Consider the following 71,573-nt stretch of genomic DNA (forward strand, 5'->3'; position numbering starts at 1 on the left):
TTTCATTCATGCGTCCTCCACCGTCGAGTTTGGAACCATGCGTAGTGGTTGCTTAGTGCAATTCTCAATTCTCAACCCTTTTTCGGAGCCCCATGAATTGCATTTTCGTTCATGTGTCCTCCACCTTCGAGTTTGGAGCCATGCGTAGTGATTGCTTATTGCAATTCTCCATTCTCAATCTTTTTCGAAGCCCCATGAATTGCGCTTTCGTTCATGCGTCCTCCACCCACGAGTTTGGAGCCATGCGTAGTGATTGCTTAGTGCAATTCTCCATTCTCAATCTTTTCGGAGCCCAATGAATTGTGTTTTCGTTCATGCGTCCTCCATCTTCGAGTTTGGAGCCATGCGTAGCGATTGCTTAGTGCAATTCTCCATGCTCAACCCTTTTTCGAAGCCCCATGAATTGCGTTTTCGCTCATGTGTCCTCCACCCTCGAGTTTGGAGCCATGCGTAGTGATTGCTTAGTGCAATTCTCCATTCTCAATCTTTTTCGGAGCCCCATGAATGGCGTTTTCGTTGATACGTTCTCCACCTTCGAGTTTGGAGTCATGTGTAGTGATTGCTTAGTGCAATACTCCATTCACAATCTTTTTCGGAGGCCCATGAATTGCGTTTTCGTTCATGTGTCCTCCACCCTCGAGTTTGGAGCTATGCAAAGTGATTGCTTAGTGCAATTCTCCATCCTCAACCTTTTTTCGGAGCCCCATGAATTGCATTTTCATTCATGTGTCCTCCACCGTCGAGTTTGGAACCATGCGTAGTGGTTGCTTAGTGCAATTCTCAATTCTCAACCCTTTTTCGGAGCCCCATGAATTGCATTTTCGTTCATGTGTCCTCCACCTTCGAGTTTGGAGCCATGCGTAGTGATTGCTTATTGCAATTCTTCATTCTCAATCTTTTTCGAAGCCCCATGAATTGCGCTTTCGTTCATGCGTCCTCCACCCACGAGTTTGGAGCCATGCGTAGTGATTACTTAGTGCAATTCTCCATTCTCAATCTTTTTCGGAGACCCATGAATTGCATTTTCGTTCATGCGTCCTCCATCTTCGAGTTTGGAGCCATGCGTAGTGATTGCTTAGTGCTATTCCCCATTCTCAACCTTTTTTCGGAGCCCCATGAATTGCGTTTTCGTTCATGCGTACTCCACCGTCGAGTTTGGAACCATGCGTAGTGGTTGCTTAGTGCAATTCTCAATTCTCAACCCTTTTTCGGAGCCCCATGAATTGCATTTTCGTTCATGTGTCCTCAACCGTCGAGTTTGGAGCCATGCATAGTGATTGCTTAGTGCAATTCTCAATTCTCAACCCTTTTTCGGAGCCCCATGAATTGCATTTTCGTTCATGTGTCCTCCACCTTCGAGTTTGGAGCCATGCGTAGTGATTGCTTATTGCAATTCTCCATTCTCAATCTTTTTCGAAGCCCCATGAATTGCGCTTTCGTTCATGCGTCCTCCACCCACAAGTTTGGAGCCATGCGTAGTGATTACTTAGTGCAATTCTCCATTCTCAATCTTTTTCGGAGACCCATGAATTGCATTTTCGTTCATGCGTCCTCCATCTTCGAGTTTGGAGCCATGCGTAGTGATTGCTTAGTGCTATTCCCCATTCTGAACCTTTTTTCGGAGCCCCATGAATTGCGTTTTCGTTCATGCGTACTCCACCGTCGAGTTTGGAACCATGCGTAGTGGTTGCTTAGTGCAATTCTCAATTCTCAACCCTTTTTCGGAGCCCCATGAATTGCATTTTCGTTCATGTGTCCTTAACCGTCGAGTTTGGAGCCATGCGTAGTGATTGCTTATTGCAATTCTCCATTCTCAATCTTTTTCGAAGCCCCATGAATTGCGCTTTCGTTCATGCGTCCTCCACCCACGAGTTTGGAGCCATGCGTAGTGATTGCTTAGTGCAATTCTCCATTCTCAATCTTTTCGGAGCCCAATGAATTGTGTTTTCGTTCATGCGTCCTCCATCTTCGAGTTTGGAGCCATGCGTAGTGATTGCTTAGTGCAATTCTCCATGCTCAACCCTTTTTCGAAGCCCCATGAATTGCGTTTTCGCTCATGTGTCCTCCACCCTCGAGTTTGGAGCCATGCGTAGTGATTGCTTAGTGCAATTCTCCATTCTCAATCTTTTTCGGAGCCCCATGAATGGCGTTTTCGTTGATACGTCCTCCACCTTCGAGTTTGGAGTCATGTGTAGTGATTGCTTAGTGCAATACTCCATTCAAAATCTTTTTCGGAGGCCCATGAATTGCGTTTTCGTTCATGTGTCCTCCACCCTCGAGTTTGGAGCTATGCAAAGTGATTGCTTAGTGCAATTCTCCATCCTCAACCTTTTTTCGGAGCCCCATGAATTGCATTTTCATTCATGCGTCCTCCACCGTCGAGTTTGGAACCATGCGTAGTGGTTGCTTAGTGCAATTCTCAATTCTCAACCCTTTTTCGGAGCCCCATGAATTGCATTTTCGTTCATGTGTCCTTCATCTTCGAGTTTGGAGCCATGCGTAGTGATTGCTTATTGCAATTCTCCATTCTCAATCTTTTTCGAAGCCCCATGAATTGCGCTTTCGTTCATGCGTCCTCCACCCACGAGTTTGGAGCCATGCGTAGTGATTACTTAGTGCAATTCTCCATTCTCAATCTTTTTCGGAGACCCATGAATTGCATTTTCGTTCATGCGTCCTCCATCTTCGAGTTTGGAGCCATGCGTAGTGATTGCTTAGTGCTATTCCCCATTCTGAACCTTTTTTCGGAGCCCCATGAATTGCGTTTTCGTTCATGCGTACTCCACCGTCGAGTTTGGAACCATGCGTAGTGGTTGCTTAGTGCAATTCTCAATTCTCAACCCTTTTTCGGAGCCCCATGAATTGCATTTTCGTTCATGTGTCCTCAACCGTCGAGTTTGGAGCCATGCATAGTGATTGCTTAGTGCAATTCTCCATTCTCAATCTTTTTCGAAGCCCCATGAATTGTGTTTTCGTTCATGCGTCCTCCACCCACGAGTTTGGAGCCATGCGTAGTGATTGCTTAGTGCAATTCTCCATTCTCAATCTTTTCAGAGCCCAATGAATTGCGTTTTCGTTCATGCGTCCTCCACCTTCGAGTTTGGAGCCATGCGTAGTGATTGCTTAGTGCAATTCTCCATTCTCAATCTTTTTCGGAGCCCCATGAATTGCGTTTTCGTTGATACGTCCTCCACCTTCGAGTTTGGAGTCATGTGTAGCGATTGCTTAGTGCAATACTCCATTCGCAATCTTTTTCGGAGGCCCATGAATTGCGTTTTCGTTCATGTGTCCTCCACCCTCGAGTTTGGAGCTATGCAAAGTGATTGCTTAGTGCAATTCTCCATCCTCAACCTTTTTTCGGAGCCCCATGAATTGCATTTTCATTCATGCGTCCTCCACCGTCGAGTTTGGAACCATGCGTAGTGGTTGCTTAGTGCAATTCTCAATTCTCAACCCTTTTTCGGAGCCCCATGAATTGCATTTTCGTTCATGTGTCCTCCACCTTCGAGTTTGGATCCATGCGTAGTGATTGCTTATTGCAATTCTCCATTCTCAATCTTTTTCGAAGCCCCATGAATTGCGCTTTCGTTCATGCGTCCTCCACCCACGAGTTTGGAGCCATGCGTAGTGATTGCTTAGTGCAATTCTCCATTCTCAATCTTTTCGGAGCCCCATGAATTGCGTTTTCGTTCATGCATGCTCCACCCACGAGTTTGGAGCCATGCGTAGTGATTGCTTAGAGCAATTCTCAATTCTCAACCCTTTTTCGGAGCCCCATGAATTGCATTTTCGTTCATGTGTCCTCCACCTTCGAGTTTGGAGCCATGCGTAGTGATTGCTTATTGCAATTCTCCATTCTCAATCTTTTTCGAAGCCCCATGAATTGCGCTTTCGTTCATGCGTCCTCCACCCACGAGTTTGGAGCCATGCGTAGTGATTACTTAGTGCAATTCTCCATTCTCAATCTTTTTCGGAGACCCATGAATTGCGTTTTCGTTCATGCGTCCTCCACCTTCGAGTTTGGAGCCATGCGTAGTGATTACTTAGTGCAATTCTCCATTCTCAACCTTTTTTCGGAGCCCCATGAATTGCGTTTTCATTCAAGCGTCCTCCATCTTCGAGTTTGGAGCCATGCATAGTGATTGCTTAGTGCAATTCTCCATTCTCAACCCTTTTTCGGAGCCCCATGAATTGCATTTTTGTTCATGCGTCCTCCAACCACGAGTTTGAAGCCATGCGTAGTGATTGCTTAGTGCAATTCTCCATTCCCAACCCATTTTCGGACTAACATGAATTGCGTTTTCGTTCATGCGTCCTCCACCCACGAGTTTGGAGCCATGCGTAGTTATTGCTTAGCGCAATTCTCCATTCTCAACCCTTTTTTGGAGCCCATGAATTGTGTTTTCGTTCATGGGTCCTCCACCCACGAGTTTGGAGCCATGCGTAGTGATTGCTTAGTGCAATTCTCCATTCTCAACCCTTTTTCGGACTCCCATGAATTGCGTTTTCGTTCATGCGTCCTCCACCCACGAGTTTGGAGCCATGCATAGTGATTGCTTAGTGCAATTCTCCATTCTTAACCCTTTTTTGGAACCCATGAATTGCGTTTTCGTTCATGGGTCCTCCACCCACGAGTTTGGAGCTATGCGTAGTGATTGCTTAGTGCAATTCTCCATTCTCAACCATTTTCCGGAGCCCCATGAATTGCGTTTTCGTTCATGTGTCCTCCACCTTCGAGGTTGGAGGCATGCGTAGTGATTGTTTAGTGCATTTCTCCATTCTCAATCTTCTTCGGAGCCCCATGAATTGCGTTTTCATTCATGCGTCCTCCACCTTCGAGTTTGGAGCCATGCGTAGTGATTGCTTCGTGCAATCCTCCATTCTCAATCTTTTCGGAGCCCTATAAATTGCATTTTCGTTCATGCGTCCTCCATCTTCGAGTTTCGAGCCATTCATAGTGATTGCTTAGTGCAATTCTCCATTCTCAATCTTTTTCGGAGCCCCATGAATTGCGTTTTCGTTCATGTGTCCTCCACCCTCGAGTTTGGAGCCATGCGTAGTGATTGCTTAATGCAATTCTCCATTCTCAACCTTTTTTTGGAGCCCCATGAATTGCGTTTTCGTTCAGGCGTCCTGCATCTTCGAGTTTGGAGCCATGCGTAGTGATTGCTTAGTGCAATTCTCCATTCTCAACCCTTTTTCGGAGCCCCATGAATTGCGTTTTCGCTCATGTGTCCTCCACCCTCGAGTTTGGAGCCATGCGTAGTGATTGGTTAGTGCAATTCTCCATTCTCAATCTTTTTCGGAGCCCCATGAATTGCATTTTCGTTCATGTGTCCTCCACCTTCGAGTTTGGAGCCATGCGTAGTGATTGCATAGTTCTATTCTCCATTCTCAACCTTTTTTCGGAGCCCCATGAATTGCGTTTTCGTTCATGCATCCTCCACCTTCGAGTTTGGAGCCATGTGTAGTGATTGCTTATTGCAATTCTCCATTCTCAATCTTTTTCGGAGCCCCATGAATTGCGCTTTCGTTCATGCGCCCTCCACCCACGAGTTTGGAGCCATGCGTAGTGATTGCTTAGTGCAATTCTCCATTCGCAATCTTTTCGAAGCCCGATGAATTGCGTTTTTGTTCGTGCGTCCTCCATCTTCGAGTTTGGAACCATGCGTAGTGATTGCTTAGTGCTATTCCCCATTCTCAACCTTTTTTCGGAGCCCCATGAATTGCGTTTTCGTTCATGCGTACTCCACCGTCGAGTTTGGAACCATGCGTAGTGGTTGCTTAGTGCAATTCTCAATTCTCAACCCTTTTTCGGAGCCCCATGAATTGCATTTTCGTTCATGTGTCCTCAACCGTCGAGTTTGGAGCCATGCGTAGTGATTGCTTAGTGCAATTCTCCATTCTATATCTTTTTCGAAGCCCCATGAATTGTGTTTTCGTTCATGCGTCCTCCACCCACGAGTTTGGAGCCATGCGTAGTGATTGCTTAGTGCAATTCTCCATTCTCAATCTTTTCGGAGCCCAATGAATTGCGTTTTCGTTCATGCGTCCTCCACCTTCGAGTTTGGAGCCATGCGTAGTGATTGCTTAGTGCAATTCTCCATTCTCAATCTTTTTCGGAGCCCCATGAATTGCGTTTTCGTTGATACGTCCTCCACCTTCGAGTTTGGAGTCATGTGTAGTGATTGCTTAGTGCAATACTCCATTCGCAATCTTTTTCGGAGGCCCATGAATTGCGTTTTCGTTCATGTGTCCTCCACCCTCGAGTTTGGAGCTATGCGTAGTGATTACTTAGTGCAATTCTCCATTCTCAACCTTTTTTCGGAGCCCCATGAATTGCGTTTTCATTCATGCGTCCTCCACCTTCGTGTTTGGAGCCATGTGTAGTGATTGCTTAGTGCAATTCTCCATTCTCACCTTTTTTCGGAGCCCCATGAATTGCGTTTTCGTTCGTGCGTCCTCCTCCTTCGAGTTTGGAGCCATGCGTAGTGATTGCTTAGTGCTATTCCCCATTCTCAACCTTTTTTCGGAACCCCATGAATTGCATTTTCATTCATGCGTACTCCACCGTCGAGTTTGGAACCACGCGTAGTGGTTGCTTAGTGCAATTATCAATTCTCAACCCTTTTTCGGAGCCCCATGAATTGCATTTTCGTTCATGTGTCCTCATCCGTCGAGTTTGGAGCCATGCGTAGTGATTGCTTAGTGCAATTCTCCATTCTCAACCCTTTTTCGGACTCCCATGAATTGCGTTTTCGTTCATGCGTCCTCCACCCACGAGTTTGGAGCCATGCATAGTGATTGCTTAGTGCAATTCTCCATTCTTAACCCTTTTTTGGAACCCATGAATTGCGTTTTCGTTCATGGGTCCTCCACCCACGAGTTTGGAGCTATGCGTAGTGATTGCTTAGTGCAATTCTCCATTCTCAACCATTTTCCGGAGCCCCATGAATTGCGTTTTCGTTCATGTGTCCTCCACCTTCGAGGTTGGAGGCATGCGTAGTGATTGTTTAGTGCATTTCTCCATTCTCAATCTTCTTCGGAGCCCCATGAATTGCGTTTTCATTCATGCGTCCTCCACCTTCGAGTTTGGAGCCATGCGTAGTGATTGCTTCGTGCAATCCTCCATTCTCAATCTTTTCGGAGCCCTATAAATTGCATTTTCGTTCATGCGTCCTCCATCTTCGAGTTTCGAGCCATTCATAGTGATTGCTTAGTGCAATTCTCCATTCTCAATCTTTTTCGGAGCCCCATGAATTGCGTTTTCGTTCATGTGTCCTCCACCCTCGAGTTTGGAGCCATGCGTAGTGATTGCTTAATGCAATTCTCCATTCTCAACCTTTTTTTGGAGCCCCATGAATTGCGTTTTCGTTCAGGCGTCCTGCATCTTCGAGTTTGGAGCCATGCGTAGTGATTGCTTAGTGCAATTCTCCATTCTCAACCCTTTTTCGGAGCCCCATGAATTGCGTTTTCGCTCATGTGTCCTCCACCCTCGAGTTTGGAGCCATGCGTAGTGATTGGTTAGTGCAATTCTCCATTCTCAATCTTTTTCGGAGCCCCATGAATTGCATTTTCGTTCATGTGTCCTCCACCTTCGAGTTTGGAGCCATGCGTAGTGATTGCATAGTTCTATTCTCCATTCTCAACCTTTTTTCGGAGCCCCATGAATTGCGTTTTCGTTCATGCATCCTCCACCTTCGAGTTTGGAGCCATGTGTAGTGATTGCTTATTGCAATTCTCCATTCTCAATCTTTTTCGGAGCCCCATGAATTGCGCTTTCGTTCATGCGCCCTCCACCCACGAGTTTGGAGCCATGCGTAGTGATTGCTTAGTGCAATTCTCCATTCGCAATCTTTTCGAAGCCCGATGAATTGCGTTTTTGTTCGTGCGTCCTCCATCTTCGAGTTTGGAACCATGCGTAGTGATTGCTTAGTGCTATTCCCCATTCTCAACCTTTTTTCGGAGCCCCATGAATTGCGTTTTCGTTCATGCGTACTCCACCGTCGAGTTTGGAACCATGCGTAGTGGTTGCTTAGTGCAATTCTCAATTCTCAACCCTTTTTCGGAGCCCCATGAATTGCATTTTCGTTCATGTGTCCTCAACCGTCGAGTTTGGAGCCATGCGTAGTGATTGCTTAGTGCAATTCTCCATTCTATATCTTTTTCGAAGCCCCATGAATTGTGTTTTCGTTCATGCGTCCTCCACCCACGAGTTTGGAGCCATGCGTAGTGATTGCTTAGTGCAATTCTCCATTCTCAATCTTTTCGGAGCCCAATGAATTGCGTTTTCGTTCATGCGTCCTCCACCTTCGAGTTTGGAGCCATGCGTAGTGATTGCTTAGTGCAATTCTCCATTCTCAATCTTTTTCGGAGCCCCATGAATTGCGTTTTCGTTGATACGTCCTCCACCTTCGAGTTTGGAGTCATGTGTAGTGATTGCTTAGTGCAATACTCCATTCGCAATCTTTTTCGGAGGCCCATGAATTGCGTTTTCGTTCATGTGTCCTCCACCCTCGAGTTTGGAGCTATGCGTAGTGATTACTTAGTGCAATTCTCCATTCTCAACCTTTTTTCGGAGCCCCATGAATTGCGTTTTCATTCATGCGTCCTCCACCTTCGTGTTTGGAGCCATGTGTAGTGATTGCTTAGTGCAATTCTCCATTCTCACCTTTTTTCGGAGCCCCATGAATTGCGTTTTCGTTCGTGCGTCCTCCTCCTTCGAGTTTGGAGCCATGCGTAGTGATTGCTTAGTGCTATTCCCCATTCTCAACCTTTTTTCGGAACCCCATGAATTGCATTTTCATTCATGCGTACTCCACCGTCGAGTTTGGAACCACGCGTAGTGGTTGCTTAGTGCAATTATCAATTCTCAACCCTTTTTCGGAGCCCCATGAATTGCATTTTCGTTCATGTGTCCTCATCCGTCGAGTTTGGAGCCATGCGTAGTGATTGCTTAGTGCAATTCTCCATTCTCAATCTTTTTCGAAGCCCCATGAATTGTGTTTTCGTTCATGCGTCCTCCACCTTCGAGTTTGGAGCCATGCGTAGTGATTGCTTAGTGCAATTCTCCATTCTCAATCTTTTTCGGAGCCCCATGAATTGCGTTTTCGTTGATACGTCCTCCACCTTTGAGTTTGGAGTCATGTGTAGTAATTGCTTAGTGCAATACTCCATTCGCAATCTTTTTCGGAGGCCCATGAATTGCGTTTTCGTTCGTGTGTCCTCCACCCTCTAGTTTGGAGCTATGCAAAGTGATTGCTTAGTGCAATTCTCCATCCTCAACCTTTTTTCGGAGCCCCATGAATTGCATTTTCATTCATGCGTCCTCCACCGTCGAGTTTGGAACCATGCGTGGTGGTTGCTTAGTGCAATTCTCAATTCTCAACCCTTTTTCGGAGCCCCATGAATCGCATTTTCGTTCATGTGTCCTCCACCTTCGAGTTTGGAGCCATGCGTAGTGATTGCTTATTGCAATTCTCCATTCTCAATCTTTTCGGAGCCCAATGAATTGCGTTTTCGTTCATGCGTCCTCCATCTTCGAGTTTGGAGCCATGCGTAGTGATTGCTTAGTGCAAGTCTCCATTCTCAACCCTTTTTCGAAGCCCCATGAATTGCGTTTTCGCTCATGTGTCCTCCACCCTCGAGTTTGGAGCCATGCGTAGTAATTGGTTAGTGCAATTCTGCATTCTCAATCTTTTTCGGAGACCCATGAATTGCGTTTTCGTTCATGCGTGCTCCACCTTCGAGTTTGGAGCCATGCGTAGTAATTACTTAGTGCAATTCTCCATTCTCAACCTTTTTTCGGAGCCCCATGAATTGCGTTTTCATTCAAGCGTCCTCCATCTTCGACTTTGGAGCCATGCATAGTGATTGCTTAGTGCAATTCTCCATTCTAACCCCTTTTTCGGAGCCCCATGAATTGCATTTTTGTTCATGCGTCCTCCAACCACGAGTTTGAAGCCATGCGTAGTGATTGCATAGTGCAATTCTCCATTCTCAACCCATTTTCGGACTACCATGAATTGCGTTTTCGTTCATGCGTCCTCCACCCACGAGTTTGGAGCCATGCGTAGTGATTGCTTAGCGCAATTCTCCATTCTCAACCCTTTTTTAGAGCCCATGAATTGTGTTTTCGTTCATGGGTCCTCCACCCACGAGTTTGGAGCCATGCGTAGTGATTGCTTAGTGCAATTCTCCATTCTCAACCCTTTTTCGGACTCCCATGAATTGCGTTTTCGTTCATGCGTCCTCCACCCACGAGTTTGGAGCCATGCATAGTGATTGCTTAGTGCAATTCTCCATTCTTAACCCTTTTTTGGAGCCCATGAATTGCGTTTTCGTTCATGGGTCCTCCACCCACGAGTTTGGAGCTATGCGTAGTGATTGCTTAGTGCAATTCTCCATTCTCAACCATTTTCCGGAGCCCCATGAATTGCGTTTTCTTTCATGTGTCCTCCACCTTCGAGGTTGGAGCCATGCGTAGTGATTGTTTAGTGCATTTCTCCATTCTCAATCTTCTTCGCAGCCCCATGAATTGCATTTTCATTCATGCGTCCTCCACCTTCGTGTTTGGAGCCATGTGTAGTGATTGCTTAGTGCAATTCTCCATTCTGAACCTTTTTTCGGAGCCCCATGAATTGCGTTTTCGTTGGTGCATCCTCCTCCTTCGAGTTTGGAGCCATGCGTAGTGATTGCTTAGTGCTATTACCCATTCTCAACCTTTTTTCGGAGCCCCATCAATTGCGTTTTAATTCATGCTTACTCCACCGTCGAGTTTGGAGCCATGCGTAGTGATTGGTTAGTGCAATTCTCCATTCTCAATCTTTTTCGGAGCCCCATGAATTGCGTTTTCATTCATGTGTCCTCCACCCTGGAGTTTGGAGCCATGCGTAGTGATTGCATAGTGCAATTCTCCATTCTCAACCTTTTTTTGGAGCCCCATGAATTGCGTTTTCGTTCATGCATCCTCCACCTTCGAGTTTGGAGCCATGCGTAGTGATTACTTAGTGCAATTCTCCATTCTCAACCTTTTTTCGGAGCCCCATGAATTGCGTTTTCATTCATGCGTCCTCCACCTTCGTGTTTGGAGCCATGTGTAGTGATTGCTTAGTTCAATTCTCAATTCTCAACCCTTTTTCGGAGCCCCATCAATTGCATTTTCGTTCAGGTGTCCTCAACCGTCGAGTTTGGAGCCATGCGTAGTGATTGGTTAGTGCAATTCTCCATTCTCAATCTTTTTCGGAGCCCCATGAATTGCGTTTTCGTTCATGTGTTGATTGCTTAGTGCAATTCTCCATTCTCAATCTTTTAGGAGCCCAATGAATTGCGTTTTCGTTCATGCGTCCTCCACCTTCGAGTTTGGAGCCATGTGTAGTGATTGCTTAGTGCAATTCTCCATTCTCAATCTTTTTCGGTGCCCCATGAATTGCGTTTTCGTTCGTGTGTCCTCCACCCTCGAGTTTGGAGCCATGCGAAGTGATTGCTTAGTGCAATTCTCCATTCTCAACCCTTTTTCGGAGGCCCATGAATTGCATTTTCGTTCATGTGTCCTCCACCTTCGAGTTTGGAGCCATGCGTAGTGATTGCTTAGTGCAATTCTCCATTCTCAATCTTTTTCGGAGCCCCATGAATTGCGTTTTCGTTGATACGTCCTCCACCTTCGAGTTTGGAGTCATGTGTAGTGATTGCTTAGTGCAATACTCCATTCACAATCTTTTTCGGAGGCCCATGAATTGCGTTTTCGTTCATGCGTCCTCCACCTTCGCGTTTGGAGCCATGCGTAGTGATTGTTTAGTGCATTTCTCTATTCTCAATCTTTTAGGAGCCCAATGAATTGCGTTTTCGTTCATGCGTCCTCCACCTTCGAGTTTGGAGCCATGTGTAGTGATTGCTTAGTGCAATTCTCCATTCTCAATCTTTTTCGTTGCCCCATGAATTGCGTTTTCGTTCGTGTGTCCTCCACCCTCGAGTTTGGAGCCATGCGAAGTGATTGCTTAGTGCAATTCTCCATTCTCAACTTTTTTTCAGAGCCCCATGAATTGCGTTTTCGTTCATGCGTCCTCCACCTTCTTGTTTGGAGCCATGCGTAGTGATTGCTTAGTGCAATTCTCCATTCTCAACCTTTTTTCGGAGCCCCATGAATTGCGTTTTCGTTCATGCGTCCTCCACCTTCGTGTTTGGAGCCATGCGTAGTGATTGCTTAGTGCAATTCTCCATTCTCAACCGTTTTTCAGAGCCCCATGAATTACGTTTTCGTTCATGCGTCCTCCACCTTCGTGTTTGGAGCCATGCGTAGTGATTGCTTAGTGCAATTCTCCATTCTCAACCCTTTTTCGGAGGCCCATGAATTTCATTTTCGTTCATGTGTCCTCCACCTTCGAGTTTGGAGCCATGCGTAGTGATTGTTTAGTGCTTTTCTCCATTCTCAATCCTTTTTTGGAGCCCAGGAATTGCGTTTTCGTTCATGGGTCCTCCACCCACGAGTTTGGAGCTATGCGTAGTGATTGCTAAGTGCAATTCTCCCTTCTCAACCATTTTTCGGAGCCCCATGAATTGCGTTTTCGTTCATGTGTCCTCCACCTTCGAGTTTGGAGCCATGCGTAATGATTGCTTATTGCAATTCTCCATTCTCAATCTTTTTCGGAGCCCCATGAATTGCACTTTCGTTCATGCGTCCTCCACCCACGAGTTTGGAGCCATGCGTAGTGATTGCTTAGTGCAATTCTCCATTCTCAACCTTTTTTCAGAGCCCCATGAATTGCGTTTTCGTTGATACGTCCTGCACCTTCGAGTTTGGAGCCATGTGTAGTGATTGCTTAGTGCAATTCTCCATTCTCAATCTTTTTCGGAGCCCCATGAATTGCGTTTTCGTTTATGCGTCCTCCTCTCTTGAGTTTGGAGCCATGCGTAGTGATTGCTTAGTGCAATTCTCCATTCTCAACCTTTTTTCGGAGCCCCATGAATTGCGTTTTCGTTCATGTGTCCTCCACCTTCGAGTTTGAAGCCATGCATAGTGATTGCTTAGTGCAATTCTCCATTCTCAACCCTTTTTCGGAGCCCCATGAATTGCGTTTTCGTTCATGAGTCCTCCACCTTCCAGTTTGGAGCCATGCGTAGTGATTGCTTAGTGCAATTCTCCATTCTCAATCTTTTTCGGAGCCCCATGAATTGCGTTGTCGTTAATGTGTCCTCCACCTTCGAGTTTGGAGCCATGCAGAGTGATTGCTTAGTCCAATTCTCCATTCTCAACCCTTTTTCGGAGCCCCATGAATTGCGTTTTCGTTCATGTTTCCTCCACCTTCCAGTTTGGAGCCATGCGTAGTGATTGCTTAGTGCAATTCTCCATTCTCAATCTTTTTCGGAGCCCCATGAATTGCGTTTTTATTCATGTGTCCTCCACCCCCGAGTTTGGAGCCATGCGTAGTGATTGCTTAGTGCTATTCCCCATTCTCAACCTTTTTTCGGAGCCCCATGAATTGCGTTTTCGTTCATGCGTATTCCACCGTCGAGTTTGGAACCACGCGTAGTGGTTGCTTAGTGCAATTCTCAATTCGCAACCCTTTTTCAGAGCCCCATGAATTGCATTTTCGTTCATGTGTCCTCAACCGTCGAGTTTGGAGCCATGCGTAGTGATTGCTTAGTGCAATTCTCCATTCTCAATATTTTTCGAAGCCCCATGAATTGTGTTTTCTTTCATGCGTCCTCCACCCACGAGTTTGGAGCCATGCGTCGTGATTGCTTAGTGAAATTCTCCATTCTCAATCTTTTCGGAGCCCAATGAATTGCGTTTTCGTTCATGCGTCCTCCACCTTCGAGTTTGGATCCATGCGTAGTGATTGCTTAGTGCAATTCTCCATTCTCAATCTTTTTCGGTTCCCCATGAATTACGTTTTCGTTCGTGTGTCCTCCACCCTCGAGTTTAGAGCCATGCGAAGTGATTGCTTAGTGCAATTCTCCATTCTCAACCTTTTTTCGGAGCCCCATGAATTGCGTTTTCGTTCATGCGTCCTCCACCTTCATGTTTGGAGCCATGTGTAGTGATTGCTTAGTGCAATTCCCCATTCTCAACCTTTTTTCGGAGCCCCATGAATTGCGTTTTCATTCGTGCGTCCTCCTCCTTCGAGTTTGGAGCCATGCGTAGTGATTGCTTAGTGCAATTCTCCATTCTCAACCATTTTTAAGAGCCCCATGAATTGCGTTTTCGTTCATGCGTCCTCCACCTTCGTGTTTGGAGCCATGCGTAGTGATTGCTTAGTGCAGTTCTCCATTCTCAACCCTTTTTTGGAGCCCATGAATTGCGTTTTCGTTCATGGGTCCTCCACCCACGAGTTTGGAGCAATGCATAGTGATTGCCTAGTGCAATTCTCCCTTCTCAACCATTTTTCGGAGCCCCATGAATTGCGATTTCGTTCATGTGTCCTCCACCTTCGAGTTTGGAGCCATGCGTAGTGATTGTTTAGTGCATTTCTCCATTCTCAATCTTTTTTGGAGCCCCATGAATTGCGTTTTCGTTCATGTGTCCTCCACCTTCGAGTTTGGAGCCATGCGTTGTGATTGCTTAGTGCAATTCTCCATTCTAAACCTTTTTTCGGAGCCCCATGAATTGCATTTTCGTTCATGTGTCCTCCACCTTCGAGGTTGGAGCCATGCGTAGTGATTGCTTAGTGCAATTCTCCATTCTCAATCTTTTTCGGAGCCCCATGAATTGCGTTTTCGTTCATGCGTCCTCCACCCACGAGTTTGGAGCCATGCGTAGTGATTGCTTAGTGCAATTCTCCATTCTCAATCTTTTCGGAGCTCCATGAATTGCGTTTTCGTTCATGTGTCCTCCACCTTCGAGTTTGGAGTCAAGTGTAGTGATTGCTTAGTGCAATACTCCATTCGCAATCTTTTTCGGAGGCCCATGAATTGCGTTTTCATTCATGTGTTCTCCACCCTCGAGTTTGGAGCTATGCGTAGTGATTGCTTAGTGCAATTCTCCATCCTCAACCTTTTTTCGGAGCCCCATGAATTGCATTTTCGTTCATGCGTCCTCCACCATCGAGTTTGGATCCATGCGTAGTGGTTGCTTAGTGCAATTCTCAATTCTCAACCCTTTTTCGGAGCCCCATGAATTGCATTTTCGTTCATGTGTCCTCCACCTTCGAGTTTGGAGCCATGCATAGTGATTGCTTATTGCAATTCTCCATTCTCAATCTTTTTCGGAGCCCCATGAATTGCGCTTTCGTTCATGCGTCCTCCACCCACGAGTTTGGAGCCATGCGTAGTGATTGCTTACTGCAATTCTCCATTCTCAATCTTTTCGGAGCCCAATGAATTGCGTTTTCGTTCATGCGTCCTCCATCTTCGAGTTTGGAGCCATGCGTAGTGAATTCTTAGTGCAATTCTCCATTCTCAACCCTTTTTCGAAGCCCCATGAATTGCGTTTTCGCTCCTGTGTCCTCCACCCTCGAGTTTGGAGCCATGCGTAGTAATTTGTTAGTGCAATTCTCCATTCTCAATCTTTTTCGGAGCCCCATGAATTGCGTTTTCGTTCATGTGTCCTCCACCCTCGAGTTTGGAGCCATGCGTAGTGATTGCATAGTGCAATTCTCCATTCTCAACCTTTTTTCGGAGCCCCATGAATTTCGTTTTCATTCAAGCGTCCTCCATCTTCGAGTTTGGAGCCATGCATAGTGATTACTTAGTGCAATTCTCCATTCTCAACCCTTTTTCGGAGCCCCATGAATTGCATTTTTGTTCATGCGTCCTCCAACCACGAGTTTGAAGCCATGCGTAGTGATTGCTTAGTGCAATTCTCCATTCTAAACCCATTTTCGGACTCCCATGAGTTGCGTTTTCGTTCATGCGTCCTCCACCCACGAGTTTGGAGCCATGCGTAGTGATTGCTTAGCGCAATTCTCCATTCTCAACCCTTTTTTGGAGCCCATGAATTGTGTTTTCGTTCATGGGTCCTCCACCCACGAGTTTGGAGCCATGCGTAGTGATTGCTTAGTGCAATTCTCCATTCTCAACCCTTTTTCGGACTCCCATGAATTGCGTTTTCGTTCATGCGTCCTCCACCCACGAGTTTGGAGCCATGCGTAGTGATTGCTTAGTGCAATTCTCCATTCTAATTCTTTTCGGAGCCCAATGAATTGCGTTTTCGTTCATGCGTCCTCCATCTTCGAGTTTGCAGCCATGCGTAGTGATTGCTTAGTGCAATTCTCCATTCTCAACCCTTTTTCGAAGCCCCATGAATTGCGTTTTCGCTCATGTGTCCTCCACCCTCGAGTTTGGAGCCATGCGTAGTAATTGGTTAGTGCAATTCTCCATTCTCAATCTTTTTCGGAGCCCCATGAATTGCGTTTTCGTTCATGTGTCCTCCACCCTCGAGTTTGGAGCCATGCGTAGTGATTGCATTGTGCAATTCTCCATTCTCAACCATTTTCCGGAGCCCCATGAATTGCGTTTTCGTTCATGTGTCCTCCACCTTCGAGGTTGGAGCCATGCGTAATGATTGCTTAGTGCAATTCTCCATTCTCAACCATTTTCCGGAGCCCCATGAATTGCGTTTTCGTTCATGTGTCCTCCACCTTCGAGGTTGGAGCCATGCGTAGTGATTGTTTAGTGCATTTCTCCATTCTCAATCTTTTTCGGAGCCCCATGAATTGCGTTTTCATTCATGCGTCCTCCACCTTCGAGTTTGGAGCCATGCGTAGTGATTGCTTAGTGCAATCCTCCATTCTCAATCTTTTCGGAGCCCCATAAATTGCATTTTCGTTCATGCGTCCTCCATCTTCGAGTTTGGAGCCATGCATAGTGATTCCTTAGTGCAATTCTCCATTCTTAACCCTTTTTTGGAGCCCATGAATTGCGTTTTCGTTCATGGGTCGTCCACCCACGAGTTTGAAGCTATGCGTAGTGATTGCTTAGTGCAATTCTCCATTCTCAACCATTTTCCGGAGCCCCATGAATTGCGTTTTCGTTCATGTATCCTCCACCCTCGACTTTGGAGCCATGCGTAGTGATTGCTTAATGCAATTCTCCATTCTCAACCTTTTTTTGGAGCCCCATGAATTGCGTTTTCATTCAGGCGTCCTCCATCTTCGAGTTTGGAGCCATGCGTAGTGATTGCTTAGCGCAATTCTCCATTCTCAACCCTTTTTCGGAGACCCATGAATTGCGTTTTCGCTCATGTGTCCTCCACCCTCGAGTTTGGAGCCATGCGTAGTGATTGCTTAGTGCAATTCTCCATTCTCAACCCTTTTCCGTAGCCCCATGAATTGCGTTTTCACTCATGTGTCCTCCACCCTCGAGTTTGGAGCCATGCGTAGTGATTGCTTAGTGGAATTCTCCATTCTCAACCTTTTTTCGGAAACCCATGAATTGCGTTTTCGTTCATGTGTCCTCCACCCTCGAGTTTGGAGCCATGCGCAGTGAATTCTTAGTGCAGTTCTCCATTCTTAACCTTTTTTCGGAGCCCCATGAATTGCGTTTTCGTTCATGCGTCCTGCACCTTCGAGTTTGGAGCCATGCGTAGTGATTGCTTAGTGCAATTCTCCATTCTCAACCCTTTTTCAGAGCCCCATGAATTGTGTTTTCGTTCATGTGTCCTCCACCCTCGAGTTTGGAGCCATGCGTAGTGATTAGTTAGTGCAATTCTCCATTCTCAACCTTTTTTCGAAGCCCCATGAATTGCGTTTTCGTTCATGCGTCCTCCATCTTAGAATTTGGAGCCATGCGTAGTGATTGCTTAGTGCAATTCTCCATTCTCAATCTTTTCGGAGCCCCATGAATTGCATTTTCGTTCATGCGTCCTCCACCTTCGAGTTTGGAGCCATGCGTAGTGATTGCTTAGTGCAATTCTACATTCTCAACCCTTTTTCGGAGACCCATGAATAGCGTTTTCGTTCATGCGTCCTCCACCCACGAGTTTGGAGCCATGCGTAGTGATTGCTTAGCTCAATTCTCCATTCTCAACCCTTTTTTGGAGCCCATGAATTGTGTTTTTGTTCATTGGTCCTCCACCCACGAGTTTGGAGCCATGCGTAGTGATTGCTTAGTGCAATTCTCCATTCTCAACCCGTTTTCGGACTCCCATGAATTGCGTTTTGGTTCATGCGTCCTCCACCCACGAGTTTGGAGCCATGCGTAGTGATTGCTTAGTGCAATTCTCCATTCTTAACCCTTTTTTAGAGCCCATGAATTGCGTTTTCATTCATGGGTCCTCCACCCACGAGTTTGGAGCTATGCGTAGTGATTGCTTAGTGCAATTCTCCATTCTCAACCATTTTTCGGAGCCCCATGAATTGTGTTTTCGTTCATGTGTCCTCCACCTTCGAGGTTGGAGCCATGCGTAGTGATTGTTTAGTGCATTTTTCCATTCTCAATCTTTTTCGGAGCCCCATAAATTGCATTTTCGTTCATGCGTCCTCCATCTTCGAGTTTGGAGCCAAGCATAGTGATTGCTTAGTGCAATTCTCCATTCTCAATCTTTGTCGGAGACCCATGAATTGCGTTTTCGTTCATGTGTCCTCCACCCTCGAGTTTGGAGCCATGCGTAGTGATTGGTTAGTGCAATTCTCCATTCTCAATCTTTTTCGGAGCCCCATGAATTGCGTTTTCGTTGATACGTCCTCCACCTTCGAGTTTGGAGTCATGTGTAGTGATTGCTTAGTGCAATACTCCATTCACAATCTTTTTCGGAGGCCCATGAATTGCATTTTCGTTCATGTGTCCTCCACCTTCGAGTTTGGAGCCATGCGTAGTGATTGCTTAGTGCAATTCTCCATTCTCAATCTTTTTCGGAGCCCCATGAATTGCGTTTTCGTTGATACGTCCTCCACCTTCGAGTTTGGAGTCATGTGTAGTGATTGCTTAGTGCAATACTCCATTCACAATCTTTTTCGGAGGCCCATGAATTGCGTTTTCGTTCATGCGTCCTCCACCTTCGCGTTTGGAGCCATGCGTAGTGATTGTTTAGTGCATTTCTCTATTCTCAATCTTTTAGGAGCCCAATGAATTGCGTTTTCGTTCATGCGTCCTCCACCTTCGAGTTTGGAGCCATGTGTAGTGATTGCTTAGTGCAATTCTCCATTCTCAATCTTTTTCGTTGCCCCATGAATTGCGTTTTCGTTCGTGTGTCCTCCACCCTCGAGTTTGGAGCCATGCGAAGTGATTGCTTAGTGCAATTCTCCATTCTCAACTTTTTTTCAGAGCCCCATGAATTGCGTTTTCGTTCATGCGTCCTCCACCTTCTTGTTTGGAGCCATGCGTAGTGATTGCTTAGTGCAATTCTCCATTCTCAACCTTTTTTCGGAGCCCCATGAATTGCGTTTTCGTTCATGCGTCCTCCACCTTCGTGTTTGGAGCCATGCGTAGTGATTGCTTAGTGCAATTCTCCATTCTCAACCGTTTTTCAGAGCCCCATGAATTACGTTTTCGTTCATGCGTCCTCCACCTTCGTGTTTGGAGCCATGCGTAGTGATTGCTTAGTGCAATTCTCCATTCTCAACCCTTTTTCGGAGGCCCATGAATTTCATTTTCGTTCATGTGTCCTCCACCTTCGAGTTTGGAGCCATGCGTAGTGATTGTTTAGTGCTTTTCTCCATTCTCAATCCTTTTTTGGAGCCCAGGAATTGCGTTTTCGTTCATGGGTCCTCCACCCACGAGTTTGGAGCTATGCGTAGTGATTGCTAAGTGCAATTCTCCCTTCTCAACCATTTTTCGGAGCCCCATGAATTGCGTTTTCGTTCATGTGTCCTCCACCTTCGAGTTTGGAGCCATGCGTAATGATTGCTTATTGCAATTCTCCATTCTCAATCTTTTTCGGAGCCCCATGAATTGCACTTTCGTTCATGCGTCCTCCACCCACGAGTTTGGAGCCATGCGTAGTGATTGCTTAGTGCAATTCTCCATTCTCAACCTTTTTTCAGAGCCCCATGAATTGCGTTTTCGTTGATACGTCCTGCACCTTCGAGTTTGGAGCCATGTGTAGTGATTGCTTAGTGCAATTCTCCATTCTCAATCTTTTTCGGAGCCCCATGAATTGCGTTTTCGTTTATGCGTCCTCCTCTCTTGAGTTTGGAGCCATGCGTAGTGATTGCTTAGTGCAATTCTCCATTCTCAACCTTTTTTCGGAGCCCCATGAATTGCGTTTTCGTTCATGTGTCCTCCACCTTCGAGTTTGAAGCCATGCATAGTGATTGCTTAGCGCAATTCTCCATTCTCAACCCTTTTTCGGAGCCCCATGAATTGCGTTTTCGTTCATGAGTCCTCCACCTTCCAGTTTGGAGCCATGCGTAGTGATTGCTTAGTGCAATTCTCCATTCTCAATCTTTTTCGGAGCCCCATGAATTGCGTTGTCGTTAATGTGTCCTCCACCTTCGAGTTTGGAGCCATGCAGAGTGATTGCTTAGTCCAATTCTCCATTCTCAACCCTTTTTCGGAGCCCCATGAATTGCGTTTTCGTTCATGTTTCCTCCACCTTCCAGTTTGGAGCCATGCGTAGTGATTGCTTAGTGCAATTCTCCATTCTCAATCTTTTTCGGAGCCCCATGAATTGCGTTTTTATTCATGTGTCCTCCACCCCCGAGTTTGGAGCCATGCGTAGTGATTGCTTAGTGCTATTCCCCATTCTCAACCTTTTTTCGGAGCCCCATGAATTGCGTTTTCGTTCATGCGTATTCCACCGTCGAGTTTGGAACCACGCGTAGTGGTTGCTTAGTGCAATTCTCAATTCGCAACCCTTTTTCAGAGCCCCATGAATTGCATTTTCGTTCATGTGTCCTCAACCGTCGAGTTTGGAGCCATGCGTAGTGATTGCTTAGTGCAATTCTCCATTCTCAATATTTTTCGAAGCCCCATGAATTGTGTTTTCTTTCATGCGTCCTCCACCCACGAGTTTGGAGCCATGCGTCGTGATTGCTTAGTGAAATTCTCCATTCTCAATCTTTTCGGAGCCCAATGAATTGCGTTTTCGTTCATGCGTCCTCCACCTTCGAGTTTGGAGCCATGCGTAGTGATTGCTTAGTGCAATTCTCCATTCTCAATCTTTTTCGGTTCCCCATGAATTACGTTTTCGTTCGTGTGTCCTCCACCCTCGAGTTTAGAGCCATGCGAAGTGATTGCTTAGTGCAATTCTCCATTCTCAACCTTTTTTCGGAGCCCCATGAATTGCGTTTTCGTTCATGCGTCCTCCACCTTCATGTTTGGAGCCATGTGTAGTGATTGCTTAGTGCAATTCCCCATTCTCAACCTTTTTTCGGAGCCCCATGAATTGCGTTTTCATTCGTGCGTCCTCCTCCTTCGAGTTTGGAGCCATGCGTAGTGATTGCTTAGTGCAATTCTCCATTCTCAACCATTTTTAAGAGCCCCATGAATTGCGTTTTCGTTCATGCGTCCTCCACCTTCGTGTTTGGAGCCATGCGTAGTGATTGCTTAGTGCAGTGCTCCATTCTCAACCCTTTTTTGGAGCCCATGAATTGCGTTTTCGTTCATGGGTCCTCCACCCACGAGTTTGGAGCAATGCATAGTGATTGCCTAGTGCAATTCTCCCTTCTCAACCATTTTTCGGAGCCCCATGAATTGCGATTTCGTTCATGTGTCCTCCACCTTCGAGTTTGGAGCCATGCGTAGTGATTGTTTAGTGCATTTCTCCATTCTCAATCTTTTTTGGAGCCCCATGAATTGCGTTTTCGTTCATGTGTCCTCCACCTTCGAGTTTGGAGCCATGCGTTGTGATTGCTTAGTGCAATTCTCCATTCTAAACCTTTTTTCGGAGCCCCATGAATTGCATTTTCGTTCATGTGTCCTCCACCTTCGAGGTTGGAGCCATGCGTAGTGATTGCTTAGTGCAATTCTCCATTCTCAATCTTTTTCGGAGCCCCATGAATTGCGTTTTCGTTCATGCGTCCTCCACCCACGAGTTTGGAGCCATGCGTAGTGATTGCTTAGTGCAATTCTCCATTCTCAATCTTTTCGGAGCCCCATGAATTGCGTTTTCGTTCATGTGTCCTCCACCTTCGAGTTTGGAGTCAAGTGTAGTGATTGCTTAGTGCAATACTCCATTCGCAATCTTTTTCGGAGGCCCATGAATTGCGTTTTCATTCATGTGTTCTCCACCCTCGAGTTTGGAGCTATGCGTAGTGATTGCTTAGTGCAATTCTCCATCCTCAACCTTTTTTCGGAGCCCCATGAATTGCATTTTCGTTCATGCGTCCTCCACCATCGAGTTTGGATCCATGCGTAGTGGTTGCTTAGTGCAATTCTCAATTCTCAACCCTTTTTCGGAGCCCCATGAATTGCATTTTCGTTCATGTGTCCTCCACCTTCGAGTTTGGAGCCATGCATAGTGATTGCTTATTGCAATTCTCCATTCTCAATCTTTTTCGGAGCCCCATGAATTGCGCTTTCGTTCATGCGTCCTCCACCCACGAGTTTGGAGCCATGCGTAGTGATTGCTTACTGCAATTCTCCATTCTCAATCTTTTCGGAGCCCAATGAATTGCGTTTTCGTTCATGCGTCCTCCATCTTCGAGTTTGGAGCCATGCGTAGTGAATTCTTAGTGCAATTCTCCATTCTCAACCCTTTTTCGAAGCCCCATGAATTGCGTTTTCGCTCCTGTGTCCTCCACCCTCGAGTTTGGAGCCATGCGTAGTAATTTGTTAGTGCAATTCTCCATTCTCAATCTTTTTCGGAGCCCCATGAATTGCGTTTTCGTTCATGTGTCCTCCACCCTCGAGTTTGGAGCCATGCGTAGTGATTGCATAGTGCAATTCTCCATTCTCAACCTTTTTTCGGAGCCCCATGAATTTCGTTTTCATTCAAGCGTCCTCCATCTTCGAGTTTGGAGCCATGCATAGTGATTACTTAGTGCAATTCTCCATTCTCAACCCTTTTTCGGAGCCCCATGAATTGCATTTTTGTTCATGCGTCCTCCAACCACGAGTTTGAAGCCATGCGTAGTGATTGCTTAGTGCAATTCTCCATTCTAAACCCATTTTCGGACTCCCATGAGTTGCGTTTTCGTTCATGCGTCCTCCACCCACGAGTTTGGAGCCATGCGTAGTGATTGCTTAGCGCAATTCTCCATTCTCAACCCTTTTTTGGAGCCCATGAATTGTGTTTTCGTTCATGGGTCCTCCACCCACGAGTTTGGAGCCATGCGTAGTGATTGCTTAGTGCAATTCTCCATTCTTAACCCTTTTTCGGACTCCCATGAATTGCGTTTTCGTTCATGCGTCCTCCACCCACGAGTTTGGAGCCATGCGTAGTGATTGCTTAGTGCAATTCTCCATTCTAATTCTTTTCGGAGCCCAATGAATTGCGTTTTCGTTCATGCGTCCTCCATCTTCGAGTTTGCAGCCATGCGTAGTGATTGCTTAGTGCAATTCTCCATTCTCAACCCTTTTTCGAAGCCCCATGAATTGCGTTTTCGCTCATGTGTCCTCCACCCTCGAGTTTGGAGCCATGCGTAGTAATTGGTTAGTGCAATTCTCCATTCTCAATCTTTTTCGGAGCCCCATGAATTGCGTTTTCGTTCATGTGTCCTCCACCCTCGAGTTTGGAGCCATGCGTAGTGATTGCATTGTGCAATTCTCCATTCTCAACCATTTTCCGGAGCCCCATGAATTGCGTTTTCGTTCATGTGTCCTCCACCTTCGAGGTTGGAGCCATGCGTAATGATTGCTTAGTGCAATTCTCCATTCTCAACCATTTTCCGGAGCCCCATGAATTGCGTTTTCGTTCATGTGTCCTCCACCTTCGAGGATGGAGCCATGCGTAGTGATTGTTTAGTGCATTTCTCCATTCTCAATCTTTTTCGGAGCCCCATGAATTGCGTTTTCATTCATGCGTCCTCCACCTTCGAGTTTGGAGCCATGCGTAGTGATTGCTTAGTGCAATCCTCCATTCTCAATCTTTTCGGAGCCCCATAAATTGCATTTTCGTTCATGCGTCCTCCATCTTCGAGTTTGGAGCCATGCATAGTGATTCCTTAGTGCAATTCTCCATTCTTAACCCTTTTTTGGAGCCCATGAATTGCGTTTTCGTTCATGGGTCGTCCACCCACGAGTTTGAAGCTATGCGTAGTGATTGCTTAGTGCAATTCTCCATTCTCAACCATTTTCCGGAGCCCCATGAATTGCGTTTTCGTTCATGTATCCTCCACCCTCGACTTTGGAGCCATGCGTAGTGATTGCTTAATGCAATTCTCCATTCTCAACCTTTTTTTGGAGCCCCATGAATTGCGTTTTCATTCAGGCGTCCTCCATCTTCGAGTTTGGAGCCATGCGTAGTGATTGCTTAGCGCAATTCTCCATTCTCAACCCTTTTTCGGAGACCCATGAATTGCGTTTTCGCTCATGTGTCCTCCACCCTCGAGTTTGGAGCCATGCGTAGTGATTGCTTAGTGCAATTCTCCATTCTCAACCCTTTTCCGTAGCCCCATGAATTGCGTTTTCACTCATGTGTCCTCCACCCTCGAGTTTGGAGCCATGCGTAGTGATTGCTTAGTGGAATTCTCCATTCTCAACCTTTTTTCGGAAACCCATGAATTGCGTTTTCGTTCATGTGTCCTCCACCCTCGAGTTTGGAGCCATGCGCAGTGAATTCTTAGTGCAGTTCTCCATTCTTAACCTTTTTTCGGAGCCCCATGAATTGCGTTTTCGTTCATGCGTCCTGCACCTTCGAGTTTGGAGCCATGCGTAGTGATTGCTTAGTGCAATTCTCCATTCTCAACCCTTTTTCAGAGCCCCATGAATTGTGTTTTCGTTCATGTGTCCTCCACCCTCGAGTTTGGAGCCATGCGTAGTGATTAGTTAGTGCAATTCTCCATTCTCAACCTTTTTTCGAAGCCCCATGAATTGCGTTTTCGTTCATGCGTCCTCCATCTTAGAATTTGGAGCCATGCGTAGTGATTGCTTAGTGCAATTCTCCATTCTCAATCTTTTCGGAGCCCCATGAATTGCATTTTCGTTCATGCGTCCTCCACCTTCGAGTTTGGAGCCATGCGTAGTGATTGCTTAGTGCAATTCTACATTCTCAACCCTTTTTCGGAGACCCATGAATAGCGTTTTCGTTCATGCGTCCTCCACCCACGAGTTTGGAGCCATGCGTAGTGATTGCTTAGCTCAATTCTCCATTCTCAACCCTTTTTTGGAGCCCATGAATTGTGTTTTCGTTCATTGGTCCTCCACCCACGAGTTTGGAGCCATGCGTAGTGATTGCTTAGTGCAATTCTCCATTCTCAACCAGTTTTCGGACTCCCATGAATTGCGTTTTGGTTCATGCGTCCTCCACCCACGAGTTTGGAGCCATGCGTAGTGATTGCTTAGTGCAATTCTCCATTCTTAACCCTTTTTTAGAGCCCATGAATTGCGTTTTCATTCATGGGTCCTCCACCCACGAGTTTGGAGCTATGCGTAGTGATTGCTTAGTGCAATTCTCCATTCTCAACCATTTTTCGGAGCCCCATGAATTGTGTTTTCGTTCATGTGTCCTCCACCTTCGAGGTTGGAGCCATGCGTAGTGATTGTTTAGTGCATTTTTCCATTCTCAATCTTTTTCGGAGCCCCATAAATTGCATTTTCGTTCATGCGTCCTCCATCTTCGAGTTTGGAGCCAAGCATAGTGATTGCTTAGTGCAATTCTCCATTCTCAATCTTTGTCGGAGACCCATGAATTGCGTTTTCGTTCATGTGTCCTCCACCCTCGAGTTTGGAGCCATGCGTAGTGATTGGTTAGTGCAATTCTCCATTCTCAATCTTTTTCGGAGACCCATTAATTGCGTTTTCGTTCATGTGTCCTCCATCTTCGAGTTTGGAGCCATGCATAGTGATTGCTTAGTGCAATTCTCCATTCTCAAACTTTTTTGGAGCAACACGAATTGCGTTTTCGTTCATGCGTCCTCCATCTTCGAGTATGGAGCCATGCGTAGTGATTGCTTAGTGCAATTCTCCATTCTAAACCCTTTTCCGTAGCCCCATGAATTGCGTTTTCACTCATGTGTCCTCCACCCTCGAGTTTGGAGCCATGCGTAGTGATTGCTTAGTGGAATTCTCCATTCTCAACCTTTTTTCGGAAACCCATGAATTGCGTTTTCGTTCATGTGTCCTCCACCCTCGAGTTTGGAGCCATGCGCAGTGAATTCTTAGTGCAGATCTCCATTCTTAACCTTTTTTCGGAGCCCCATGAATTGCGTTTTCGTTCATGCGTCCTGCACCTTCGAGTTTGGAGCCATGCGTAGTGATTGCTTAGTGCAATTCTCCATTCTCAACCCTTTTTCAGAGCCCCATGAATTGTGTTTTCGTTCATGTGTCCTCCACCCTCGAGTTTGGAGCCATGCGTAGTGATTAGTTAGTGCAATTCTCCATTCTCAAACTTTTTTCGAAGCCCCATGAATTGCGTTTTCGTTCATGCGTCCTCCACCTTCGAGTTTGGAGCCATGCGTAGTGATTGCTAAGTGCAATTCTACATTCTCAACCCTTTTTCGGAGACCCATGAATAGCGTTTTCGTTCATGCGTCCTCCACCCACGAGTTTGGAGCCATGCGTAGTGATTGCTTAGCTCAATTCTCCATTCTCAACCCTTTTTTGGAGCCCATGAATTGTGTTTTCGTTCATTGGTCCTCCACCCACGAGTTTGGAGCCATGCGTAGTGATTGCTTAGTGCAATTCTCCATTCTCAACCCGTTTTCGGAGCCCCATGAATTGCATTTTCGTTCATGCGTCCTCCACCTTCGAGTTTGGAGCCATGCGTAGTGATTGCTTAGTGCAATTCTCCATTCTCAACCCGTTTTCGGACTCCCATGAATTGCGTTTTGGTTCATGCGTCCTCCACCCACGAGTTTGGAGCCATGCGTAGTGATTGCTTAGTGCAATTCTCCATTCTTAACCCTTTTTTGGAGGCCATGAATTGCGTTTTCATTCATGGGTCCTCCACCCACGAGTTTGGAGCTATGCGTAGTGATTGCTTAGTGCAATTCTCCATTCTCAACCATTTTTCGGAGCCCCATGAATTGTGTTTTCGTTCATGTGTCCTCCACCTTCGAGGTTGGAGCCATGCGTAGTGATTGTTTAGTGCATTTTTCCATTCTCAATCTTTTTCGGAGCCCCATAAATTGCATTTTCGTTCATGCGTCCTCCATCTTCGAGTTTGGAGCCAAGCATAGTGATTGCTTAGTGCAATTCTCCATTCTCAATCTTTGTCGGAGCCCCATGAATTGCGTTTTCGTTCATGTGTCCTCCACCCTCGAGTTTGGAGCCATGCGTAGTGATTGCGTAATGCAATTCTCCATTCTCAACCTTTTTTTGGAGCCCCATTAATTGCGTTTTCATTCATGCGTCCTCCATCTTCGAGTTTGGAGCCATGCATAGTGATTGCTTAGTGCAATTCTCCATTCTCAAACTTTTTTGGAGCCCCATGAATTGCGTTTTCGTTCATGCGTCCTCCATCTTCGAGTATGGAGCCATGCGTAGTGATTGCTTTGTGCAATTCTCCATTCTCAACCCTTTTCCGTAGCCCCATGAATTGCGTTTTCACTCATGTGTCCTCCACCCTCGAGTTTGGAGCCATGCGTAGTGATTGCTTAGTGGAATTCTCCATTCTCAACCTTTTTTCGGAAACCCATGAATTGCGTTTTCGTTCATGTGTCCTCCACCCTCGAGTTTGGAGCCATGCGCAGTGAATTCTTAGTGCAGTTCTCCATTCTTAACCTTTTTTCGGAGCCCCATGAATTGCGTTTTCGTTCATGCGTCCTGCACCTTCGAGTTTGGAGCCATGCGTAGTGATTGCTTAGTGCAATTCTCCATTCTCAACCCTTTTTCAGAGCCCCATGAATTGTGTTTTCGTTCATGTGTCCTCCACCCTCGAGTTTGGAGCCATGCGTAGTGATTAGTTAGTGCAATTCTCCATTCTCAAACTTTTTTCGAAGCCCCATGAATTGCGTTTTCGTTCATGCGTCCTTCATCTTAGAATTTGGAGCCATGCGTAGTGATTGCTTAGTGCAATTCTCCATTCTCAACCCTTTTTCAGAGCCCCATGAATTGTGTTTTCGTTCATGTGTCCTCCACCCTCGAGTTTGGAGCCATGCGTAGTGATTAGTTAGTGCAATTCTCCATTCTCAAACTTTTTTCGAAGCCCCATGAATTACTTTTTCGTTCATGCGTCCTCCATCTTAGAATTTGGAGCCATGCGTAGTGATTGCTTAGTGCAATTCTCCATTCTCAATCTTTTCGGAGCCCCATGAATTGCATTTTCGTTCATGCGTCCTCCACCTTCGAGTTTGGAGCCATGCGTAGTGATTGCTAAGTGCAATTCTACATTCTCAACCCTTTTTCGGAGACCCATGAATAGCGTTTTCGTTCATGCGTCCTCCACCCACGAGTTTGGAGCCATGCGTAGTGATTGCTTAGCTCAATTCTCCATTCTCAACCCTTTTTTGGAGCCCATGAATTGTGTTTTCGTTCATTGGTCCTCCACCCACGAGTTTGGAGCCATGCGTAGTGATTGCTTAGTGCAATTCTCCATTCTCAACCCGTTTTCGGAGCCCCATGAATTGCATTTTCGTTCATGCGTCCTCCACCTTCGAGTTTGGAGCCATGCGTAGTGATTGCTTAGTGCAATTCTCCATTCTCAACCCGTTTTCGGACTCCCATGAATTGCGTTTTCGTTCATGCGTCCTCCGCCCACGAGTTTGGAGCCATGCGTAGTGATTGCTTAGTGCAATTCTCCATTCTTAACCCTTTTTTGGAGCCCATGAATTGCGTTTTCATTCATGGGTCCTCCACCCACGAGTTTGGAGCTATGCGTAGTGATTGCTTAGTGCAATTCTCCATTCTCAACCATTTTTCGGAGCCCCATGAATTGTGTTTTCGTTCATGTGTCCTCCACCTTCGAGGTTGGAGCCATGCGTAGTGATGGTTTAGTGCATTTTTCCATTCTCAATCTTTTTCGGAGCCCCATAAATTGCATTTTCGTTCATGCGTCCTCCATCTTCGAGTTTGGAGCCAAGCATAGTGATTGCTTAGTGCAATTCTCCATTCTCAATCTTTGTCGGAGCCCCATGAATTGCGTTTTCGTTCATGTGTCCTCCACCCTCGAGTTTGGAGCCATGCGTAGTGATTGCGTAATGCAATTCTCCATTCTCAACCTTTTTTTGGAGCCCCATTAATTGCGTTTTCATTCATGCGTCCTCCATCTTCGAGTTTGGAGCCATGCATAGTGATTGCTTAGTGCAATTCTCCATTCTCAAACTTTTTTGGAGCCCCATTAATTGCGTTTTCATTCATGCGTCCTCCATCTTCGAGTATGGAGCCATGCGTAGTGATTGCTTAGTGCAATTCTCCATTCTCAACCCTTTTCCGTAGCCCCATGAATTGCGTTTTCACTCATGTGTCCTCCACCCTCGAGTTTGGAGCCATGCGTAGTGATTGCTTAGTGGAATTCTCCATTCTCAACCTTTTTTCGGAAACCCATGAATTGCGTTTTCGTTCATGTGTCCTCCACCCTCGAGTTTGGAGCCATGCGCAGTGAATTCTTAGTGCAGTTCTCCATTCTTAACCTTTTTTCGGAGCCCCATGAATTGCGTTTTCGTTCATGCGTCCTGCACCTTCGAGTTTTGGAGCCATGTGTAGTGATTGCTTAGTGCAATTCTCCATTCTCAACCCTTTTTCAGAGCCCCATGAATTGTGTTTTCGTTCATGTGTCCTCCACCCTCGAGTTTGGAGCCATGCGTAGTGATTAGTTAGTGCAATTCTCCATTCTCAAACTTTTTTCGAAGCCCCATGAATTGCGTTTTCGTTCATGCGTCCTCCATCTTAGAATTTGGAGCCATGCGTAGTGATTGCTTAGTGCAATTCTCCATTCTCAATCTTTTCGGAGCCCCATGAATTGCATTTTCGTTCATGCGTCCTCCACCTTCGAGTTTGGAGCCATGCGTAGTGATTGCTTAGTGCAATTCTACATTCTCAACCCTTTTTCAGAGACCCATGAATAGCGTTTTCGTTCATGCGTCCTCCACCCACGAGTTTGGAGCCATGCGTAGTGATTGCTTAGCTCAATTCTCCATTCTCAACCCTTTTTTGGAGCCCATGAATTGTGTTTTCGTTCATTGGTCCTCCACCCACGAGTTTGGAGCCATGCGTAGTGATTGCTTAGTGCAATTCTCCATTCTCAACCCGTTTTCGGACTCCCATGAATTGCGTTTTCGTTCATGCGTCCTCCACCCACGAGTTTGGAGCCATGCGTAGTGATTGCTTAGTGCAATTCTCCATTCTTAACCCTTTTTTGGAGCCCATGAATTGCGTTTTCATTCATGGGTCCTCCACCCACGAGTTTGGAGCTATGCGTAGTGATTGCTTAGTGCAATTCTCCATTCTCAACCATTTTTCGGAGCCCCATGAATTGTGTTTTCGTTCATGTGTCCTCCACTTTCGAGGTTGGAGCCATGCGTAGTGATTGTTTAGTGCATTTTTCCATTCTCAATCTTTTTCGGAGCCCCATAAATTGCATTTTCGTTCATGCGTCCTCCATCTTCGAGTTTGGAGCCAAGCATAGTGATTGCTTAGTGCAATTCTCCATTCTCAATCTTTGTCGGAGCCCCATGAATTGCGTTTTCGTTCATGTGTCCTCAATCCCTCGAGTTTGGAGCCATGCGTAGTGATTGCTTAATGCAATTCTCCATTCTCAAACTTTTTTTGGAGCCCCATGAATTGCGTTTTCGTTCATGCGTCCTCCATCTTCGAGTATGGAGCCATGCGTAGTGATTGCTTAGTGCAATTCTCCATTCTCAACCATTTTCCGGAGCCCCATGAATTGCGTTTTCGCTCATGTGTACTCCACCCTCGAGTTTGGAGCCATGCGTAGTGATTGCTTAGTGGAATTCTCCATTCTCAACCTTTTTTCGGAGCCCCATGAATTGCGTTTTTGTTCATGCGTCCTGCACTTTCGAGTTTGGAGCCATTCGTAGTGATTGCTTAGTGCAATTCTCCATTCTCAACCATTTTTCGGAGCCCCATGAATTGTGTTTTCGTTCATGTGTCCTCCACCCTCGAGTTTGGAGCCATGCGTAGTGATTAGTTAGTGCAATTCTCCATTCTCAACCTTTTTTTGAGGCCCCATGAATTGCGTTTTCGTTCATGCGTCCTCCATCTTAGAATTTGGAGCCATGCGTAGTGATTGCTTAGTGCAATTCTCCATTCTCAATCTTTTTCGGAGCCCTATGAATTGCGTTTTCGTTCATGTGTCCTCCACCTTCGAGGTTGGAGCCATGCGTAGTGATTGCTTAATGCAATTCTCCATTCTCAATCTTTTCGGAGCCCAATAAATTGCATTTTCGTTCATGCGTCCTCCATCTTCGAGTTTGGAGCCATGCATAGTGATTGCTTAGTGCAATTCTCCATTCTCAATCTTTTTCGGAGCCCCATGAATTGCTTTTTCGTTCATGTGTCCTCCACCCTCGAGTTTGCAGCCATGCGTAGTGATTGCTTAATGAAATTCTCGATTCTCAACCCTTTTTTTGGAGCCCCATGAACTGCGTTTTCGTTCATGCGTCCTCCACCTTCGACTTTGGAGCCATGCATAGTGATTGCTTAGTGCAATTCTCCATTCTCAAACGTTTTTGGAGCCCCATGAATTGCGTTTTCGTTCATGCGTCCTCCATCTTCGAGTATGGAGCCATGCGTAGTGATTGCTTAGTGCAATTCTCCATTCTCAACCCTTTTCCGTAGCCCCATGAATTGCGTTTTCACTCATGTGTACTCCACCCTCGAGTTTGGAGCCATGCGTAGTGATTGCTTAGTGGAATTCTCCATTCTCAACCTTTTTTCGGAGCCCCATGAATTGCGTTTTTGTTCATGCGTCCTGCACTTCCGAGTTTGGAGCCATGCGTAGTGATTGCTTAGTGCAATTCTACATTCTCAACCCTTTTTCGGAGACCCATGAATAGCGTTTTCGTTCATGCGTCCTCCACCCACGAGTTTGGAGCCATGCGTAGTGATTGCTTAGCTCAATTCTCCATTCTCAACCCTTTTTTGGAGCCCATGAATTGTGTTTTCGTTCATTGGTCCTCCACCCACGAGTTTGGAGCCATGCGTAGTGATTGCTTAGTGCAATTCTCCATTCTCAACCCATTTTCGGAGCCCCATGAATTGCATTTTCGTTCATGCGTCCTCCACCTTCGAGTTTGGAGCCATGCGTAGTGATTGCTTAGTGCAATTCTCCATTCTCAACCCGTTTTCGGACTCCCATGAATTGCGTTTTGGTTCATGCGTCCTCCACCCACGAGTTTGGAGCCATGCGTAGTGATTGCTTAGTGCAATTCTCCATTCTTAACCCTTTTTTGGAGCCCATGAATTGCGTTTTCATTCATGGGTCCTCCACCCACGAGTTTGGAGCTATGCGTAGTGATTGCTTAGTGCAATTCTCCATTCTCAACCATTTTTCGAAGCCCCATGAATTGTGTTTTCGTTCATGTGTCCACCACCTTCGAGGTTGGAGCCATGCGTAGTGATTGTTTAGTGCATTTTTCCATTCTCAATCTTTTTCGGAGCCCCATAAATTGCATTTTCGTTCATGCGTCCTCCATATTCGAGTTTGGAGCCAAGCATAGTGATTGCTTAGTGCAATTCTCCATTCTCAATTTTGTCGGAGCCCCATGAATTGCGTTTTCGTTCATGTGTCCTCCACCCTCGAGTTTGGAGCCATGCGTAGTGATTGCGTAATGCAATTCTCCATTCTCAACCTTTTTTTGGAGCCCCATTAATTGCGTTTTCATTCATGCGTCCTCCATCTTCGAGTTTGGAGCCATGCATAGTGATTGCTTAGTGCAATTCTCCATTCTCAAACTTTTTTGGAGCCCCATGAATTGCGTTTTCGTTCATGTGTCCTCCATCTTCGAGTATGGAGCCATGCGTAGTGATTGCTTAGTGCAATTCTCCATTCTCAACCCTTTTCCGTAGCCCCATGAATTGCGTTTTCACTCATGTGTCCTCCACCCTCGAGTTTGGAGCCATGCGTAGTGATTGCTTAGTGGAATTCTCCATTCTCAACCTTTTTTCGGAAACCCATGAATTGCGTTTTCGTTCATGTGTCCTCCACCCTCGAGTTTGGAGCCATGCACAGTGAATTCTTAGTGCAGTTCTCCAATCTTAACCTTTTTTCGGAGCCCCATGAATTGCGTTTTCGTTCATGCGTCCTGCACCTTCGAGTTTGGAGCCATGCGTAGTGATTGCTTAGTGCAATTCTCCATTCTCAACCCTTTTTCAGAGCCCCATGAATTGTGTTTTCGTTCATGTGTCCTCCACCCTCGAGTTTGGAGCCATGCGTAGTGATTAGTTAGTGCAATTCTCCATTCTCAAACTTTTTTCGAAGCCCCATGAATTGCGTTTTCGTTCATGCGTCCTCCATCCTAGAATTTGGAGCCATGCGTAGTGATTGCTTAGTGCAATTCTCCATTCTCAATCTTTTCGGAGCCCCATGAATTGCATTTTCGTTCATGCGTCCTCCACCTTTGAGTTTGGAGCCATGCGTAGTGATTGCTTAGTGCAATTCTACATTCTCAACCCTTTTTCGGAGACCCATGAATAGCGTTTTCGTTCATGCGTCCTCCACCCACGAGTTTGGAGCCATGCGTAGTGATTGCTTAGCTCAATTCTCCATTCTCAACCCTTTTTTGGAGCCCATGAATTGTGTTTTCGTTCATTGGTCCTCCACCCACGAGTTTGGAGCCATGCGTAGTGATTGCTTAGTGCAATTCTCCATTCTCAACCCGTTTTCGGACTCCCATGAATTGCGTTTTCGTTCATGCGTCCTCCACCCACGAGTTTGGAGCCATGCGTAGTGATTGCTTAGTGCAATTCTCCATTCTTAACTCTTTTTTGGAGCCCATGAATTGCGTTTTCATTCATGGGTCCTCCACCCACGAGTTTGGAGCTATGCGTAGTGATTGCTTAGTGCAATTCTCCATTCTCAACCATTTTTCGGAGCCCCATGAATTGTGTTTTCGTTCATGTGTCCTCCACCTTCGAGGTTGGAGCCATGCGTAGTGATTGTTTAGTGCATTTTTCCATTCTCAATCTTTTTCGGAGCCCCATAAATTGCATTTTCGTTCATGCGTCCTCCATCTTCGAGTTTGGAGCCAAGCATAGTGATTGCCTAGTGCAATTCTCCATTCTCAATCTTTGTCGGAGCCCCATGAATTGCGTTTTCGTTCATGTGTCCTCCACCCTCGAGTTTGGAGCCATGCGTAGTGATTGCTTAATGCAATTCTCCATTCTCAAACTTTTTTTGGAGCCCCATGAATTGCGTTTTCGTTCATGCGTCCTCCATCTTCGAGTATGGAGCCATCCGTAGTGATTGCTTAGTGCAATTCTCCATTCTCAACCTTTTTTTGGAGCCCCATGAATTGCGTTTTCGTTCAGGCGTCCTCCATCTTCGAGTTTGGAGCCATGCATAGTGATTGCTTAGTGCAATTCTCCATTCTCAACCCTTTTTCCGAGCCCCATGAATTGCGTTTTCGCTCATGTGTCCTCCACCCTCGAGTTTGGAGCCATGCGTAGTGATTGGTTAGTGCAATTCTCCATTCTCAATCTTTTTCGGAGTCCCATGAATAGCGTTTTCGTTCATGTGTCCTCCACCCTCGAGTTTGGAGCCATGCGTAGTGATTGCATAGTGCAATTCTCCATTCTCAACCTTTTTTCGGAGCCCCATGAATTGCGTTTTCGTTCATGCGTCCTCCACCTTCGAGTTTGGAGCCATGCGTAGTTATTGCTTAGTGCAATTCTCCATTCTCAATCTTTTCGGAGCCCCATGAATTGCATTTTCGTTCATGCGTCCTCCACCTTCGAGTTTGGAGCCATGCGTAGTGATTGCTTAGTGGAATTCTCCATTCTCAACCCTTTTTCGGAGCCCCATGAATTGCGTTTTCGTTCATGCGTCCTCCACCTTCGAGTTTGGAGCCATGCGTAGTGATTGCCTAGTACAATTCTCCATTCTCAACCCTTTTTTGGAGCCCATGAATTGCGTTTTCGTTCATGGGTCCTCCACCCACGAGTTTGGAGCCATGCGTAGTGATTGCTTAGTGCAATTCTCCATTCTCAACCATTTTTCGGAGCCCCATGAATTGCATTTTCGTTCATGTGTCCTCCACCTTCGAGTTTGGAGCCATGCGTAGTGATTGCTTAGTGCAATTCTCCATTCTCAATCTTTTTCGGAGCCCCATGAATTGCGTTTTCGTTCATGTGTCCTCCACCCTCGAGTTTGGAGCCATGCGTAGTGATTGCTTAGTGCAATTCTCCATTCTCAAACTTTTTTGGAGCCCCATGAATTGCGTTTTCGTTCATGGGTCCTCCACCCACGAGTTTGGAGCCATGCGTAGTGATTGCTTAGTGCAATTCTCCATTCTCAACCTTTTTTTGGAGCCCCATGAATTGCGTTTTCGCTCATGTGTCCTCCGCCCTCGAGTTTGGAGCCATGCGTAGTGATTCCTTAGTGCAATTCTCCATTCTCAACCTTTTTTCGGAGCCCCATGAATTGCATTTTCGTTCATGTGTCCTCCACCCTCGAGTTTGGAGCCATGCGTAGTGATTGGTTAGTGCAATTCTCCATTCTCAATCTTTTTCGGAGTCCCATGAATTGCGTTTTCGTTCATATGTCCTCCACCCTCGAGTTTGGAGCCATGCGTAGTGATTGCTTAGCTCAATTCTCCATTCCCAATCCTTTTTTGGAGCCCCATGAATTGCGTTTTCGTTCATGCGTCCTCCAACCTTGAGTTTGGAGCCATGCGTAGTGATTGGTTAGTGCAATTCTCCATTCTCAATCTTTTTCGGAGTCCCATGAATTGCGTTTTCGTTCATATGTCCTCCACCCTTGAGTTTGGAGCCATGCGTAGTGATTGCTTAGCTCAATTCTCCATTCCCAACCCTTTTTTGGAGCCCCATGACTTGCGTTTTCGTTCATGCGTCCTCCAACCTTGAGTTTGGAGCCATGCGTAGTGATTGCTTAGTGCAATTCTCCATTCTCAACCTTTTTTTGGAGCCCCATGAATTGCGTTTTCGTTCAGGCGTCCTCCATCTTCGAGTTTGGAGCCATGCATAGTGATTGCTTAGTGCAATTCTCCATTCTCAACCCTTTTTCTGAGCCCCATGAATTGCGTTTTCGCTCATGTGTCCTCCACCCTCGAGTTTGGAGCCATGCGTAGTGATTGGTTAGTGCAATTCTCCATTCTCAATCTTTTTCGGAGTCCCATGAATTGCGTTTTCGTTCATATGTCCTCCACCCTCGAGTTTGGAGCCATGCGTAGTGATTGCTTAGCTCAATTCTCCATTCCCAACCCTTTTTCGGAGCCCCATGAATTGCGTTTTCGTTCATGTGTCCTCCACCCTCGAGTTTGGAGCCATGCGCAGTGATTGCTTAGTGCAATTCTCCATTCTCAATCTTTTTCGGAGTCCCATGAATTGCGTTTTCGTTCATATGTCCTCCACCCTCGAGTTTGGATCCATGCGTAGTGATTGCTTAGCTCAATTCTCCATTCCCAACCCTTTTTCGGAGCCCCATGAATTGCGTTTTCGTTCATGTGTCCTCCACCCTCGAGTTTGGAGCCATGCGCAGTGATTGCTTAGTGCAATTCTCCATTCTCAATCTTTTTCGGAGTCCCATGAATTGCGTTTTCGTTCATATGTCCTCCACCCTCGAGTTTGGATCCATGCGTAGTGATTGCTTAGCTCAATTCTCCATTCCCAACCCTTTTTCGGAGCCCCATGAATTGCGTTTTCGTTCATGTGTCCTCCACCCTCGAGTTTGGAGCCATGCGCAGTGATTCCTTAGTGCAATTCTCCATTCTCAACCTTTTTTTGGAGCCCCATGAATTGCGTTTTCGTTCAGGCGTCCTCCACCCTCGAGTTTGGAGCCATGCGTAGTGATTCCTTAGTGCAATTCTCCATTCTCAACCATTTTTCGGAGCCCCATGAATTGCGTTTTCGTTCATGTGTCCTCCACCTTCGAGTTTGGAGCTATGCGTAGTGATTGCTTAGTGCAATTCTCCATTCTCAATCTTTTTCGGAGCCCCATGAATTGCGTTTTCGTTCATGTGTCCTCCACCCACGAGTTTGGAGCCATGCGTAGTGATTGCTTAGTGCAATTCTCCATTCTCAACCTTTTTTTGGAGCCCCATGAATTGCGTTTTCGCTCATGTGTCCTCCGCCCTCGAGTTTGGAGCCATGCGTAGTGATTCCTTAGTGCAATTCTCCATTCTCAACCTTTTTTCGGAGCCCCATGAATTGCATTTTCGTTCATGTGTCCTCCACCTTCGAGTTTGGAGCCATGCGTAGTGATTGCTTAGTGCAATTCTCCATTCTCAATCTTTTTCGGAGCCCCATGAATTGCGTTTTCGTTCATGTGTCCTCCACCCTCGAGTTTGGAGCCATGCGTAGTGATTGCTTAGTGCAATTCTCCATTCTCAACCCTTTTTTGGAGCCCATGAATTGTGTTTTCGTTCATGGGTCCTCCACCCATTAGTTTGGAGCCATGCGTAGTGATTGCTTAGTGCATTTCTCCATTCTCAACCCTTTTTCGGACTCCCATGAATTGCGTTTTCGTTCATGCGTCCTCCACCCACGAGTTTGGAGCCATGCGTAGTGATTGCTTAGCTCAATTCTCCATTCCCAACCCTTTTTTGGAGCCCCATGAATTGCGTTTTCGTTCATGCGTCCTCCAACCATGAGTTTGGAGCCATGCGTAGTGATTGCTTAGTACAATTCTCCATTCTCAACCTTTTTTTGGAGCCCCATGAATTGCGTTTTCGTTCAGGCGTCCTCCATCTTCGAGTTTGGAGCCAGGCGTAGTGATTGCTTAGTGCAATTCTCCATTCTCAACCCTTTTTCCGAGCCCCATGAATTGCGTTTTCGCTCATGTGTCCTCCACACTCGAGTTTGGAGCCATGCGTAGTGATTGGTTAGTGCAATTCTCCATTCTCAATCTTTTTCGGAGTCCCATGAATTGCGTTTTCGTTCATATGTCCTCCACCCTCGAGTTTGGAGCCATGCGTAGTGATTGCTTAGCTCAATTCTCCATTCCCAACCCTTTTTTGGAGCCCCATGAATTGCGTTTTCGTTCATGCATCCTCCAACCTTGAGTTTGGAGCCATGCGTAGTGATTCCTTAGTGCAATTCTCCATTCTCAACCTTTTTTTGGAGCCCCATGAATTGCGTTTTCGTTCAGGCGTCCTCCACCCTCGAGTTTGGAGCCATGCGTAGTGATTCCTTAGTGCAATTCTCCATTCTCAACCTTTTTTCGGAGCCCCATGAATTCCATTTTTGTTCATGTGTCCTCCACCCTCGAGTTTGGAGCCATGCGTAGTGATTGGTTAGTGCAATTCTCCATTCTCAATCTTTTTCGGAGTCCCATGAATTGTGTTTTCGTTCATATGTCCTCCACCCTCGAGTTTGGAGCCATGCGTAGTGATTGCTTAGCTCAATTCTCCATTCCCAACACTTTTTTGGAGCCCCATGAATTGCGTTTTCGTTCATGCGTCCTCCAACCTTGAGTTTGGAGCCATGCATAGTGATTGGTTAGTGCAATTCTCAATTCTCAATCTTTTTCGGAGTCCCATGAATTGCGTTTTCGTTCATATGTCCTCCACCCTCGAGTTTGGAGCCATGCGTAGTGATTGCTTAGCTCAATTCTCCATTCCCAACCCTTTTTTGGAGCCCCATAAATTGCGTTTTCATTCATGCGTCCTCCAACCTTGAGTTTGGAGCCATGCGTAGTGATTGCTTAGTGCAATTCTCCATTCTCAACCTTTTTTTGGAGCCCCATGAATTGCGTTTTCGTTTAGGCGTCCTCCATCTTCGAGTTTGGAGCCATGCATAGTGATTGCTTAGTGCAATTCTCCATTCTCAACCCTTTTTCCGAGCCCCATGAATTGCGTTTTCGCTCATGTGTCCTCCACCCTCGAGTTTGGAGCCATGCGTAGTGATTGGTTAGTGCAATTCTCCATTCTCAATCTTTTTCGGAGTCCCATGAATTGCGTTTTCGTTCATGTGTCCTCCACCCTCGAGTTTGGAGCCATGCGTAGTGATTGCATAGTGCAATTCTCCATTCTCAACCTTTTTTCGGAGCCCCATGAATTGCGTTTTCGTTCATGCGTCCTCCACCTTCGAGTTTGGAGCCATGCGTAGTTATTGCTTAGTGCAATTCTCCATTCTCAATCTTTTCGGAGCCCCATGAATTGAATTTTCGTTCATGCGTCCTCCACCTTCGAGTTTGGAGCCATGCGTAGTGATTGCTTAGTGGAATTCTCCATTCTCAACCCTTTTTCGGAGCCCCATGAATTGCGTTTTCGTTCATGCGTCCTCCACCTTCGAGTTTGGAGCCATGCGTAGTGATTGCTTAGTGCAATTCTCCATTCTCAACCCTTTTTTGGAGCCCATGAATTGCGTTTTCGTTCATGGGTCCTCCACCCACGAGTTTGGAGCCATGCGTAGTGATTGCTTAGTGCAATTCTCCATTCTCAACCATTTTTCGGAGCCCCATGAATTGCGTTTTCGTTCATGTGTCCTCCACCTTCGAGTTTGGAGCTATGCGTAGTGATTGCTTAGTGCAATTCTCCATTCTCAATCTTTTTCGGAGCCCCATGAATTGCGTTTTCGTTCATGTGTCCTCCACCCTCGAGTTTGGAGCCATGCGTAGTGATTGCTTAGTGCAATTCTCCATTCTCAAACTTTTTTGGAGCCCCATGAATTGCGTTTTCGTTCATGGGTCCTCCACCCACGAGTTTGGAGCCATGCGTAGTGATTGCTTAGTGCAATTCTCCATTCTCAACCTTTTTTTGGAGCCCCATGAATTGCGTTTTCGCTCATGTGTCCTCCACCCTCGACTTTGGAGCAATGCGTAGTGATTGCTTAGTGCAATTCTCCATTCTCAACCTTTTTTTGGAGCCCCATGAATTGCGTTTTCGTTCAGGCGTCCTCCATCTTCGAGTTTGGAGCCATGCATAGTGATTGCTTAGTGCAATTCTCCATTCTCAACCCTTTTTCCGAGCCCCATGAATTGCGTTTTCGCTCATGTGTCCTCCACCCTCGAATTTGGAGCCATGCGTAGTGATTGGTTAGTGCTATTCTCCATTCTCAATCTTTTTCGGAGTCCCATGAATTGCGTTTTCGTTCATGTGTCCTCCACCCTCGAGTTTGGAGCCATGCGTAGTGATTGCATAGTGCAATTCTCCATTCTCAACCTTTTTTCAGAGCCCCATGAATTGCGTTTTCGTTCATGCGTCCTCCACCTTCGAGTTTGGAGCCATGCGTAGTGATTGCTTAGTGCAATTCTCCATTCTCAACCTTTTTTTGGAGCCCCATGAATTGCGTTTTCGCTCATGTGTCCTCCACCCTCGAGTTTGGAGCCATGCGTAGTGATTGCTTAGTGCAATTCTCCATTCTCAACCTTTTTTTGGAGCCCCATGAATTGCGTTTTCGTTCAGGCGTCCTCCATCTTCGAGTTTGGAGCCATGCATAGTGATTGCTTAGTGCAATTCTCCATTCTCAACCCTTTTTCCGAGCCCCATGAATTGCGTTTTCGCTCATGTGTCCTCCACCCTCGAGTTTGGAGCCATGCGTAGTGATTGGTTAGTGCAATTCTCCATTCTCAATCTTTTTCGGAGTCCCATGAATTGCGTTTTTGTTCATGTGTCCTCCACCCTCGAGTTTGGAGCCATGCGTAGTGATTGCATAGTGCAATTCTCCATTCTCAACCTTTTTTCGGAGCCCCATGAATTGCGTTTTCGTTCATGCGTCCTCCACCTTCGAGTTTGGAGCCATGCGTAGTGATTGCTTAGTGCAATTCTCCATTCTCAACCTTTTTTTGGAGCCCCATGAATTGCGTTTTCGCTCATGTGTCCTCCACCCTCGAGTTTGGAGCCATGCGTAGTGATTGCTTAGTGCAATTCTCCATTCTCAACCTTTTTTTGGAGCCCCATGAATTGCGTTTTCGTTCAGGCGTCCTCCATCTTCGAGTTTGGAGCCATGCATAGTGATTGCTTAGTGCAATTCTCCATTCTCAACCCTTTTTCCGAGCCCCATGAATTGCGTTTTCGCTCATGTGTCCTCCACCCTCGAGTTTGGAGCCATGCGTAGTGATTGGTTAGTGCAATTCTCCATTCTCAATCTTTTTCGGAGTCCCATGAATTGCGTTTTCGTTCATGTGTCCTCCACCCTCGAGTTTGGAGCCATGCGTAGTGATTGCATAGTGCAATTCTCCATTCTCAACCTTTTTTCGGAGCCCCATGAATTGCGTTTTCGTTCATGCGTCCTCCACCTTCGAGTTTGGAGCCATGCGTAGTTATTGCTTAGTGCAATTCTCCATTCTCAATCTTTTCGGAGCCCCATGAATTTCATTTTCGTTCATGCGTCCTCCACCTTCGAGTTTGGAGCCATGCGTAGTGATTGCTTAGTGCAATTCTCCATTCTCAACCCTTTTTTGGAGCCCATGAATTGCGTTTTCGTTCATGGGTCCTCCACCCACGAGTTTGGAGCCATGCGTAGTGATTGCTTAGTGCAATGCTCCATTCTCAACCTTTTTTTGGAGCCCCATAAATTGCGTTTTCGTTCAGGCGTCCTCCATCTTCGAGTTTGGAGCCATGCATAGTGATTGCTTAGTGCAATTCTCCATTCTCAACCCTTTTTCCGAGCCCCATGAATTGGGTTTACGCTCATGTGTCCTCCACCCTCGAGTTTGGAGCCAAGCGTAGTGATTGTTTAGTGCAATTCTCCATTCTCAATCCTTTTTCCGAGCCCCATGAATTGCGTTTTCGCTTATGTGTCCTCCACCCTCGAGTTTGGAGCCAAGCGTAGTGATTGTTTAGTGCAATTCTCCATTCTCAATCCTTTTTCCGAGCCCCATGAATTGCGTTTTCGCTTATGTGTCCTCCACCCTCGAGTTTGGAGCCCCATGAATTGCGTTTTCGTTCATGCGTCCTCCAACCATGAGTTTGGAGCCATGCGTAGTGATTGCTTAGTGCAATTCTCCATTCTCAACCTTTTTTTGGAGCCCCATGAATTGCGTTTTCGTTCAGGCGTCCTCCATCTTCGAGTTTGGAGCCATGCGTAGTGATTGCTTAGTGCAATTCTCCATTCTAAACCCTTTTTCCGAGCCCCATGAATTGCGTTTTCGCTCATGTGTCCTCCACCCTCAAGTTTGGAGCCATGCGTAGTGATTGGTTAGTGCAATTCTCCATTCTCAATCTTTTTCGGAGTCCCATGAATTGCATTTTCGTTCATGTGTCCTCCACCCTCGAGTTTGGAGCCATGTGTAGTGATTGCTTAGCTCAATTCTCCATTCCCAACCCTTTTTTGGAGCCCCATGAATTGCGTTTTCGTTCATGCGTCCTCCAACCATGAGTTTGGAGCCATGCGTAGTGATTGCTTAGTGCAATGCTCCATTCTCAACCTTTTTTTGGAGCCCCATAAATTGCGTTTTCGTTCAGGCGTCCTCCATCTTCGAGTTTGGAGCCATGCATAGTGATTGCTTAGTGCAATTCTCCATTCTCAACCCTTTTTCCGAGCCCCATGAATTGGGTTTACGCTCATGTGTCCTCCACCCTCGAGTTTGGAGCCATGCGTAGTGATTGGTTAGTGCAATTCTCCATTCTCAATCTTTTTCGGAGTCCCATGAATTGCATTTTCGTTCATGTGTCCTCCACCCTCGAGTTTGGAGCCATGCGTAGTGATTGCATAGTGCAATTCTCCATTCTCAACCTTTTTTCGGAGCCACATGAATTGCGTTTTCGTTCATGCGTCCTCCACCTTCGAGTTTGGAGCCATGCGTAGTGATTACTTAGTGCAATTCTCCATTCTCAACCTTTTTTCGGAGCCCCATGAATTGCGTTTTCATTCATGCGTCCTACATCTTCGAGTTTGGAGCCATGCATAGTGATTGCTTAGTGCAATTCTCCATTCCCAACCCTTTTTCGGAGCCCCATGAATTGCGTTTTCGTTCATGCGTCCTCCTACCATGAGTTTGGAGCCATGCGTAGTGATTGCTTAGTGCATTTCTCCATTCTCAACCCTTTTTCGGACTTCCATGAATTGCGTTTTCGTTCATGTGTCCTCCACCTTCGAGTTTGGAGCCATGCGTAGTGATTGCTTAGTGCAATTCTCCATTCTCAATCTTTTTCGGAGCCCCATGAATTGCGTTTTCGTTCATGTGTCCTCCACCCTCGAGTTTGGAGCCATGCGTAGTGATTGCTTAGTGCAATTCTCCATTCTCAAACTTTTTTGGAGCCCCATGAATTGAGTTTTCGTTCATGGGTCCTCCACCCACGAGTTTGGAGCCATGCGTAGTGATTGCTTAGTGCAATTCTCCATTCTCAACCTTTTTTTGGAGCCCCATGAATTGCGTTTTCGCTCATGTGTCCTCCACCCTCGAGTTTGGAGCCATGCGTAGTGATTGCTTAGTGCAATTCTCCATTCTCAACCTTTTTTTGGAGCCCCATGAATTGCGTTTTCGTTCAGGCGTCCTCCATCTTCGAGTTTGGAGCCATGCATAGTGATTGCTTAGTGCAATTCTCCATTCTCAACCCTTTTTCCGAGCCCCATGAATTGCGTTTTCGCTCATGTGTCCTCCACCCTCGAGTTTGGAGCCATGCGTAGTGATTGGTTAGTGCAATTCTCCATTCTCAATCTTTTTCGGAGTCCCATGAATTGCGTTTTCGTTCATGTGTCCTCCACCCTCGAGTTTGAAGCCATGCGTAGTGATTGCTTAGTGCAATTCTCCATTCTCAATCTTTTTCCGAGCCCCATGAATTGCGTTTTCGCTCATGTGTCCTCCACCCTCAAGTTTGGAGCCATGCGTAGTGATTGCTTAGTGCAATTCTCCATCCTCAACCATTTTTCGGAGCCCCATGAATTGCGTTTTCGTTCATGTGTCCTCCACCCTCGAGTTTGGAGCCATGCGAAGTGATTGCTTAGTGCAATTCTCCATTCTCAAACTTTTTTGGAGCCCCATGAATTTTGTTTTCGTTCATGCGTCCGCCATCTTCGAGTATGGAGCCATGCGTAGTGATTAGTTAGTGCAATTCTCCATTCTCAACCTTTTTTCGAAGCCCCATGAATTGCGTTTTCGTTCATGCGTCCTCCATCTTAGAATTTGGAGCCATGCGTAGTGATTGCTTAGTGCAATTCTCCATTCTCAATCTTTTCGGAGCCCCATGAATTGCATTTTCGTTCATGCGTCCTCCACCTTCGAGTTTGGAGCCATGCGTAGTGATTGCTTAGTGCAATTCTACATTCACAACCCTTTTTCGGAGCCCCATGAATTGCGTTTTCATTCATGCGTCCTCCATCATCGAGTTTGGAACCATGCATAGTGATTGCTTAGTGCAATTCTCCATTCTCAACCCTTTTTCGGAGCCCCATGAATTGCGTTTTCGTTCATGCGTCCTCCAACCATGAGTTTGGAGCCATGCGTAGTGATTGCTTAGTGCATTTCTCCATTCTCAACCCTTTTTCGGACTTCCATGAATTGCGTTTTCGTTCATGCGTCCTCCACCCACGACTTTGGAGCCATGCGTAGTGATTGCTTAGTGCAATTCTCCATTCTCAACCCTTTTTTGGAGCCCATGAATTGCGTTTTCGTTCATGGGTCCTCCACCCACGAGTTTGTAGCCATGCGTAGTGATTGCTTAGTGCAATTCTCCATCCTCAACCATTTTTCGGAGCCCCATGAATTGCGTTTTCGTTCATGTGTCCTCCACCTTCGAGTTTGGAGCCATGCGTAGTGATTGCTTAGTGCAATTCTCCATTCTCAATCTTTTTCGGAGCCCCATGAATTGCGTCTTCATTCATGTGTCCTCCACCCTCGAGTTTGGAGCCATGCATAGTGATTGCTTAGTGCAATTCTCCATTCTTAAACTTTTTTGGAGCCCCATGAATTGCGTTTTCGTTCATGCGTCCTCCATCTTCGAGTATCGAGCCATGCGTAGTGATTGCTTAGTGCAATTCTCCATTCTAAACCCTTTTCCTGAGCCCCATGAATTGCGTTTTCGCTCATGTGTCCTCCACCCTCGAGTTTGGAGCCATGCGTAGTGATTGCTTAGTGGAATTCTCCATTCTCAACCTTTTTTCGGAGCCCCATGAATTGCGTTTTCGCTCATATGTCCTCCACCCTCGAGTTTGGAGCCATGCGCAGTGAATTCTTAGTGCAGTTCTCCATTCTTAACCTTTTTTCGGAGCCCCATGAATTGCGTTTTCGTTCATGCGTCCTGCACCTTTGAGTTTGGAGCCATGCGTAGTGATTGCTTAGTGCAATTCTCCATTCTCAACCCTTTTTCGGAGCCCCATGAATTGTGTTTTCGTTCATGTGTCCTCCACCCTCGAGTTTGGAGCCATGCGTAGTGATTAGTTAGTGCAATTCTCCATTCTCAACCTTTTTTCGAAGCCCCATGAATTGCGTTTTCGTTCATGCGTCCTCCATCTTAGAATTTGGAGCCATGCGTAGTGATTGCTTAGTGCAATTCTCCATTCTCAATCTTTTCGGAGCCCCATGAATTGCATTTTCGTTCATGCGTCCTCCACCTTCGAGTTTGGAGCCATGCGTAGTGATTGCTTAGTGCAATTCTACATTCACAACCCTTTTTCGGAGCCCCATGAATTGCGTTTTCATTCATGCGTCCTCCATCATCGAGTTTGGAACCATGCATAGTGATTGCTTAGTGCAATTCTCCATTCTCAACCCTTTTTCGGAGCCCCATGAATTGCGTTTTCGTTCATGCGTCCTCCAACCATGAGTTTGGAGCCATGCGTAGTGATTGCTTAGTGCATTTCTCCATTCTCAACCCTTTTTCGGACTTCCATGAATTGCGTTTTCGTTCATGCGTCCTCCACCCACGACTTTGGAGCCATGCGTAGTGATTGCTTAGTGCAATTCTCCATTCTCAACCCTTTTTTGGAGCCCATGAATTGCGTTTTCGTTCATGGGTCCTCCACCCACGAGTTTGTAGCCATGCGTAGTGATTGCTTAGTGCAATTCTCCATCCTCAACCATTTTTCGGAGCCCCATGAATTGCGTTTTCGTTCATGTGTCCTCCACCTTCGAGTTTGGAGCCATGCGTAGTGATTGCTTAGTGCAATTCTCCATTCTCAATCTTTTTCGGAGCCCCATGAATTGCGTCTTCATTCATGTGTCCTCCACCCTCGAGTTTGGAGCCATGCATAGTGATTGCTTAGTGCAATTCTCCATTCTTAAACTTTTTTGGAGCCCCATGAATTGCGTTTTCGTTCATGCGTCCTCCATCTTCGAGTATCGAGCCATGCGTAGTGATTGCTTAGTGCAATTCTCCATTCTAAACCCTTTTCCTGAGCCCCATGAATTGCGTTTTCGCTCATGTGTCCTCCACCCTCGAGTTTGGAGCCATGCGTAGTGATTGCTTAGTGGAATTCTCCATTCTCAACCTTTTTTCGGAGCCCCATGAATTGCGTTTTCGCTCATATGTCCTCCACCCTCGAGTTTGGAGCCATGCGCAGTGAATTCTTAGTGCAGTTCTCCATTCTTAACCTTTTTTCGGAGCCCCATGAATTGCGTTTTCGTTCATGCGTCCTGCACCTTTGAGTTTGGAGCCATGCGTAGTGATTGCTTAGTGCAATTCTCCATTCTCAACCCTTTTTCGGAGCCCCATGAATTGTGTTTTCGTTCATGTGTCCTCCACCCTCGAGTTTGGAGCCATGCGTAGTGATTAGTTAGTGCAATTCTCCATTCTCAACCTTTTTTCGAAGCCCCATGAATTGCGTTTTCGTTCATGCGTCCTCCATCTTAGAATTTGGAGCCATGCGTAGTGATTGCTTAGTGCAATTCTCCATTCTCAATCTTTTCGGAGCCCCATGAATTGCATTTTCGTTCATGCGTCCTCCACCTTCGAGTTTGGAGCCATGCGTAGTGATTGCTTAGTGCAATTCTACATACTCAACCCTTTTTCGGAGCCCCATGAATAGCGTTTTCGTTCATGCGTCCTCCACCCACGAGTTTGGAGCGATGCGTAGTGATTGCTTAGATCAATTCTCCATTCTCAACCCTTTTTTGGAGCCCATGAATTGTGTTTTCGTTCATGCGTCCTCCACCCACGAGTTTGGAGGCATGCGTAGTGATTGCTTAGCTCAATTCTCCATTCTCAACCGTTTTTTGGAGCCCATGAATTGTGTTTTCGTTCATGCGTCCTCCAACCATGAGTTTGGAGCCATGCATAGTGATTGCTTAGTGCATTTCTCCATTCTCAACCCTTTTTCGGACTTCCATGAATTGTGTTTTCGTTCATGCGTCCTCCACCCACGAGTTTGGAGCCACGCGTAGTGATTGCTTAGCTCAATTCTCCATTCTTAACCCTTTTTTGGAGCCCATGAATTGCGTTTTCGTTCATGTGCCCTCCACCTTTGAGGTTGGAGCCGTGCGTAGTGATTGTTTAGTGAATTTCTCAATTCTCAATCTTTTTCGGAGCCCCATAAATTTCATTTTCGTTCATGTGTCCTCCACCCTCGAGTTTGGAGCCATGTGTAGTGATTGCTTAGCTCAATTCTCCATTCCCAACCCTTTTTTGGAGCCCCATGAATTGCGTTTTCGTTCATGCGTCCTCCAACCATGAGTTTGGAGCCATGCGTAGTGATTGCTTAGTGCAATGCTCCATTCTCAACCTTTTTTTGGAGCCCCATAAATTGCGTTTTCGTTCAGGCGTCCTGCATCTTCGAGTTTGGAGCCATGCATAGTGATTGCTTAGTGCAATTCTCCATTCTCAACCCTTTTTCCGAGCCCCATGAATTGGGTTTACGCTCATGTGTCCTCCACCCTCGAGTTTGGAGCCATGCGTAGTGATTGGTTAGTGCAATTCTCCATTCTCAATCTTTTTCGGAGTCCCATGAATTGCATTTTCGTTCATGTGTCCTCCACCCTCGAGTTTGGAGCCATGCGTAGTGATTGCATAGTGCAATTCTCCATTCTCAACCTTTTTTCGGAGCCACATGAATTGCGTTTTCGTTCATGCGTCCTCCACCTTCGAGTTTGGAGCCATGCGTAGTGATTACTTAGTGCAATTCTCCATTCTCAACCTTTTTTCGGAGCCCCATGAATTGCGTTTTCATTCATGCGTCCTACATCTTCGAGTTTGGAGCCATGCATAGTGATTGCTTAGTGCAATTCTCCATTCCCAACCCTTTTTCGGAGCCCCATGAATTGCGTTTTCGTTCATGCGTCCTCCTACCATGAGTTTGGAGCCATGCGTAGTGATTGCTTAGTGCATTTCTCCATTCTCAACCCTTTTTCGGACTTCCATGAATTGCGTTTTCGTTCATGTGTCCTCCACCTTCGAGTTTGGAGCCATGCGTAGTGATTGCTTAGTGCAATTCTCCATTCTCAATCTTTTTCGGAGCCCCATGAATTGCGTTTTCGTTCATGTGTCCTCCACCCTCGAGTTTGGAGCCATGCGTAGTGATTGCTTAGTGCAATTCTCCATTCTCAAACTTTTTTGGAGCCCCATGAATTGAGTTTTCGTTCATGGGTCCTCCACCCACGAGTTTGGAGCCATGCGTAGTGATTGCTTAGTGCAATTCTCCATTCTCAACCTTTTTTTGGAGCCCCATGAATTGCGTTTTCGCTCATGTGTCCTCCACCCTCGAGTTTGGAGCCATGCGTAGTGATTGCTTAGTGCAATTCTCCATTCTCAACCTTTTTTTGGAGCCCCATGAATTGCGTTTTCGTTCAGGCGTCCTCCATCTTCGAGTTTGGAGCCATGCATAGTGATTGCTTAGTGCAATTCTCCATTCTCAACCCTTTTTCCGAGCCCCATGAATTGCGTTTTCGCTCATGTGTCCTCCACCCTCGAGTTTGGAGCCATGCGTAGTGATTGGTTAGTGCAATTCTCCATTCTCAATCTTTTTCGGAGTCCCATGAATTGCGTTTTCGTTCATGTGTCCTCCACCCTCGAGTTTGAAGCCATGCGTAGTGATTGCTTAGTGCAATTCTCCATTCTCAATCTTTTTCCGAGCCCCATGAATTGCGTTTTCGCTCATGTGTCCTCCACCCTCAAGTTTGGAGCCATGCGTAGTGATTGCTTAGTGCAATTCTCCATCCTCAACCATTTTTCGGAGCCCCATGAATTGCGTTTTCGTTCATGTGTCCTCCACCCTCGAGTTTGGAGCCATGCGAAGTGATTGCTTAGTGCAATTCTCCATTCTCAAACTTTTTTGGAGCCCCATGAATTTTGTTTTCGTTCATGCGTCCGCCATCTTCGAGTATGGAGCCATGCGTAGTGATTGCTTAGTGCAATTCTCCATTCTCAACCCTTTTCCGGAGCCCCATGAATTGCGTTTTCGCTCATGTGTCCTCCACCCTCGAGTTTGGAGCCATGCGTAGTGATTGCTTAGTGGAATTCTCCATTCTCAACCTTTTTTCGGAGCCCCATGAATTGCGTTTTTGTTCATATGTCCTCCACCCTCGAGTTTGGAGCCATGCGCAGTGAATTCTTAGTGCAGTTCTCCATTCTTAACCTTTTTTCAGAGCCCCATGAATTGCGTTTTCGCTCATGCGTCCTGCACCTTCGAGTTTGGAGCCATGCGTAGTGATTGCTTAGTGCAATTCTCCATTCTCAACCCTTTTTCGGAGCCCCATGAATTGTGTTTTCGTTCATGTGTCCTCCACCCTCGAGTTTGGAGCCATGCGTAGTGATTAGTTAGTGCAATTCTCCATTCTCAACCTTTTTTCGAAGCCCCATGAATTGCGTTTTCTTTCATGCGTCCTCCATCTTAGAATTTGGAGCCATGCGTAGTGATTGCTTAGTGCAATTCTCCATTCTCAATCTTTTCGGAGCCCCATGAATTGCATTTTCGTTCATGCGTCCTCCACCTTCGAGTTTGGAGCCATGCGTAGTGATTGCTTAGTGCAATTCTACATTCACAACCCTTTTTCGGAGCCCCATGAATTGCGTTTTCATTCATGCGTCCTCCATCATCGAGTTTGGAACCATGCATAGTGATTGCTTAGTGCAATTCTCCATTCTCAACCCTTTTTCGGAGCCCCATGAATTGCGTTTTCGTTCATGCGTCCTCCAACCATGAGTTTGGAGCCATGCGTAGTGATTGCTTAGTGCATTTCTCCATTCTCAACCCTTTTTCGGACTTCCATGAATTGCGTTTTCGTTCATGCGTCCTCCACCCACGACTTTGGAGCCATGCGTAGTGATTGCTTAGTGCAATTCTCCATTCTCAACCCTTTTTTGGAGCCCATGAATTGCGTTTTCGTTCATGGGTCCTCCACCCACGAGTTTGTAGCCATGCGTAGTGATTGCTTTGTGCAATTCTCCATCCTCAACCATTTTTCGGAGCCCCATGAATTGCGTTTTCGTTCATGTGTCCTCCACCTTCGAGTTTGGAGCCATGCGTAGTGATTGCTTAGTGCAATTCTCCATTCTCAATCTTTTTCGGAGCCCCATGAATTGCGTCTTCATTCATGTGTCCTCCACCCTCGAGTTTGGAGCCATGCATAGTGATTGCTTAGTGCAATTCTCCATTCTTAAACTTTTTTGGAGCCCCATGAATTGCGTTTTCGTTCATGCGTCCTCCATCTTCGAGTATCGAGCCATGCGTAGTGATTGCTTAGTGCAATTCTCCATTCTAAACCCTTTTCCTGAGCCCCATGAATTGCGTTTTCGCTCATGTGTCCTCCACCCTCGAGTTTGGAGCCATGCGTAGTGATTGCTTAGTGGAATTCTCCATTCTCAACCTTTTTTCGGAGCCCCATGAATTGCGTTTTCGCTCATATGTCCTCCACCCTCGAGTTTGGAGCCATGCGCAGTGAATTCTTAGTGCAGTTCTCCATTCTTAACCTTTTTTCGGAGCCCCATGAATTGCGTTTTCGTTCATGCGTCCTGCACCTTTGAGTTTGGAGCCATGCGTAGTGATTGCTAAGTGCAATTCTCCATTCTCAACCCTTTTTCGGAGCCCCATGAATTGTGTTTTCGTTCATGTGTCCTCCACCCTCGAGTTTGGAGCCATGCGTAGTGATTAGTTAGTGCAATTCTCCATTCTCAACCTTTTTTCGAAGCCCCATGAATTGCGTTTTCGTTCATGCGTCCTCCATCTTAGAATTTGGAGCCATGCGTAGTGATTGCTTAGTGCAATTCTCCATTCTCAATCTTTTCGGAGCCCCATGAATTGCATTTTCGTTCATGCGTCCTCCACCTTCGAGTTTGGAGCCATGCGTAGTGATTGCTTAGTGCAATTCTACATTCACAACCCTTTTTCGGAGCCCCATGAATTGCGTTTTCATTCATGCGTCCTCCATCATCGAGTTTGGAACCATGCATAGTGATTGCTTAGTGCAATTCTCCATTCTCAACCCTTTTTCGGAGCCCCATGAATTGCGTTTTCGTTCATGCGTCCTCCAACCATGAGTTTGGAGCCATGCGTAGTGATTGCTTAGTGCATTTCTCCATTCTCAACCCTTTTTCGGACTTCCATGAATTGCGTTTTCGTTCATGCGTCCTCCACCCACGACTTTGGAGCCATGCGTAGTGATTGCTTAGTGCAATTCTCCATTCTCAACCCTTTTTTGGAGCCCATGAATTGCGTTTTCGTTCATGGGTCCTCCACCCACGAGTTTGTAGCCATGCGTAGTGATTGCTTAGTGCAATTCTCCATCCTCAACCATTTTTCGGAGCCCCATGAATTGCGTTTTCGTTCATGTGTCCTCCACCTTCGAGTTTGGAGCCATGCGTAGTGATTGCTTAGTGCAATTCTCCATTCTCAATCTTTTTCGGAGCCCCATGAATTGCGTCTTCATTCATGTGTCCTCCACCCTCGAGTTTGGAGCCATGCATAGTGATTGCTTAGTGCAATTCTCCATTCTTAAACTTTTTTGGAGCCCCATGAATTGCGTTTTCGTTCATGCGTCCTCCATCTTCGAGTATCGAGCCATGCGTAGTGATTGCTTAGTGCAATTCTCCATTCTAAACCCTTTTCCTGAGCCCCATGAATTGCGTTTTCGCTCATGTGTCCTCCACCCTCGAGTTTGGAGCCATGCGTAGTGATTGCTTAGTGGAATTCTCCATTCTCAACCTTTTTTCGGAGCCCCATGAATTGCGTTTTCGCTCATATGTCCTCCACCCTCGAGTTTGGAGCCATGCGCAGTGAATTCTTAGTGCAGTTCTCCATTCTTAACCTTTTTTCGGAGCCCCATGAATTGCGTTTTCGTTCATGCGTCCTGCACCTTTGAGTTTGGAGCCATGCGTAGTGATTGCTTAGTGCAATTCTCCATTCTCAACCCTTTTTCGGAGCCCCATGAATTGTGTTTTCGTTCATGTGTCCTCCACCCTCGAGTTTGGAGCCATGCGTAGTGATTAGTTAGTGCAATTCTCCATTCTCAACCTTTTTTCGAAGCCCCATGAATTGCGTTTTCGTTCATGCGTCCTCCATCTTAGAATTTGGAGCCATGCGTAGTGATTGCTTAGTGCAATTCTCCATTCTCAATCTTTTCGGAGCCCCATGAATTGCATTTTCGTTCATGCGTCCTCCACCTTCGAGTTTGGAGCCATGCGTAGTGATTGCTTAGTGCAATTCCACATACTCAACCCTTTTTCGGAGCCCCATGAATAGCGTTTTCGTTCATGCGTCCTCCACCCACGAGTTTGGAGCGATGCGTAGTGATTGCTTAGCTCAATTCTCCATTCTCAACCCTTTTTTGGAGCCCATGAATTGTGTTTTCGTTCATGCGTCCTCCACCCACGAGTTTGGAGGCATGCGTAGTGATTGCTTAGCTCAATTCTCCATTCTCAACCCTTTTTTGGAGCCCATGAATTGTGTTTTCGTTCATGCGTCCTCCAACCATGAGTTTGGAGCCATGCATAGTGATTGCTTAGTGCATTTCTCCATTCTCAACCCTTTTTCGGACTTCCATGAATTGTGTTTTCGTTCATGCGTCCTCCACCCACGAGTTTGGAGCCACGCGTAGTGATTGCTTAGCTCAATTCTCCATTCTTAACCCTTTTTTGGAGCCCATGAATTGCGTTTTCGTTCATGTGCCCTCCACCTTTGAGGTTGGAGCCGTGCGTAGTGATTGTTTAGTGAATTTCTCAATACTCAATCTTTTTCGGAGCCCCATAAATTTCATTTTCGTTCATGCGTCCTCCATCTTCGAGTTTGGAGCCATGCATAGTGATTGCTTAGTGCAATTCTCCATTCTCAATCTTTTTCGGAGCCCCATGAATTGCGTTTTCGTTCATGTGTCCTCCATCCTCGAGTTTGGAGCCATGCGTAGTGATTGCTTAATGCAATTCTCCATTCTCAAACTTTTTTTGGAGCCCCATGAATTGCGTTTTCGTTCATGCGTCCTCCATCTTCGAGTATGGAGCCATGCGAAGTGATTGCTTAGTGTAATTCTCCATCTCAACCCTTTTCCGGAGCCCCATGAATTGCGTTTTCGCTCATGTGTCCTCCACCCTCGAGTTTGGAGCCATGCGTAGTGATTGCTTAGTGGAATTCTCCATTCTCAACCTTTTTTCGGAGCCCCATGAATTGCGTTTTCGTTCATGTGTCCTCCACCCTCGAGTTTGGAGCCATGCGCAGTGAATTCTTAGTGCAGTTCTCCATTCTCAACCTTTTTTCGGAGCCCCATGAATTGCGTTTTCGTTCATGCGTCCTGCATCTTCGAGTTTGGAGCCATGCTTAGTGACTGCTTAGTGCAATTCTCCATTCTCAATCTTTTTTCGGAGCCCCATGAATTGTGTTTTCGTTCATGTGTCCTCCACCCTCGAGTTTGGAGCCATGCGTAGTGATTAGTTAGTGCAATTCTCCATTCTCAACCTTTTTTAGAAGCCCCATGAATTGCGTTTTCGTTCATGCGTCCTCCATCTTAGAATTTGGAGCCATGCGTAGTGATTGCTTAGTGCAATTCTCCATTCTCAATCTTTTCGGAGCCCCATGAATTGCGTTTTCGTTCATGTGTCCTCCACCTTCGAGGTTGGAGCCATGCGTAGTGATTGTTTAGTGCATTTCTCCATTCTCAATCTTTTTCGGAGCCCCATGAATTGCGTTTTCGTTCATGTGTCCTCCACCTTCGAGGTTGGAGCCATGCGTAGTGATTGTTTAGTGCATTTCTCCATTCTCAATCTTTTTTGGAGCCCCATGAATTGCTTTTTCGTTCATGTGTCCTCCACCCTCGAGTTTGCAGCCATGCGTAGTGATTGCTGAATGCAATTCTCCATTCTCAACCTTTTTTTTGGAGCCCATGAACTGCGTTTTCGTTCGTGCGTCCTCCATCTTCGAGTTTGGAGCCATGCATAGTGATTGCTAACGGCAATTCTCCATTCTCAACCCTTTTTCGGATCCCCATGAATTGCGTTTTCGTTCATGCGTCCTCCACCTTCGACTTTGGAGCCATGCGTAGTGATTGTTTGGTGCAATGCTCCATTCTCAACCCTTTTTCGGAGCCCCATGAATTGCGTTTTCGCTCATGTGTCCTCCACCCTCGAGTTTGGAGCCATGCGTAGTGATTGCTTAATGCAATTCTCCATTCTCAACCTTTCTTTGGAGCCCCATTAACTGCATTTTCGTTCATGCGTCCTCCACCTTCGACTTTGGAGCCATGCGTAGTGATTGTTTGGTGCAATGCTCCATTCTCAACCCTTCTTCGGAGCCCCATGAATTGCGTTTTCCTTCATGTGTCCTCCACCCTCGAGTTTGCAGCCATGCGTAGTGATTGCTTAATGCAATTCTCCATTCTCAACCTTTTTTTGGAGCCCCATGAACTGCGTTTTCGTTCATGCGTCCTCCATCTTCGACTTTGGAGCGTTGCGTAGTGATTGCTTAGTGCAATTCTCCATTCTCAATCTTTTTGGAGCCCCATAAATTGCATTTTCGTTCATGCGTCCTCCATCTTCGAGTTTGGAGCCATGCATAGTGATTGCTTAGTGCAATTCTCCATTCTCAATCTTTTTCTGAGCCCCATGAATTGCGTTTTCGTACATGTGTCCTCCACCCTCGAGTTTGGAGCCATGCGTAGTGATTGCTTAATGCAATTCTCCATTCTCAAACTTTTTTTGGAGCCCCATGAATTGCGTTTTCGTTCATGCGTCCTCCATCTTCGAGTATGGAGCCATGCGAAGTGATTGCTTAGTGTAATTCTCCATCTCAACCCTTTTCCGGAGCCCCATGAATTGCGTTTTCGCTCATGTGTCCTCCACCCTCGAGTTTGGAGCCATGCGTAGTGATTGCTTAGTGGAATTCTCCATTCTCAACCTTTTTTCGGAGCCCCATGAATTGCGTTTTCGTTCATGTGTCCTCCACCCTCGAGTTTGGAGCCATGCGCAGTGAATTCTTAGTGCAGTTCTCCATTCTCAACCTTTTTTCGGAGCCCCATGAATTGCGTTTTCGTTCATGCGTCCTGCATCTTCGAGTTTGGAGCCATGCTTAGTGACTGCTTAGTGCAATTCTCCATTCTCTATCTTTTTTCGGAGCCCCATGAATTGTGTTTTCGTTCATGTGTCCTCCACCCTCGAGTTTGGAGCCATGCGTAGTGATTAGTTAGTGCAATTCTCCATTCTCAACCTTTTTTAGAAGCCCCATGAATTGCGTTTTCGTTCATGCGTCCTCCATCTTAGAATTTGGAGCCATGCGTAGTGATTGCTTAGTGCAATTCTCCATTCTCAATCTTTTCGGAGCCCCATGAATTGCGTTTTCGTTCATGTGTCCTCCACCTTCGAGGTTGGAGCCATGCGTAGTGATTGTTTAGTGCATTTCTCCATTCTCAATCTTTTTCGGAGCCCCATGAATTGCGTTTTCGTTCATGTGTCCTCCACCTTCGAGGTTGGAGCCATGCGTAGTGATTGTTTAGTGCATTTCTCCATTCTCAATCTTTTTTGGAGCCCCATGAATTGCTTTTTCGTTCATGTGTCCTCCACCCTCGAGTTTGCAGCCATGCGTAGTGATTGCTGAATGCAATTCTCCATTCTCAACCTTTTTTTGGAGCCCATGAACTGCGTTTTCGTTCGTGCGTCCTCCATCTTCGAGTTTGGAGCCATGCATAGTGATTGCTAACGGCAATTCTCCATTCTCAACCCTTTTTCGGATCCCCATGAATTGCGTTTTCGTTCATGCGTCCTCCACCTTCGACTTTGGAGCCATGCGTAGTGATTGTTTGGTGCAATGCTCCATTCTCAACCCTTTTTCGGAGCCCCATGAATTGCGTTTTCGCTCATGTGTCCTCCACCCTCGAGTTTGGAGCCATGCGTAGTGATTGCTTAATGCAATTCTCCATTCTCAACCTTTCTTTGGAGCCCCATTAACTGCATTTTCGTTCATGCGTCCTCCACCTTCGACTTTGGAGCCATGCGTAGTGATTGTTTGGTGCAATGCTCCATTCTCAACCCTTCTTCGGAGCCCCATGAATTGCGTTTTCCTTCATGTGTCCTCCACCCTCGAGTTTGCAGCCATGCGTAGTGATTGCTTAATGCAATTCTCCATTCTCAACCTTTTTTTGGAGCCCCATGAACTGCGTTTTCGTTCATGCGTCCTCCATCTTCGACTTTGGAGCGTTGCGTAGTGATTGCTTAGTGCAATTCTCCATTCTCAATCTTTTTGGAGCCCCATAAATTGCATTTTCGTTCATGCGTCCTCCATCTTCGAGTTTGGAGCCATGCATAGTGATTGCTTAGTGCAATTCTCCATTCTCAATCTTTTTCTGAGCCCCATGAATTGCGTTTTCGTACATGTGTCCTCCACCCTCGAGTTTGGAGCCATGCGTAGTGATTGCTTAATGCAATTCTCCATTCTCAACCTTTTTTTGGAGCCCCATGAACTGCGTTTTCGTTCATGCGTCCTCCATCTTCGACTTTGGAGCGATGCGTAGTGATTGCTTAGTGCAATTCTCCATTCTCAATCTTTTTGGAACCCCATAAATTGCATTTTCGTTCATGCGTCCTCCATCTTCGTGTTTGGAGCCATGCATAGTGATTGCTTAGTGCAATTCTCCATTCTCAATCTTTTTGGAGCCCCATAAATTGCATTTTCGTTCATGCATCCTCCATCTTCGAGTTTGGAGCCATGCATAGTGATTGCTTAGTGCAATTCTCCATTCTCAATCTTTTTCTGAGCCCCATGAATTGCGTTTTCGTACATGTGTCCTCCACCCTCGAGTTCGGAGCCATGCGTAGTGATTGCTTAATGCAATTCTCAATTCTCAACCTTTTTTTGGAGCCCCATGAATTGCGTTTTCGTTCATGCGTCCTCCATCTTCGAGTTTGGAGCCATGCGTAGTGATTGCTTACTGCAATTCTCCATTCTCAACCCTTTTTCGGAGCCCCATGAATTGCGTTTTCGCTCATGTGTCCTCCACCCTCGAGTTTGGAGCCATGCGTAGTGATTGGTTAGTGCAATTCTCCATTCTCAATCTTTTTCGGAGCCCCATGAATTGCGTTTTCGTTCATGTGTCCTCCACCCTCGAGTTTGGAGCCATGCGTAGTGATTGCATACTGCAATTCTCCATTCTCAACCTTTTTTCGGAGGCCCATGAAATGCGTTTTCGTTCATGCGTCCTCCACCTTCGACTTTGGAACCATGCGTAGTTATTACTTAGTGCAATTCTCCATTCTCAACCTTTTTTCGGAGCCCCATGAATGGCGTTTTCATTCATGCGTCCTCCATCTTCGAGTTTGGAGCCATGCATAGTGATTGCTTAGTGCAATTCTCCATTCTCAACCATTTTTCGGAGCCCCATGAATTGCGTTTTCATTCATGTGTCCTCCACCTTCGAGTTTGCAGCCATGGGTAGTGAGTGGTTAGTGCATTTCTCCATTCTCAACCTTTTTTCGGAGCCCCATGAATTGCGTTTTCGTTCATGCGTCCTCCATCTTAGAATTTGGAGCCATGCGTACTGATTGCTTAGTCCAATTCTCCATTCTCATTCTTTTCGGAGCCCCATGAATTGCATTTTCGTTCATGCGTCCTCCACCTTTGTGTTTGGAGCCATGCGTAGTGATTGCTTAGTGCAATTCTCCATTGTCAACCCTTTTTCAGAGCCCCATGAATAGCGTTTTCGTTCATGTGTCCTCCACCTTCGAGTTTGGAGCCATGCGTCGTGATTGCTTAGTGAAATTCTCCATTCTCAACCCTTTTTCGGAGCCCCATGAATTGCGTTTTCGTTCATGTGTCCTCCACCCTCGAGTTTGGAGCCATGCGTAGTGATTGCATAGTGCAATTCTCCATTCTCAACCTTTTTTCGGAGCCCCATGAATGGCGTTTTCATTCATGTGTCCTCCATCTTCGAGTTTGGAGCCATGCATAGTGATTGCTTAGTGCAATTCTCCATTCTCAACCATTTTTCGGAGCCCCATGAATTGCGTTTTCATTCATGTGTCCTCCACCTTCGAGTTTGCAGCCATGCATAGTGAGTGGTTAGTGCATTTCTGTATTCTCAACCTTTTTTCGGAGCCCCATGAATTGCGTTTTCGTTCATGCGTCCTCCATCTTAGAAATTGAAGCCATGCGTACTGATTGCTTAGTCCAATTCTCCATTCTCATTCTTTTCGGAGCCCCATGAATTGCATTTTCGTTCATGCGTCCTCCACCTTTGTGTTTGGAGCCATGCGTAGTGATTGCTTAGTCCAATTCTCCATTCTCAACCCTTTTTCAGAGCCCCATGAATAGCGTTTTCGTTCATGTGTCCTCCACCTTCGAGTTTGGAGCCATGCATAGTGATTGCTTACTGCAATTCTCCATTCTCAACCCTTTTTCGGAGCCCCATGAATTGCGTTTTCGTTCATGCGTCCTCCACCTTCGACTTTGGAGCCATGCGTAGTGATTGGTTGGTGCAATGCTCCAATCTCAACCCTTTTTCGGAGCCCCATGAATTGCGTTTTCGCTCATGTGTCCTCCACCCTCGAGTTTGGAGCCATGCGTAGTGATTGCTTAATGCAATTCTCCATTCTCAACCTTTCTTTGGAGCCCCATGAACTGCATTTTCGTTCATGCGTCCTCCACCTTCGACTTTGGAGCCATGCGTAGTGATTGTTTGGTGCAATGCTCCATTCTCAACCCTTCTTCGGAACCCCATGAATTGTGTTTTCCTTCATGTGTCCTCCACCCTCGAGTTTGGAGCTATGCGTAGTGATTGCTTAGTGCAATTCTCCATTCTCAACCTTTTTTCGGAGCCCCATGAATTGCGTTTTCATTCATGCGTCCTCCACCTTCGAGTTTGCAGCCATGCGTAGTGAGTGCTTAGTGCAATTCTTCATTCTCAACCCTTTTTCGGAGCCCCATGAATTGCGTTTTCGTTCATGCGTCCTCCACCTTCGACTTTGGAGCCATGCGTAGTGATTGTTTGGTGCAATGCTCCATTCTCAACCCTTTTTCGGAGCCCCATGAATTGCGTTTTCGCTCATGTGTCCTCCACCCTCGAGTTTGCAGCCATGCGTAGTGATTGCTTAATGCAATTCTCCATTCTCAACCTTTTTTTGGAGCCCATGAACTGCGTTTTCGTTCATGCGTCCTCCATCTTCGACTTTGGAGCGATGCGTAGTGATTGCTTAGTGCAATTCTCCATTCTCAATCTTTTTGGAACCCCATAAATTTCATTTTCGTTCATGCGTCCTCCATCTTCGAGTTTGGAGCCATTCGTAGTGATTGCTTAGTGCAATTCTCCATTCTCAACCCTTTTTCGGAGCCCCATGAATTGCGTTTTCGCTCATGTGTCCTCCACCCTCGAGTTTGGAGCCATGCGTAGTGATTGGTTAGTGCAATTCTCCATTCTCAATCTTTTTCGGAGCCCCATGAATTGCGTTTTCGTTCATGTGTCCTCCACCCTCGAGTTTGGAGCCATGCGTAGTGATTGCATACTGCAATTCTCCATTCTCAACCTTTTTTCGGAGGCCCATGAATTGCGTTTTCGTTCATGCGTCCTCCACCTTCGACTTTGGAACCATGCGTAGTTATTACTTAGTGCAATTCTCCATTCTCAACCTTTTTTCGGAGCCCCATGAATGGCGTTTTCATTCATGCGTCCTCCATCTTCGAGTTTGGAGCCATGCATAGTGATTGCTTAGTGCAATTCTCCATTCTCAACCATTTTTCGGAGCCCCATGAATTGCGTTTTCGCTCATGTGTCCTCCACCCTCGAGTTTGGAGCCATGCGTAGTGATTGGTTAGTGCAATTCTCCATTCTCAATCTTTTTCGGAGCCCCATGAATTGCGTTTTCGTTCATGTGTCCTCCACCCTCGAGTTTGGAGCCATGCGTCGTGATTGCTTAGTGAAATTCTCCATTCTCAACCCTTTTTCGGAGCCCCATGAATTGCGTTTTCGTTCATGTGTCCTCCACCCTCGAGTTTGGAGCCATGCGTAGTGATTGCATAGTGCAATTCTCCATTCTCAACCTTTTTTCGGAGCCCCATGAATGGCGTTTTCATTCATGCGTCCTCCATCTTCGAGTTTGGAGCCATGCATAGTGATTGCTTAGTGCAATTCTCCATTCTCAACCATTTTTCGGAGCCCCATGAATTGCGTTTTCATTCATGTGTCCTCCACCTTCGAGTTTGCAGCCATGCGTAGTGAGTGGTTAGTGCATTTCTCCATTCTCAACCTTTTTTCGGAGCCCCATGAATTGCGTTTTCGTTCATGCGTCCTCCATCTTAGAATTTGGAGCCATGCGTACTGATTGCTTAGTCCAATTCTCCATTCTCATTCTTTTCGGAGCCCCATGAATTGCATTTTCGTTCATGCGTCCTCCACCTTTGTGTTTGGAGCCATGCGTAGTGATTGCTTAGTGCAATTCTCCATTCTCAACCCTTTTTCAGAGCCCCATGAATAGCGTTTTCGTTCATGTGTCCTCCACCTTCGAGTTTGGAGCCATGCGTCGTGATTGCATAGTGAAATTCTCCATTCTCAACCCTTTTTCGGAGCCCCATGAATTGCGTTTTCGTTCATGTGTCCTCCACCCTCCAGTTTGGAGCCATGCGTAGTGATTGCATAGTGCAATTCTCCATTCTCAACATTTTCTCGGAGCCCCATGAATTGCGTTTTCGTTCATGCGTCCTCCACCTTTGAGTTTGGAGCCATGCGTAGTGATTGCTTGGTGCAATTCTCCATTCTCAACCCTTTTTCGGAGCCCCATGAATTGCGTTTTCATTCATGCATCCTCCACCTTCGAGTATGGAGCCATGCGTAGTGATTAGTTAGTGCAATTCTCCATTCTCAACCTTTTTTCGGAGCCCCATGAATTGCGTTTTCGTTCATGCGTCCTCCATCTTAGAATTTGGAGCCATGCGTACTGATTGCTTAGTGCAATTCTCCATTCTCATTCTTTTCGGAGCCCCGTGAATTGCATTTTCGTTCATGCGTCCTCCACCTTTGTGTTTGGAGCCATGCGTAGTGATTGCTTAGTGAAATTCTCCATTCTCAACCCTTTTTCGGAGCCCCATGAATTGCATTTTCGTTCATGTGTCCTCCACCCTCGAGTTTGGAGCCATGCGTAGTGATTGCATAGTGCAATTCTCCATTCTCAACCTTTTTTCGGAGCCCCATGAATTGCGTTTTCGTTCATGCGTCCTCCACCTTCGAGTTTGGAGCCATGCGTAGTGATTGCTTGGTGCCATTCTCCATTCTCAACCCTTTTTCGGAGCCCCATGAATTGCGTTTTCCTTCATGCGTCCTCCACCCTCGAGTTTGGAGCCATGCGTAGTGATTGCATAGTGCAATTCTCCATTCTCAACCCTTTTTTCGGAGCCCCATGAATTATGTTTTCATTCATGCGTCCTCCACCTTCGAGTATGGAGCCATGCGTAGTGATTAGTTAGTGCAATTCTCCATTCTCAACCTTTTTTCGGAGCCCCATGAATTGCGTTTTCGTTCATGCGTCCTCCATCGTAGAATTTGGAGCCATGCGTACTGATTGCTTAGTGCAATTCTCCATTCTCAATCTTTTTCGGAGCCCCATGCATTGCGTTTTCGTTCATGTGTCCTCCATCCTCGAGTTTGGAGCCATGCGTAGTGATTGCTTAATGCAATTCTCCATTCTCAAACTTTTTTTGGAGCCCCATGAATTGCGTTTTCGTTCATGCGTCCTCCATCTTCGAGTATGGAGCCATGCGAAGTGATTGCTTAGTGTAATTCTCCATCTCAACCCTTTTCCGGAGCCCCATGAATTGCGTTTTCGCTCATGTGTCCTCCACCCTCGAGTTTGGAGCCATGCGTAGTGATTGCTTAATGCAATTCTCAATTCTCAACCTTTTTTTGGAGCCCCATGAATTGCGTTTTCGTTCATGCGTCCTCCATCTTCGAGTTTGGAGCCATGCGTAGTGATTGCTTAGTGCAATTCTCCATTCTCAGCCCTTTTTCGGAGCCCCATAAATTGCGTTTTCGCTCATGTGTCCTCCACCCTCGAGTTTGGAGCCATGCGTAGTGATTGGTTAGTGCAATTCTCCATTCTCAATCTTTTTCGGAGCCCCATGAATTGCGTTTTCGTTCATGTGTCCTCCACCCTCGAGTTTGGAGCCATGCGTAGTGATTGCATACTGCAATTCTCCATTCTCCACCTTTTTTCGGAGGCCCATGAATTGCGTTTTCGTTCATGCGTCCTCCACCTTCGACTTTGGAACCATGCGTAGTTATTACTTAGTGCAATTCTCCATTCTCATTCTTTTCGGAGCCCCATGAATAGCGTTTTCGTTCATGTGTCCTCCACCTTCGAGTTTGGAGCCATGCGTCGTGATTGCATAGTGAAATTCTCCATTCTCAACCCTTTTTCGGAGCCCCATGAATTGCGTTTTCGTTCATGTGTCCTCCACCCTCCAGTTTGGAGCCATGCGTAGTGATTGCATAGTGCAATTCTCCATTCTCAACATTTTCTCGGAGCCCCATGAATTGCGTTTTCGTTCATGCGTCCTCCACCTTTGAGTTTGGAGCCATGCGTAGTGATTGCTTGGTGCAATTCTCCATTCTCAACCCTTTTTCGGAGCCCCATGAATTGCGTTTTCATTCATGCATCCTCCACCTTCGAGTATGGAGCCATGCGTAGTGATTAGTTAGTGCAATTCTCAATTCTCAACCTTTTTTCGGAGCCCCATGAATTGCGTTTTCGTTCATGCGTCCTCCATCTTAGAATTTGGAGCCATGCGTACTGATTGCTTAGTGCAATTCTCCATTCTCATTCTTTTCGGAGCCCCGTGAATTGCATTTTCGTTCATGCGTCCTCCACCTTTGTGTTTGGAGCCATGCGTAGTGATTGCTTAGTGAAATTCTCCATTCTCAACCCTTTTTCGGAGCCCCATGAATTGCATTTTCGTTCATGTGTCCTCCACCCTCGAGTTTGGAGCCATGCGTAGTGATTGCATAGTGCAATTCTCCATTCTCAACCTTTTTTCGGAGCCCCATGAATTGCGTTTTCGTTCATGCGTCCTCCACCTTCGAGTTTGGAGCCATGCGTAGTGATTGCTTGGTGCAATTCTCCATTCTCAACCCTTTTTCGGAGCCCCATGAATTGCGTTTTCCTTCATGCGTCCTCCACCCTCGAGTTTGGAGCCATGCGTAGTGATTGCATAGTGCAATTCTCCATTCTCAACCCTTTTTTCGGAGCCCCATGAATTATGTTTTCATTCATGCGTCCTCCACCTTCGAGTATGGAGCCATGCGTAGTGATTAGTTAGTGCAATTCTCCATTCTCAACCTTTTTTCGGAGCCCCATGAATTGCGTTTTCGTTCATGCGTCCTCCATCGTAGAATTTGGAGCCATGCGTACTGATTGCTTAGTGCAATTCTCCATTCTCAATCTTTTTCGGAGCCCCATGCATTGCGTTTTCGTTCATGTGTCCTCCATCCTCGAGTTTGGAGCCATGCGTAGTGATTGCTTAATGCAATTCTCAATTCTCAACCTTTTTTTGGAGCCCCATGAATTGCGTTTTCGTTCATGCGTCCTCCATCTTCGAGTTTGGAGCCATGCGTAGTGATTGCTTAGTGCAATTCTCCATTCTCAGCCCTTTTTCGGAGCCCCATAAATTGCGTTTTCGCTCATGTGTCCTCCACCCTCGAGTTTGGAGCCATGCGTAGTGATTGGTTAGTGCAATTCTCCATTCTCAATCTTTTTCGGAGCCCCATGAATTGCGTTTTCGTTCATGTGTCCTCCACCCTCGAGTTTGGAGCCATGCGTAGTGATTGCATACTGCAATTCTCCATTCTCCACCTTTTTTCGGAGGCCCATGAATTGCGTTTTCGTTCATGCGTCCTCCACCTTCGACTTTGGAACCATGCGTAGTTATTACTTAGTGCAATTCTCCATTCTCATTCTTTTCGGAGCCCCATGAATAGCGTTTTCGTTCATGTGTCCTCCACCTTCGAGTTTGGAGCCATGCGTCGTGATTGCATAGTGAAATTCTCCATTCTCAACCCTTTTTCGGAGCCCCATGAATTGCGTTTTCGTTCATGTGTCCTCCACCCTCCAGTTTGGAGCCATGCGTAGTGATTGCATAGTGCAATTCTCCATTCTCAACATTTTCTCGGAGCCCCATGAATTGCGTTTTCGTTCATGCGTCCTCCACCTTTGAGTTTGGAGCCATGCGTAGTGATTGCTTGGTGCAATTCTCCATTCTCAACCCTTTTTCGGAGCCCCATGAATTGCGTTTTCATTCATGCATCCTCCACCTTCGAGTATGGAGCCATGCGTAGTGATTAGTTAGTGCAATTCTCAATTCTCAACCTTTTTTCGGAGCCCCATGAATTGCGTTTTCGTTCATGCGTCCTCCATCTTAGAATTTGGAGCCATGCGTACTGATTGCTTAGTGCAATTCTCCATTCTCATTCTTTTCGGAGCCCCGTGAATTGCATTTTCGTTCATGCGTCCTCCACCTTTGTGTTTGGAGCCATGCGTAGTGATTGCTTAGTGAAATTCTCCATTCTCAACCCTTTTTCGGAGCCCCATGAATTGCATTTTCGTTCATGTGTCCTCCACCCTCGAGTTTGGAGCCATGCGTAGTGATTGCATAGTGCAATTCTCCATTCTCAACCTTTTTTCGGAGCCCCATGAATTGCGTTTTCGTTCATGCGTCCTCCACCTTCGAGTTTGGAGCCATGCGTAGTGATTGCTTGGTGCAATTCTCCATTCTCAACCCTTTTTCGGAGCCCCATGAATTGCGTTTTCCTTCATGCGTCCTCCACCCTCGAGTTTGGAGCCATGCGTAGTGATTGCATAGTGCAATTCTCCATTCTCAACCCTTTTTTCGGAGCCCCATGAATTATGTTTTCATTCATGCGTCCTCCACCTTCGAGTATGGAGCCATGCGTAGTGATTAGTTAGTGCAATTCTCCATTCTCAACCTTTTTTCGGAGCCCCATGAATTGCGTTTTCGTTCATGCGTCCTCCATCGTAGAATTTGGAGCCATGCGTACTGATTGCTTAGTGCAATTCTCCATTCTCAATCTTTTTCGGAGCCCCATGCATTGCGTTTTCGTTCATGTGTCCTCCATCCTCGAGTTTGGAGCCATGCGTAGTGATTGCTTAATGCAATTCTCCATTCTCAAACTTTTTTTGGAGCCCCATGAATTGCGTTTTCGTTCATGCGTCCTCCATCTTCGAGTATGGAGCCATGCGAAGTGATTGCTTAGTGTAATTCTCCATCTCAACCCTTTTCCGGAGCCCCATGAATTGCGTTTTCGCTCATGTGTCCTCCACCCTCGAGTTTGGAGCCATGCGTAGTGATTGCTTAATGCAATTCTCAATTCTCAACCTTTTTTTGGAGCCCCATGAATTGCGTTTTCGTTCATGCGTCCTCCATCTTCGAGTTTGGAGCCATGCGTAGTGATTGCTTAGTGCAATTCTCCATTCTCAGCCCTTTTTCGGAGCCCCATAAATTGCGTTTTCGCTCATGTGTCCTCCACCCTCGAGTTTGGAGCCATGCGTAGTGATTGGTTAGTGCAATTCTCCATTCTCAATCTTTTTCGGAGCCCCATGAATTGCGTTTTCGTTCATGTGTCCTCCACCCTCGAGTTTGGAGCCATGCGTAGTGATTGCATACTGCAATTCTCCATTCTCCACCTTTTTTCGGAGGCCCATGAATTGCGTTTTCGTTCATGCGTCCTCCACCTTCGACTTTGGAACCATGCGTAGTTATTACTTAGTGCAATTCTCCATTCTCATTCTTTTCGGAGCCCCATGAATTGCATTTTCGTTCATGCGTCCTCCACCTTTGTGTTTGGAGCCATGCGTAGTGATTGCTTAGTGCAATTCTCCATTCTCAACCCTTTTTCAGAGCCCCATGAATAGCGTTTTCGTTCATGTGTCCTCCACCTTCGAGTTTGGAGCCATGCGTCGTGATTGCTTAGTGCAATTCTCCATTCTCAACCATTTTTCGGAGCCCCATGAATTGCGTTTTCATTCATGTGTCCTCCACCTTCGAGTTTGCAGCCATGGGTAGTGAGTGGTTAGTGCATTTCTCCATTCTCAACCTTTTTTCGGAGCCCCATGAATTGCGTTTTCGTTGATGCGTCCTCCATCTTAGAATTTGGAGCCATGCGTACTGATTGCTTAGTCCAATTCTCCATTCTCATTCTTTTCGGAGCCCCATGAATTGCATTTTCGTTCATGCGTCCTCCACCTTTGTGTTTGGAGCCATGCGTAGTGATTGCTTAGTGCAATTCTCCATTCTCAACCCTTTTTCAGAGCCCCATGAATAGCGTTTTCGTTCATGTGTCCTCCACCTTCGAGTTTGGAGCCATGCGTCGTGATTGCTTAGTGAAATTCTCCATTCTCAACCCTTTTTCGGAGCCCCATGAATTGCGTTTTGGTTCATGTGTCCTCCACCCTCGAGTTTGGAGCCATGCGTAGTGATTGCATAGTGCAATTCTCCATTCTCAACATTTTCTCGGAGCCCCATGAATTGCGTTTTCGTTCATGCGTCCTCCACCTTTGAGTTTGGAGCCATGCGTAGTGATTGCTTGGTGCAATTCTCCATTCTCAACCCTTTTTCGGAGCCCCATGAATTGCGTTTTCATTCATGCATCCTCCACCTTCGAGTATGGAGCCATGCGTAGTGATTAGTTAGTGCAATTCTCCATTCTCAACCTTTTTTCGGAGCCCCATGAATTGCGTTTTCGTTCATGCGTCCTCCATCTTAGAATTTGGAGCCATGCGTACTGATTGCTTAGTGCAATTCTCCATTCTCATTCTTTTCGGAGCCCCGTGAATTGCATTTTCGTTCATGCGTCCTCCACCTTTGTGTTTGGAGCCATGCGTAGTGATTGCTTAGTGAAATTCTCCATTCTCAACCCTTTTTCGGAGCCCCATGAATTGCATTTTCGTTCATGTGTCCTCCACCCTCGAGTTTGGAGCCATGCGTAGTGATTGCATAGTGCAATTCTCCATTCTCAACCTTTTTTCGGAGCCCCATGAATTGCGTTTTCGTTCATGCGTCCTCCACCTTCGAGTTTGGAGCCATGCGTAGTGATTGCTTGGTGCCATTCTCCATTCTCAACCCTTTTTCGGAGCCCCATGAATTGCGTTTTCCTTCATGCGTCCTCCACCCTCGAGTTTGGAGCCATGCGTAGTGATTGCATAGTGCAATTCTCCATTCTCAACCCTTTTTTCGGAGCCCCATGAATTATGTTTTCATTCATGCGTCCTCCACCTTCGAGTATGGAGCCATGCGTAGTGATTAGTTAGTGCAATTCTCCATTCTCAACCTTTTTTCGGAGCCCCATGAATTGCGTTTTCGTTCATGCGTCCTCCATCGTAGAATTTGGAGCCATGCGTACTGATTGCTTAGTGCAATTCTCCATTCTCAATCTTTTTCGGAGCCCCATGCATTGCGTTTTCGTTCATGTGTCCTCCATCCTCGAGTTTGGAGCCATGCGTAGTGATTGCTTAATGCAATTCTCCATTCTCAAACTTTTTTTGGAGCCCCATGAATTGCGTTTTCGTTCATGCGTCCTCCATCTTCGAGTATGGAGCCATGCGAAGTGATTGCTTAGTGTAATTCTCCATCTCAACCCTTTTCCGGAGCCCCATGAATTGCGTTTTCGCTCATGTGTCCTCCACCCTCGAGTTTGGAGCCATGCGTAGTGATTGCTTAATGCAATTCTCAATTCTCAACCTTTTTTTGGAGCCCCATGAATTGCGTTTTCGTTCATGCGTCCTCCATCTTCGAGTTTGGAGCCATGCGTAGTGATTGCTTAGTGCAATTCTCCATTCTCAGCCCTTTTTCGGAGCCCCATAAATTGCGTTTTCGCTCATGTGTCCTCCACCCTCGAGTTTGGAGCCATGCGTAGTGATTGGTTAGTGCAATTCTCCATTCTCAATCTTTTTCGGAGCCCCATGAATTGCGTTTTCGTTCATGTGTCCTCCACCCTCGAGTTTGGAGCCATGCGTAGTGATTGCATACTGCAATTCTCCATTCTCCACCTTTTTTCGGAGGCCCATGAATTGCGTTTTCGTTCATGCGTCCTCCACCTTCGACTTTGGAACCATGCGTAGTTATTACTTAGTGCAATTCTCCATTCTCATTCTTTTCGGAGCCCCATGAATAGCGTTTTCGTTCATGTGTCCTCCACCTTCGAGTTTGGAGCCATGCGTCGTGATTGCATAGTGAAATTCTCCATTCTCAACCCTTTTTCGGAGCCCCATGAATTGCGTTTTCGTTCATGTGTCCTCCACCCTCCAGTTTGGAGCCATGCGTAGTGATTGCATAGTGCAATTCTCCATTCTCAACATTTTCTCGGAGCCCCATGAATTGCGTTTTCGTTCATGCGTCCTCCACCTTTGAGTTTGGAGCCATGCGTAGTGATTGCTTGGTGCAATTCTCCATTCTCAACCCTTTTTCGGAGCCCCATGAATTGCGTTTTCATTCATGCATCCTCCACCTTCGAGTATGGAGCCATGCGTAGTGATTAGTTAGTGCAATTCTCAATTCTCAACCTTTTTTCGGAGCCCCATGAATTGCGTTTTCGTTCATGCGTCCTCCATCTTAGAATTTGGAGCCATGCGTACTGATTGCTTAGTGCAATTCTCCATTCTCATTCTTTTCGGAGCCCCGTGAATTGCATTTTCGTTCATGCGTCCTCCACCTTTGTGTTTGGAGCCATGCGTAGTGATTGCTTAGTGAAATTCTCCATTCTCAACCCTTTTTCGGAGCCCCATGAATTGCATTTTCGTTCATGTGTCCTCCACCCTCGAGTTTGGAGCCATGCGTAGTGATTGCATAGTGCAATTCTCCATTCTCAACCTTTTTTCGGAGCCCCATGAATTGCGTTTTCGTTCATGCGTCCTCCACCTTCGAGTTTGGAGCCATGCGTAGTGATTGCTTGGTGCAATTCTCCATTCTCAACCCTTTTTCGGAGCCCCATGAATTGCGTTTTCCTTCATGCGTCCTCCACCCTCGAGTTTGGAGCCATGCGTAGTGATTGCATAGTGCAATTCTCCATTCTCAACCCTTTTTTCGGAGCCCCATGAATTATGTTTTCATTCATGCGTCCTCCACCTTCGAGTATGGAGCCATGCGTAGTGATTAGTTAGTGCAATTCTCCATTCTCAACCTTTTTTCGGAGCCCCATGAATTGCGTTTTCGTTCATGCGTCCTCCATCGTAGAATTTGGAGCCATGCGTACTGATTGCTTAGTGCAATTCTCCATTCTCAATCTTTTTCGGAGCCCCATGCATTGCGTTTTCGTTCATGTGTCCTCCATCCTCGAGTTTGGAGCCATGCGTAGTGATTGCTTAATGCAATTCTCAATTCTCAACCTTTTTTTGGAGCCCCATGAATTGCGTTTTCGTTCATGCGTCCTCCATCTTCGAGTTTGGAGCCATGCGTAGTGATTGCTTAGTGCAATTCTCCATTCTCAGCCCTTTTTCGGAGCCCCATAAATTGCGTTTTCGCTCATGTGTCCTCCACCCTCGAGTTTGGAGCCATGCGTAGTGATTGGTTAGTGCAATTCTCCATTCTCAATCTTTTTCGGAGCCCCATGAATTGCGTTTTCGTTCATGTGTCCTCCACCCTCGAGTTTGGAGCCATGCGTAGTGATTGCATACTGCAATTCTCCATTCTCCACCTTTTTTCGGAGGCCCATGAATTGCGTTTTCGTTCATGCGTCCTCCACCTTCGACTTTGGAACCATGCGTAGTTATTACTTAGTGCAATTCTCCATTCTCATTCTTTTCGGAGCCCCATGAATAGCGTTTTCGTTCATGTGTCCTCCACCTTCGAGTTTGGAGCCATGCGTCGTGATTGCATAGTGAAATTCTCCATTCTCAACCCTTTTTCGGAGCCCCATGAATTGCGTTTTCGTTCATGTGTCCTCCACCCTCCAGTTTGGAGCCATGCGTAGTGATTGCATAGTGCAATTCTCCATTCTCAACATTTTCTCGGAGCCCCATGAATTGCGTTTTCGTTCATGCGTCCTCCACCTTTGAGTTTGGAGCCATGCGTAGTGATTGCTTGGTGCAATTCTCCATTCTCAACCCTTTTTCGGAGCCCCATGAATTGCGTTTTCATTCATGCATCCTCCACCTTCGAGTATGGAGCCATGCGTAGTGATTAGTTAGTGCAATTCTCAATTCTCAACCTTTTTTCGGAGCCCCATGAATTGCGTTTTCGTTCATGCGTCCTCCATCTTAGAATTTGGAGCCATGCGTACTGATTGCTTAGTGCAATTCTCCATTCTCATTCTTTTCGGAGCCCCGTGAATTGCATTTTCGTTCATGCGTCCTCCACCTTTGTGTTTGGAGCCATGCGTAGTGATTGCTTAGTGAAATTCTCCATTCTCAACCCTTTTTCGGAGCCCCATGAATTGCATTTTCGTTCATGTGTCCTCCACCCTCGAGTTTGGAGCCATGCGTAGTGATTGCATAGTGCAATTCTCCATTCTCAACCTTTTTTCGGAACCCCATGAATTGCGTTTTCGTTCATGCGTCCTCCACCTTCGAGTTTGGAGCCATGCGTAGTGATTGCTTGGTGCAATTCTCCATTCTCAACCCTTTTTCGGAGCCCCATGAATTGCGTTTTCCTTCATGCGTCCTCCACCCTCGAGTTTGGAGCCATGCGTAGTGATTGCATAGTGCAATTCTCCATTCTCAACCCTTTTTTCGGAGCCCCATGAATTATGTTTTCATTCATGCGTCCTCCACCTTCGAGTATGGAGCCATGCGTAGTGATTAGTTAGTGCAATTCTCCATTCTCAACCTTTTTTCGGAGCCCCATGAATTGCGTTTTCGTTCATGCGTCCTCCATCGTAGAATTTGGAGCCATGCGTACTGATTGCTTAGTGCAATTCTCCATTCTCAATCTTTTTCGGAGCCCCATGCATTGCGTTTTCGTTCATGTGTCCTCCATCCTCGAGTTTGGAGCCATGCGTAGTGATTGCTTAATGCAATTCTCCATTCTCAAACTTTTTTTGGAGCCCCATGAATTGCGTTTTCGTTCATGCGTCCTCCATCTTCGAGTATGGAGCCATGCGAAGTGATTGCTTAGTGTAATTCTCCATCTCAACCCTTTTCCGGAGCCCCATGAATTGCGTTTTCGCTCATGTGTCCTCCACCCTCGAGTTTGGAGCCATGCGTAGTGATTGCTTAATGCAATTCTCAATTCTCAACCTTTTTTGGAGC

This window comes from Glycine soja, chromosome 13 (assembly GCF_004193775.1).
Source record: "Glycine soja cultivar W05 chromosome 13, ASM419377v2, whole genome shotgun sequence".
NCBI lineage: Eukaryota > Viridiplantae > Streptophyta > Magnoliopsida > Fabales > Fabaceae > Glycine > Glycine soja.